The sequence below is a fragment of the Agelaius tricolor genome, unplaced genomic scaffold (genome assembly GCF_023055355.1).
Source record: "Agelaius tricolor isolate 1412-34295 unplaced genomic scaffold, bAgeTri1.0.p SCAF_1, whole genome shotgun sequence".
Classification (NCBI taxonomy): Eukaryota; Metazoa; Chordata; class Aves; order Passeriformes; family Icteridae; genus Agelaius; species Agelaius tricolor.
In genome coordinates this window covers 89,408,897-89,480,985 of record NW_027269261.1, presented here as the reverse complement: position 1 = coordinate 89,480,985, position 72,089 = coordinate 89,408,897, and the positions used below count along the sequence as shown (strand labels likewise).

The window sequence follows — 72,089 nt, the reverse complement described above, 5'->3', positions numbered from 1 at the left end:
TTAAAAATCCTTGTATTTTTCCTTTAATAATTATTGGGGCAGACTTCCTCATACCTATATCATACAGGAAACATTAAAATTGTATCTGAGCAAAATAGTAAATGTACCAATTTTTTTATAAGAAAATGATATTTTGTTTTCATGAAAGATGATATATTGTTCTCTGTTGATTCATGATTGAGAAAGACTCTAAATCTTCTTTACTGCCCAATTTAGACATTAAATTTTGGAACATATTTAATGGGAAATATAAGAGTAGACTACAGTGATTACAATTATTAGAATCACAGAAAAGGGTTTGATATCTCCAGGCCCTAGGCCACAAAACACACCTAACATGAGACTATTTGAGCAAAACCTTCAGGAGCCTTTCTTTTCAAGGCAATTTGTAGGACATGGCAGTGTTACAACACAGAATAGAACAGCACATGCTCATTCCAACAGCAGATCCAAATGGCATGTGTCATAACCAAAATGCTGACTATCAAGTAAGATACCATAACACAGATAATAAAAGTGCTAACATGTTAGATGTGAACACCTTGTACAGAGAGAATTTGTTACATTCTGACCTACAGTCTTCTTCTGGTATCACAGAGGAATTAAAATAATTTTGGACAAATTTCATGAGTGTGTATTGGCTTAAAGGGCTTTTCTCCTTACTGCATTGGTGGTGAGAGAAAATAGGTAAGAAATTTAAGTGACTCACACACCACATTGGTACATGTGCCTTTTCTGCATCAGAGCATCTGACTTTGAAAAATACAGATCTTAAGACTCTTCAGTCTTTGTGAAAACTGCCACACCAATCCAAAATATTGGCTTGAAGAGAATTCTTTTATTTCATGGCAGTTAAGTTGGTGTAAGGTAAGCATGAAATGTCTTTCAAACCCATCAAGTGACTCTTAGATACTTCTGCATCATTCTGATTTTGAAAACTGATCTCCAGATTGCAGTAAGAAAGCACTTGTTATTTCACTTCTACTTTTCTCTTAGGAATCAGTGTGTTCTTTCTTTCTGCCCACTCTGCACATGGTAGCATATATACATATATGTAGCTACAGAATTCTAAACACTCTAACACAGACAAATACTAAAAGACTCCCTTGATTTTGTCTAGAATTTTCCTGAAGTTGATGGCATGCTATTTGAATGCCTGTTAGAATATTCTGTTATAGAAAGGACCTCATTTAAAGTGGTGATTAAATTAAACTCCAGCTATTTCCTATTGAGAGGGAATTTTGATAAGAAAGAAAATATTCAAGAATGGGCAAAGAAGGAGCTTATCTGAGACAAGCATGGTATAACAATACAAGTAAAGGGGCTTAGGACTTCAGTCTGCTGTAGCAGGTTTCAGTTATCCCTTTTAACTGTGGTATCTGGAGAGTCAGAGGTAGACCATAAACCAAAAGACACACACAGAGATAAAAGGATAAGTCTATATCCATACAAGACAGGATTCAGCCATGTTGCATCTAATATTTCCTGACCACAAAAAGGTTTTTTGCACACAAATTCATAGGTATGTACAGAGATTGCCTCGAATCCAGAGGTCTGTGAAAAGTGAAATTTGAGGACAATTGGCACCCCACCACATATCTAATATCTCTCTTTGTAAATAGATGGATCGAGCAGAGGCAAAGTCATCAGCTTTTCTACCAGCATCTACCCAAAATCAGCTCTTCACAGGCATAATTAATGGTTGTCTGACTAGCATAAAAGTTAGTCAGGAAGAAGATCTGTGAAGCTGAAAACATTCTCACACTTGAATAGTAAGAATATTATTATGTGGTGCACATCTCTTCCCACCCCTCCTTTCTTAGCCTCACAATTTCTGCACCTGTACAAGATGAATTTTTCAAAAGAAAAAAAAATATATATATTAACATTTATTTTATTCATGTTAGCTTGCTCATGTTTTAAATTCTCTGACAAATGGCTTAAAAAGAAAGTTGTGTGTCATTTCAATGGCATGAACACTCAAGGGAATAACCTGAACTTATGTCAGAGGAGGTATAGGTTGGATATTAGAAAAAACTTCTTCACCCAGAGAGTGGTTGGGCACTGGAACAGGCAGGAAAGTGGTCACAGCACCAAGCCTGACAGAGTTCAAGAAACATTTGGACAATGCTGTCAGGCACAGGGTGTCCTGTGCAGGGCCAGGAGTTGGACTTTGATGACCCTAGTGGGTCCTTTCCAGCTCAGGATATTCTGTGTATGATGGAAATCAGTCTTCATTATCCTACAGTATTCATCATTTCAGAGATTCCACTTTAAAAGTCACCTTGATTCTGTTATCAGTAAGATAAGAAATGTTATGGCTTAACTCTTGTGTTATCCTCATGACACGCCTTGGCTTGAGTTTTATGGGCTGATGGGTTAATAAATAAAATGAAGCACTATTCAGTTCCTGTGTTGTTTTTAGAAGTCTTGCTGTTGTATTGCACTCTATCCTTCCTTTCTATTGGCAGAGCTGGAATGAGATATCATACCAGACAGGGCAGCCTTGCTTTCAATTTGGTTGCTGCTTAGAGTACAGCTTTCTCTAAGTTGGGAATAATACAGTTTGGGAACAATTTAATTATAATTAAGGATGATATTTGCACATTCTTTCCTGAGGTAGAACTGAAGATAAATACAGTCAAGAAAATAGCATGTGCTAAGTTCAAGAAGACCTGTAGTAGGGACTAAAACTTTGAATATTCATGAAGGACTATGCATTTTCCCGTGACATCAGAAAATAAACTTCCTTCTCTAGCCAAGCAGGCTTGAGGGCAGGGATAGATAAACATATGCCAATGAATTACACTTCTTCCATCTTCAGTAATGAACATGCCTCAGAAGTATTGCAAAGAGCTAACTTAGGTCAGATTTCATACCTCATGACTTAATTGAAGGCCTGTTCCTCATTCTGCACTAATCTTACATCTATTTCCATGGAGATGAAGGTTTTGAATGCATTCATCCCTGAATGACTTCCACTTCTTTGTTATTAGGCAGGTGTGCAGCATGCAAGACAATCACCCCAGAGAAATTCTGCCTGTTCACTTTGCCTCAATGAACATGAGCCTTTCAGGACATTTTGTAACCTGCACTTTCAGGTGAGTCAGCAGGGAGTATGCTTATGTGGATAGCCATGCCCATAATTAAGAGGCTTGGCTTGCAGACTTCAGAGTCTTCACTGGGTGTGACATCTCTAAGGAGAGCCTAAGAAAGTTCAGAGCAGATTAATAAAAAATGCCATTCTGGTGAAAACTCTTTAAATTTTATTTAAATTTTATTTTCTGCAGTCACACCTTTACTTCAGCTGTGTCAGTGTCATTACTATGGGCATGTTCTTGATTGTTGCTCTCCTTAGAGCTAAACATTTTGCACCAGGGAGACCTCCAGGTCCCACTTTCTATTGGAACATAGACATCTACTAGGTCATTTCAGGGTAGATTCACAGAAGAAATTTTAGAAAAGAATTGAGCAATATCCCCTTTGCCTTAGTTTGCATTCCCTTAAGAGTTTATCTTGCAGGCTAGTTATTTATTAGACTTCACTGATATTTGTAGGTCAGATCTGAACCAGGTGTTTTCAAGAGAAATACTGTGATTCAAATAAATCGGTTTAGCACTTTATAAAAAAAATATCAAAATATGTACTGAATGTCTGTTCATAAACATGAAGATTTTATTACAGAGTGCTCAAAATTTCCCAGACATGTGATAAAATGAAGACTCCCAGCACACAATGAGACATATTTTCTCTAGGGTTGAGATATTCACAGCTGAGAGAAGAGCAAGAGAGTATCTAGGTTAGCTGTAATTCAGAGAGAAACATGAGAACTAGAAACTAGATCAGTGCTGCTCTGGTCTCTGCTCCCTCCCCAGACACCCACACTGGAAGGGGACCAAGTTGAAACAGAAGTGGATACTGCTGAGAGTAGAAGGAACACCGAGGAAGTCCTCAGTTTGCCATTCCTAGTGAATTACCTAGGACAAAACAGATGTCTGAGGCCTAACATTTTTCTCTTGGCCCTGCTGAGTCCTTTGAAGTATTGGTAAGACTCACCAGTTGATAGCTCCAAGGCATTTCAGCTTTAGTCCTATAAAACCACCTCACTGCACATTTGACAGCTATACCTTGAGAACACTGAGTAGGATTTTAATTGTGAATATGAAATAATTATAACTTCACACAAAATAACAACATTAACAGCAGTAAAGGAACATTTATGGAATATGACTGTGAGCAATGACTTCAATGTGGGTGATCCTGACCCACACAATGGCACAGTAAATCCTCTGTAAGGGACAAACACACAAACTTTTGTCCAATCTCACATCACTGAAATGTAAGAAAATCACTGTGAAGGCCAGTGGATTTGTTCAGATGCAAAACTAGTAGGAAAAGAAGCAGTTTTTTCCAGATCCTGTGATAATCATTAATACGCAATTTTCACAAACAACGCCTGGCAAACTTGGCACAGTAGTTGCACATTTAAATGCAATAAAACACTTTGTCTTCACTATTTGTCTTCATTCCTGCTTGCTGATTGTAAGAGGTTCTGAAGGGTTAACCACATAGTTGGGAGGCAAGGAGATGCAGGGAAATGTAGCCAGCTGTTGAATGAAGCATCAAGACACAAACAGGACAATTACTTGAGGCAGTTTTCCTGCCTAAAACAACAGGAAGCTTCATCTACTGGATATGAATTTTTAACAGGAGACCTTTGAAGTGACTTCAAAGACATCAGGTGATTAAAACAGATAAAGGGAGCAAAGGGAGAGGCCGAGCCTGTGCCATAGGAGGGGCTGGGATGCAGAGGGGAGTTGGCTGGGGTTTGCAGACAGGAGCCTGGCCAGCTCTCCAGCTCTCCAGGGACTAACACAGCAGCCTCCCTCAAGGACTGCCCTGCTTCCAGACAACAAGTACACACTGCTTTGTCTCATAGAGAAATATGTGCTCAGCTGCTGATGGTCTCCATCCCGTGAGAGGGAGCACCTTGACTTGCCTGGCTCTGAGGCCACGGGTGAAGGAAGCACCCCAAGGCTCTCCTAAAACCAGGTTCAGGAGATGTTGCTTATCAACAGGAACTGCATCTGGGGCTAACTGCAAGTTTTCTCTGGGGATGTATTGATAAGATACTAGCTGAAAACAAAAGTACTGTTTGGGATAAGGGCACAATACCTATCCTTCACACCCCCTAAGAGTTATTCTAACACATCTTTCCACAGGATGTTCTTAACACAGACCTGAAAAGGAGCGATATTTTCCTTCTGTTTCAGAAAGCAAAGTCTAATGCAGCTGCTGTATCATAGCTGGCAATTACAGAAATACTTGTGATAAGGGACTTTTCTGATGGTTTTATCCATTACTCACAAACTTGTGAAAAATCTCATTATTAGCAAATTTGGTATTAGCAAGCCACACTTTTGAAAAAAACACTGCTAAGAAATTTTAAGTGCCCAATTTGGGACTATATTGTGGCTGTAATATCAGTAAATTGCAAAAAGCCTTTCGAAGTATCTAAAACAAAACGCAAAATTATTTTGTTTTACTGGCATATCAGCCAAGTTATTTAGTTAAAGGATTGTATACTATTTGCAAAGAAAAAGGAAGGACTAATTAATGAATTTCCAGCACGAAGTTATTCTTTTCAACACAGAACAACAGTCTAAATTTTAAGTTCTCATTTAATATTTGATTTCACTCATGTTGCTTCATTTTGTACCTGACTACACAGGAGGGTTTCTTTTGGCCTATGTTCTGGGGTGGGAAGGAGGAAGAGTCTGAAATTTTGTGGAACATCTGTGATGTTTTGTGGAGCAACAGAAGCTCAGAGGTCAAAATAATAATGAATAATGCTAAACTACATCAGGAAATGCTGTATCTGTTAAAAAAAGATCCCAGACCCCACAGAGGAGGCTTACATAGACGTAGTCTGCAGATGCTCAAACAGAGTCATGAAGTGCGCAGTGCAGCTTGCACATTAAACCCAAAGGTTACAATAAATAATGAAATAACCTGTGCATCCCTTGAGGATACTCCCTCAAGGAAGAAAGGTTGCCAGGTGAGAAGAATAGCAGCAGCTCCATTTGCAGCAGCAGTTTCAGGCTCCATGCAGCAGGGGGGAAACAGAGGTTTCCCTCCAGCCACGCTGCCCAACACCTCAGTGACTGCTGTAGGGCGTGCCAGGGACTGCCCAGCGCTGGGGCTGCAGGAGTGAGAGTGGGACACACCAACCACTCTGTACTGCTGCACTCAAGGCAACTTCCAAAGCTTCAGCAGAGCCAAAATGATGCTGGGCAGCCATACAAAAGTCAGCTGTTGTAAAATATTCCAAATCAGAGAACGACAGAAGAGAGATGGGACCATTTCAAGATGATATTTAACAGTCATTCCAGTCAATCACTTTTGACTGTTGTTTATGTTTACCCTTTTGTACATGCTTCTTCTTTGGAAGTATATGTTCCTTTTTGAATTGGCTGGTCTGAAATTTCCACTTCCAGAATGACTCAATGCAGTAGTCAAGCTGCTTTGGAAAAATTTTTATAAATACTTTAAAGTCTAAAAATTCATAAAAAGGGGACGGAGAAAAATGAAACTGAGAAGCAGCAATGAAGAACAAAATCCTCCTTAAAACATTGGGAGCTACTGACAGAGACTTGGGGATTAATTTTCCATTTTCTACCCTCCCTTCTGAGTGGTTGGTCCAGTGGTCCCCAACATCCTTCTTCATTCCATGGGAATCACCAGCAGCCTTCCTTTCCCTATAGCACACTGGCTTTGCTCTCAGTGCCATGAGGAGAAGCAGACACGTAGATGCCTTGCATTTGTCAGCTCATTTTTCCATCTTGGCAGAAAATTGTGAGAAAAAAAAGATCAACAGAGTGGAATTAATTCTATAATTGTTAAGTAAGGTTACCTTAAAAAGCAGCAAACTTAGAATTATTGTTTTGTTGCCACAGTACATTTTTTCAAACCAAAATCAAACATTTTAGTTTAAGAGCACCATTGAAACAAATACAATTATTGCAGAACAAGCCATGTACATGCATTCTTATTAAAAATTCCAGAAATCCACAGATATTTATTAGTTATACTGCTGCAAGTGCTGCAGATTGCAATGACCAATGTTAAAGATATTTACACAGCAGAGTTGTTTCCATCTTTTTTCACAAACCTGTGAAGTTACACTCAACCTATTCAAATAAACCTAGCAGTAAGTTATAGAAGCAGTTTCACCTAGTAAAGAAGCAGGAGAAACTTTTTCATCACTCTGTCCTGAAGGTTATAATAACTCAGAAAATTTTAAAAGGGGATACATTAAGAGAAAATTTAGGATTTCTTACTGTCTAGACAGAAAAGATATGAGACTGCAGCCACCTACTGTACCATGGGCACAGGAGATGTATTTTGTCCCTGGTATGCTGTAGACAGGTAAATGGAAGAGTGTTTGTTTTTTTAGGGAGTTTGTTGGGTCTTCTTGTTTTGATGGGGGTTTTTTATCTGTTTCGTTTTGTTTTTGGTTTGTTTTGCATTTATTTTTGTTTCTTTTCCTTTTACAGTGTGGTTACTATGCACAGTAAGAGCAAAAATGAACCAGAAACTACCCCAGCTAAAGTATCTCCAGCATAATACCCAATTTACTCACATTGATCCAAATTATTAAACCTCATAAGCCAGCATAGTTTCTTCCAGACTAGAAAGTCACTGCAGACACATAAACTGTCAGTATTATAATTTCTGACCACTTAAATTCTGCTTTGGTCACCCCTAATGGGCCCTGATCTTGCTGGCACAGTCATCTCATCTCCCTTTAAAGTTTCTCAGTTAAGCTTTCCTCCATTTTTGCATTTAAGGTGCCAGGATGTTCCATCTATCCTTGGTCTTTTTGTGTCTCTGGCTGATAAAAGAATTCAGCATGGAGCTGAAGGAGAACCAGTATCCCCCCAGAGCTACCCCTGTAGGAGCACCACCGATGAAGATGATCAATCAGGTAGTGAAACAGGCAAGGACAAGAGAAGAGTTGTCTGTTGATTGTTGGAAGAAGAAATCCATCTTTTTGGTCCTTGTATCTGTCTCTGCTTCTTTATTTTAGCTTAGAGGACAAACAAAATATAGAAAAATGGGATTGCTTGATGTGTTTAGAAATCGAATCCTGGTTGGCCACATAAGAAACCTGTGTAAGAGCTGCTGAATCTTAATCTCCCACATGCTAGTCCAGTACTTAATTTAAAAATATTGCCCATCCTGAAAATCAGGACTTGGGACTGCCCTCTCTCAGGTGTAAATCAGCATGGAAATTACTTTAGGGTTGTTTAGATGTAGCAGTTGTGGGCTCAAGTATTAGCTGGAAGTAATGAATACATTGCTGTTTTACAGCAAGCAGAATGCATCATTCATGCTACTTTCACTTTATGATTGGTTTGTAGTTTTTCACCTATACAGGGAGTATGCATGATGCACATAAAAAGGAAATCCAAACAAAAAAAACCCAACCAAACAAAAGAAAAACAAAAACAACAAAAAACCCCAAAACCAAACAAAAACCCCAAACAAAAACCAACCAACCAACCAAACAAAAATAAAACAAAAATCCCAAAAAGGTGATTGAAAAACTCTGTCATCAGGTTGGTGTTTTCTGTACCTGTTTTTCTGCCTGCATCATCACCATACTTAGGAAACATTAATTGCATGTTTCCTAAGTATTATTTCCTGTAAGTTATTACTAGCTAAAGTAAAACTCAAAGAACACTCTGTTCTTACTTGAAGGTCAGTAAGGAACCATCTGCAAAACCAGAGTTGTTTATTAATTAATGCACTTTATTCTGGGGCATTTTACTACCTTTTCAGATCAAACAAATCAGTATTAAGTATTGACTGATTATTTATTTAATACTATAAATTTTATGTGTATAAAAATATCACAAGATATAATCACTTGTCATGTGAAGACTACTATCACACTGGTACATTGACATGGAACCTCAAAAACTGGGGGTGGTTTAAATGCCAGTTTTGTCATCTCTTCAGTAGCCATGTGTATACTTTTGTCAGTGCTAAAGAACAGAGATACCTGAGCAGGCTGTGAACTGTGGCACTTCAGATATTTTAGCAGCCTCATTACACCTGCAAAATTGACTGTAGCTTGCATATTTCTCTGGAGTATGCATTGGTACTGATGGTGTGCTGGACCCATGAATGCATGGGTTGCAGTGTGAGCAGAGAAAAAGAAAATTTCTTTCAGGAAATGAGGGAAAACTGAGGACCAGGTTCTTTACAATGGTTGTGTGGTTTTGACCTGTGAAATTTTCATCAGACACCGAACACCACAGAGCAGACCTGCTTGAGACTTCTCAGAAGTGCTTACAGGAATAGCTGTTAACTCACTGTACTGACAGGGTCAGATTCCTGCTTTGTATGGTTTTGTGTCACTTTGTGTGCTTTCCAGTGGAGAAGTGATAAATCACACCACTGGTTCCTGCTTTGGCCTTCTCAGCGCTTCTCCCTGACACAACAGTCTGCTTTCATGTGAAAAACCCCCCATAATAACTATTGACGGGAGAGATTTTTTTTGCTTTCTCTCTTTTTGTGATATTTAGGAAGATTGTTTCAGTTTCTCAAACAGCCTCCCTGCCAGTAATAGCAATCTCACTATAGCCTGGTGTGGTCACTCATCAGCATCAAGAGAAAAACTTTTGGGACTGAATTTTCTAACTGCTTTATCTGACAGTGCATGAGTCAGAACAGGATACAGAACTTCTGCCTCTAGGTTTGAGCTTCACACTCAAACAAATAAAAGCAATTATAGGGAGGCTAGGGGATACATACAGAGCATTTGGACAGGAGTTCATGGCCTTGCTGGGCAATGCTAAGAAAGAATGCCAGGTGAGGAATCCCCTGCACTGTGTGCTGAGCACCCTGCTGGGATGGGCTCTGCCCCACCTCTGCTGCTCAGAGTGGGCAAACTCTGCTCTCTGCTCATGAAAATAACAGTGGGGTCTAGCTCTGGTAATTATCTGAGATTTCTGTGAAAGACTAAAGGCACAGGTGAGCATAGTGCTCTGAGTGAAATGTTAGCCTGGGCTTTATGAGATTTTTAGTTGCCACCTTATTTTGTTTGTCACTTTGAAGCACTGCTGACTTGGCTTGCTGCTGGCAGGGAATTAAAACATTCCAATGTACATTTTGATTGCCTTAAGCAGGTGGAGGGATTAATATATCTTTCTGCCCTATGATTCTTTTTTGCATTTAATTAAGAGATGTACAGATGTGCATACAATTTTTGTGATATAAATGCACTGACCTACATTTCCTCTCACATAAAAAGTATTTCTAAATAGTTCAAGGTCATAATGGCTCTTGTTTCTCAATAAGAGAAGAAAACATTCCATTATTTGTGAAGGAACATGCTAAAATATGCTTAATGGCATATTTCTTGAAACTTAAGGTACAAAAAAATTGCAAAGTCATGTCTGTTTGGTTTCAATAATTTTGGAACCCAAGGCAGTGATTATAATGGAGTGAATTATTTAAAATTCAAAGGAATAAGATCTATTAATTAATAAAATACTTTTGATCTTAGGAAATGAAAAATTAAAAGGTTTTTTTTGCAAAAATGAAGCATACCATATTTCTTGCTCAACGAAATGCAGATGAAGTAAATGTTGTTTGAATTTAAACTGTCAACTATCAACTTCATTTATTATTAATCTCTCAAGGTAATGAGATTAACATTTTTATAAATAATTGATCTGAAAAATAATCCAAACAAATTACTGGCTTGTTGACTGAATAAAATATTCCCTATTAACCTAAAGATTATAGACTGTAAATTTTTATCTACTGATAAAGTAATCTCTTTTAGATTATAGTCCATTGTTGAATATACTTGTTTTAAGAGTCTGATCAAGCTGGAAAATAAGCTCATGTGAGAATGTATGCATGGAATATAGATAACCCTTAAAATATTAGCTCTATAACAAGTAATACTCCTCAGGAAAAAGAGATTCCCATATAGATAATGCTTTTCTCAGAGAGGTGAAAGAAGTAATATGATGAGATGAAAGCAGGGCTAAACACAAGTCTGTGAAATGTGGGTTTGAGGAGCAGTGTAAGAGGAGCAACTTGAGCCCACAGGTTTGCAGCAGAGACATAAAACCAATAGCTAGCAAAGAAGTCCTGTTAGGAAAAAAGTATGAGCAAGTATGGGATACAAGGGTGCCTTCTGGTTTACTCTTATTTTCACAGCTTTTTTTTCCTCTCTGTATACATTTGTGGTGTGGGTGGGGGGGGAAAAAAAGAACGACAAAAATGCTTCAGGCACAACCTTCATTCAGTTTATAATCTCCTAAAGTTCAACACTTTATTGTTTGAGAAGTTTTATTGCTTGAAGTCTACACACTGTATATGAAGAAAAAAGGAAATTCAGTTAAAAAAAAAAAAAAGCTAATTTGTGGAACATATGTTCTTGAAATCTGCAGAGCAAAACAAGTTTCCCTTTCACAGCTGATGTCTTCCCAGCAAGTGAGAATACTATTCCAGATCCATGATTTGTGATCCTATCTCTGCCCAAACACTTGAAGCATCAAAGGGCAATGACACAGTCTCTTGGACAATGGTGCAATCCCTTGGACAGTGGCAGTCACCTGGCTGAGAAGAGGCTGTATACAATGCATTGCTCCAGAATATTCCTCCCACCACTAAGAATTTGCAGTGCAGGGACTGCATGAGTCCAAGATAGGTGTCAATGAGGTAACTAAAACCCAGCAGGTTACTTATTTGTCATGTAACCAGTGACAGATGCTGTCCTCCTAAAGGCTTTTTACGTAACATGAGGAAAAAATCTGCTGCCAAACAGGTTTCTGATCTTCCCAGATCTTTTTTTCCTCCAGTTTTTTCAGTTTTCCCCCAAACCCTTGTTCTGATCAGAAAAGGAAGAACAGAGGATATGAATCTTGAGGCATGCATGACATCTTTAAGGAACCTTTCTGGCTGTGAGAATAAATATATGGCAACCACCTGCTTCCCTATGGCCTGCATTGGTTGCTGTAATGTTTTTGGTTAGGGAAACAATCACGAGGAGTTTCTGAGAACATCCTGACCCCATGGCCTGTCTGCCCCATTGATTTATCCACTTACAGGCTGAGTCCTCTGCATCACTCTGGTGTAGGCATAAACAGACTTGAACAGACTTAAGAGCCACATGCCTGTCCCACCTTAGAAAGCACAAAGATATTTTTGTTTTGATGAGCAAGTTGAGCAGAACAATTGTGAAGACCATGGGTAACTGATTTGAAACTGGCCACTGCACACAGAGTAATGGTTAATTATTTTTTTCTTTGTTTAAGGGTTGTCTACTTACTGACATCTATCACAGTATAGTGCCCCAAGTCCTACTAGTCACTACTTCAAGACAAAAATAGCTGGGTATCACAAATACAGTGTGAAAGTTTGTTGTTTTTGAGATACATAGGGAAAGGCCATTTAGTACATACAAAGATCTGCAATTTTACTGGCACTTAATAGAATCACAGAATCAGTTAGGTTGGAAAAGACCTCTGAGATCAATTGAGTCCAGTCTATGGATACAGACTTTACCAAGATTTTAGTTTGGAATGTGCTTGTGCTAAACAAGATCCAGTTTGCACAGCTGGAAATAGACTTTCCAAGTCACCATATTATTGGTAAATTCAAGGCAGAGGGACCAAATGGAAGTAAAACAAGGAGACATCCATGTCTGCAGCCACAGCTACTCTGGCATGCAGCAGCAGTAAAGCCTTGGGATTCCTATATGCCAAAAGGGGATGACAACTCTTACTCATCTATGAGGAATCCTTGGATAATAAAGTAATTCTGCCAAAACTCTAAATATTCTTGTTTTCAAAAAAGTTTTGACAAAAATTTTTTTCTCACATTTTCAGTAATAATTGGCATGCAAATACTTTCCTGCAAGAAACCCCCTACTCATAACATTCATTGGTCTTGTCCTCATTAGGTTATATGCATACCTTCCTTCTCAATCCAATTGATACGTCCCAAAAATGAAAAGGGTTTTGGTTTTTATATATTTACTTACATACATTTCAGAATGATGCACACAGAGTTGCTGGCAGGGTAAGTTTGTCCTAAGTAAGGAAAACACAAAGTAAAGGAGAGGAGGCAGTAATTATTATAATGATTTTGTGTGTGGGAACTGGGAAAAGACTTGAACTCAATGAACCATTATGAGTTTTACTTAAATTACAATGTAAGTAGAAGTTCCTGCACAAGCAGGAGGCTCAGTATTATGCATACAGGTATGTGCACTGGTGCCTGAAGACATCATGCCACAACCCCAACCATCAAAGTCTCCATATGTGGTAAATCACCTCACCTTTTATAACTGAAAAAGCACAAACTTCCTCTCTTTGTCTTAATTTCCTTCTTCCATTAAGTCTAAATATAGACCATAAGCTGTTCAGAAAGGCTACTATGTTTTCTACTGTTTTTTCACAGGCACTGAGCAAATATTATGGATTCAAAATCAATTTCTCATGAGGCATCCCATGGTAAAACTCATGCATGGAGTTGTCAGAAGTTAATTCTCACAAGCCATGTGATGGGAATTATTTTTCCAGTAGCAAGTACAATGCAAGAGACAGTCAAACAGATTTTCTGAAGGATGTTTCATTTAAATAGGGAAGAGGAAATTAAGTCGGAGATAGGAGGAAAAAGAAAACACTATTGAACCTGACATTACTAGCAAGGCAGAATTAACAGAAAGGCAAACAAACCCAAAATATTACAGCAAGGAAGTGACAGATGGCTCTGAAAGCAAACATGGGATACTAACACTGTGGACCTTACCCCCCTACATTTTTGATCCCACTTACTTTCATTATTATTATACCAATATTTTATTCCAGCTACTTGATTTTAATGATGTTGGCTTTGGTCCTTTCTCTGTGGTTTCTGTGAGCTCTTGGTCTCATAGAAGGTGCAACAGTTCTGCAAACAGTGATGCTACCACAAAACAGCTTTGAAACCTCAGTTTTTTAACATTTCACTCAACATTTCTGACGTCAGCATTTTTTTAAAGATGTTTAAAATTTTGAAATAGGAATTGTTAATAACAGTATGAGCCAGTGAAAAACCGAACACAGAAATAAGCTGAGCTTTAAAAGAAACATTTTATTTGGTAAAAAATAAAGGTAATAAATTATTTCTAGGCGATTTTTGGTTTGTATTTGTACATACACAGTATACCCATAACATAGCTGCTATATAATCCAGGAGTTCCATCTTAGGAAAAAAGGATTTACATATCAAGTAGTTTTAAATGAAACCAGCACAGTCCTTTACACCTGTCAGTATAGAAACCAACTTGGAATTCCTTTCCCATGCTCCCTACCCCCCCAAAAAAATTACACAGGAAAGTCCATTCTGGGTCTTGTGTATTTGTAGCATCCATCCCTCACACTTCTTTTGCACCTAGATTAGTATCTCAGCTTTTACTAGATTAGTATCTCAGCTTTTTTTAACCAAAGAGCACCTGATTATTATGTTTCCTGCCATGTTGGTGCACTAGCTTTCATTTTCAACTGGTAAAATGTTCAACTGGTAAAACATTATGAATATTCACTTGTGATTTCATCTTCTGATTTTACTTGTTTCCTTTGCTGTGTGTGAAGATACCTGCAAATGCTTTTCAGTTTTGTCTCTCTGTTTTTTTAGTAATTCAAATTCACGTCCATATCCTCTTCTTATGGATCATCACAGATCCATATACTCTGCTTTAAAGAAGATTGATCTAAACTCCGAAATCAGAATATTTTCACACCAGCACATGTGACATTTGAAAGACACATACTAGACAAGAAGTCTAAATGTGGTGCTGCCATGGGTCAAAATCAGACATGCCTCAAACAAAACAATGAAAGTACGTAGTCAACAATTACCCACAATACATCAGGTAGGAGTGCACTGAGAGTTTTAATACCAAAATCTAAGAAAACGTGTGCATGGTATGCTTTATCCTGGGATGGCCTACTTTAAAAATCTAGCATGTTTTTAATGCCTCATTGGAATAGTTCTTCAGAGTAATATTCAAGAGCTTGGGAAGCTGTAGACCATCAGTCTGAATTTTGAGCAGGTTGATTGCTAAATGAGGCAAGAACAGACATACAATAGACATGTAGGAGTCCACTGTTTGAATGCTAATTGATTAGTTGCATTCATTTCTCAAACACAATAAAATATTGTCACTAGTGCTCAGTCTTTCAAATATTTCCGCTTCAACTGGCATAAATTCCATGTGTTCTGGAGAGACAAGAAGCAATTTTTTTCCCAGCTGTATTTATATATGGAAGTAACATTTTCAAAATAAGCACGTATCATGGCCCACACATCAGAAATTATTGGTTTTCCCTCCAACTACCATCTTTTGCACTTAACTATTGAATTTTTAGGTATTTCAACACACATGGTGAAAGAAAGATGCATAGCCATGACAGAAGCTTCTTCTGAAGGGATGCCAAGTAATTTTTAGCAAACCAGGTTCTCCTTCAGAAAAACAGAGATATTTTGTAAAAATCCACAAAGACATATATGAAAAAAAAATATTTATGTCTTTTGGAAAAAGGGAGAAAATTAGAGGGGCCAAAGCCCATCTGGAACTTAACCTGGCCACTGCCAGAAAAGACAAAAAAGATAAAAAAGCCTTCTATGAACATATAAACACATCAGCAACATGAATGTTGAGGAGAATCTCCATCCTCTCTTGGATGGGGGGGGGGGGAGGGGGGAACATAGTCACAATGGATGAAGAAAACACTGAGGTACTAATGCCTTCTTTGCCTCTTCACTAGTAAAACCAGTTGTTCTCTGGGTACCAGCCCCCTGAGTTGGAAGACAGGGATGAGGAGGATAATGAAACCCCCAAAGTCCAAAGGGAAATGGTGAGATACCTGATGCACCACTTAAACACACATATCCATGGGGCTGGATTGCATCTACCCAAGGGTACTGAGGGAGCTGGCAGAAGTGCTCACCGAGCCCCTTTCATTTACCAGCATCTTGTTTAACTGGGAAGATCCCAGGTGAGTGGAAGTTAGCAAATGTGATGTCAACCTACAAGGACCAAGGAGGATGTAGGAAACTACAGGCCTGTCCACTCTGATCTGAGTGCCAGGGACACCACTTCCCACAGCATTCCCCTGGAGAAACTGGATGCTCATGGCTTGGATGGGTGCACTGTCTGTTGGGTACAAAACTGGCTGTACGGTCTGTTGGTGGATGGAATCCATTGCCATTGGCAGCCAGCACAATGGTGTTCCCAAGGGCTCAGTGCAGGGGCCAGTCCTGCTTAGCACCTTTACTGATGATCTGCGTGAGGAGATCACATGGAGCCTCAGTCAGTTTGCAGATGACACCAAGTTAACAGGGAGTGTTGACCTGCTGGAGGGTAGGACGGCTCTGCAGAGGGATCTGGACAGGCTGGATCAGCAACAGCGTGGAAACAAGACCAGGACAATGATTGTTCCCCTGTGCTTGGCACTGGTGAGGCCACACTTTGAACAGTGTGTCCAGTTCTGGAACCCTCACTACAAGAAGGACATTGAGGTGCTGGAGTGTGTCCAGCACCAGTGTGTCCAGAGAAGGGCAACAGAGCCCAAAGGGTCTGCAGCACAAGTTTTATGACTTAATTAGTCAACATCACAAAAGCAAACTCAGAACTACCAGCTTTGCTTAACAGCAAAGGAGCCCTGTTCTGAGCAAGAGCAAATGTTTTCTCCATCCTGTTTATAAGTACAGAAAAGCATTCTCAGAACATGCAACATGTTTAGCATCATGTGAAATGTGACAATTGTAGACCTAACTGTAACTCTTAGAGCTGAAAATTGTGAAAGATTTCAGACCCCGAGTAAAGGTACCCAGACATCTAACTGTAAGCACCACTCTGAAATAAGGAATGAAATGGCAAGACAGTCCTTTGAGCAATGCAGTCTCCTCTTGTCACTGGGGTGCGAATGGAATACATACTTGTGCAAGTGAAGGCAAAATTGGAGGAACGTGCTTCAATTACCCATGAACTACTGCAGCTTTATGTTGCTCTAACTCTCCTGACTTAAATGAAAACAAACTAAAAAACCCCAAGTACTGTACTGTGCAATACAACACTGATATGGGGAATAACTTACACTAAGTACCATGATAACCCTACTGATCTCTCTGCATTACACAGTTGCAAAGCTACTTGTTGATTGTACAGCCTACCCCACATAATGCTACAAATGAAAAAACATATGTATTTATCATACAGCTTGGTAGAGTCAATTTAAATTTTATTTTTACATTGTCCTGCAACAAATTTTAGTATTTTTTATGATGTCTTCTAAACCGCAACATTTTAATACATCTCAGAAAGCTGAAAAATGATCAAACAGTTGTTGTCTTTGAATAGTAATTTTTCACCTATGCACAAACATCTAGTGCCTGATAAGCTTTTTGTTTTTCTCCAGGTTTGTCACAAATACTACTATCCTCATTTATTAGACAGCTGGCAACTCACTTTTTCTTGATTTATAATCTTTCTTCACATCTAGTTCGTGTTTGTTAGCATGAATAAAGAGGGCAGTGCAAGGTCATTAATAAGAGATCAACCAACAATTCTGCAGTCTGAGAGGCAGCAAAAGCTGTTTATTATGAGGCTGAAGAAATGAAGCAATTTATTCACTGTATATTATGACTGTATGCAGGGGTAGTTTATTTGTGACACGAATTGAATGAGCACTGTATGAGGAACCTGCATCTCCCAGCTACACTGCCTTCTGCTCCCAGCAGTGCTCCTGAGGGAGCTCAGCACCCTCAGCACTGCCTAACTCTACCCAGCTTTCACAGAGATGTGTGGCAGTGCTAATGTTGTTTTATTTAATGCAGGAATGATGTGACATTTCTTATGGATTTCACAACTCCCAAGCCATGTGGCCAAATGACCATCACACATGGCAACAGCTATTACTTCACAGCCTTACAAAACTGGGAGTGCACTGGGTGTGTGCGGGTTGTAAAACTTGTAACATGAAATGCACATTTAGGACACACTGAATGAACTGCATCTCTTTGGAAAGGCAGAAACATCAAGACAAGCTTTGGGAAAAAAGACGTTCAAAAATACAAATTCCAACTTCTCCCTCCAGAAATCTGCACATCCTTTTTCTCTGCTGATAGACGGATTTTTTTTGCCACCTACATTTTCCTTCTTATTTTATGGGCAACTGGGTTCCCATGGAGACATGAGGCTATCACATCAGACATCAGTACATCAGACAGTACTGGGTGAGCATTTTCCCACTAACACAGGCTCTGGAGGGAACAAATGAACACTTGGTCCTTGCAATATCTGTGGACCTCCCCAGTGTGCTTCCCAACCTTCAAAGCTGTAGCTGCAGGTAGGGCATTAAGCTGCTCTTCCCATGGTGTCAAGCAGAGCCTTATCCTCCCCAAGCAGCACTCGGTCTTGTTACATTCCTGAAATAGGGATGTCAGTACATTAAGAGTCTGATCCTACTTCCCCTGAGGTCCATGGAATTCATTTTCATTAACCTCGGATCAAGCCTGAGCACAGACCATTCCTATGTGGGAATTCTGAGAAGAGAGCTGAAAATGAAAAAAAAATGCTAGTTCTACGAAGATTTTCTTTTTGCACTATCAAATCTATGAGCAGGCTCTTCACTGAAGGATCTTAATCTTCTCTGCAGGTAAAAAACAGCAGTACATATATCTACAAACACAGGTGACTTGGTAAATTAAAATATCTGCCTTATGAAGACTCTTTAATTAGCAATGTACTTTGAAAAATACAGTAAATATTTCCAAATTTTATGAGTACAGATTTCCCAAAGCTTATTCAATATGGACAGAACTTGCTCTTCTAAACTTGGCCCAAGACCCTTGTTCTCCCTCTTTCATTTCCTTCCCAAATATAGTTCTGCCTACAAGCATTTGTTAGAAATCACTAGAGTACAAAGGAAAACTAAAGATCTTCCCAAAACCAACCCCACCATTTTTAGCACCAACTGCACTTCAATTCAGGTACTAACCTGGGCAAATGTCCAACTGGCTAAAAATTATTAAATGTTTTAAAAAGTACAGTATGGCATTGCTGGTGTCTGCCCAGCTGTGGAAGTACATTGTGCCCATGCTGAAAACATGCCTTGAGAGCTAAGATACTCTTTATCTTGGGTCTGAACATGTTGCCTCTGTTGGGACAGAATATTTAAATATAAATGTTTCTTTGGGAAAAATAGTAACTATGGCATTTCATCAAGGAATGAACAAAGTGCTCACCAAGAAATCTATAAAATCTTTTGTGATCACAAGCAATGGAGTGACCTAAACTTTCAGGAGAGGACTGAGATGCAAGTCTTTGTCAGTCATATAAATAATTAGCATCCCCACAATGAAATAGTTACTGCTATGATGTATGAGCCCTAAAAAAGGTGCCTAAGAGCTTGAATAAAAAGCTGACACTGCTTCATTGAAATCACTGACAGTAACTATGAACAATGGGAACAGTAACTATGGTGACTTCATGGGAACCCGAGCAGGTTCTCAGTGAGAAGTACATTTCCATTTAAAATCTATTCCCATGGTCACAGGTAGATAAGACAAATTGACTTCATCTAACTGGTGCATTTTTGCCTTTTTGGTATTTCTTTCTGAAGAATGATGACGAGACCTTTATGGTGGACTCCTCCATAGAACACTGTGGGACCTTTCAGATCTGAGACTGAAGTTTTCTCCTAAAACTCTTTCCTGAAACACAAAGATCTGTATAAGAATTCTAAGCTTTCAGAAGTGAAATTTCAAAAAAAATTGAATTTTAAACAAAACTGTCACAGAATATCTTACAGCTAAATGGTTATGGAGTCCTTCTAAGACACGAACTTCACACCCAGGACAGGCTAAGCCAGTTGAATGTTCTGGCTGTGCACTGCAGATGAGAAGTGAATGCCATGCTGCTCCCCAAACACATCACCACACCTCTGATTTTGTGAGCACTAACCTGTAGTCACCTATTACTGAGAAATTTTTTATGATACAGAGGCTCAGATAAACCAAACGTCCCTTAGACTGCAGTTAGGTACCTCAATCCCTTCGCTGAAGTTTAACACTTTCTACTATCACCCTTCACTGGTACTTTCTTTGTCTTAGGAAAGGTGCCCTATCATTTGATGTGTTGATTTTTACAAATCTCACTTAGCTACCTAATTCCTTGCAAGCTTGTAATAGTCATCCTGACATACGACCATTAAAGCCACAAAATACCTGGCCACACTTAAAGACCACAGTTGCAAAAATATCTGCCAACACTTTAAACAGACTGTTGCATGTGAAACTCAAAAACTTACCTGAGAAATGGAAGTCCACAGAATATTTTTTAAACACCAAATACAAAAATGTAATAAAAAAGCTTTTTTAGCGAAGACATTACAGAATGCTGGCATGCTGTACAAATGTGATTAATGCACTGAAATTTAAACTAGTTGTAGGGTTATGTTCAAGGCACCTTTTCTAGAAATAGCTGTTTTAATGCTCATTCTACATTCACACTAGTTTAACCATGTAAACAAGTCCGTGAAAACTCAAATTAAGGTCACTTTCAAATCTGTATACCAAATACTTCAGAAAAATATCATATTACACAGAAAATTCAATAAAGTAAGACAGATCCATCTACTGCCCAAATAGTTCAATAGATGCTAGGAGGTAAATTATTAACAAGATGAAACCTAAAAGAGGTTTCCAAAAATTAAAGGTAAGTAACATGCAATGCATTAACATTTCTGTTTATCATTTGAAAGTGTACATAAATGCTGAAAAAATACTATTTACTATTCCTAGTGCTATCCTATTTTTGACGGGCAAATCTTTGGAGACAATATTATCTGAAGTTTAAAAAACATCCCCCATCTTTTTTACCCCACATTTATTAATCTTAAAATATACTAGAATGTATTTTCTTCACAAGGAAAATGTATAAAATTAATCTTACAATATCAACACTATAAACAACTTCCTTGAAACATCTTCTGGACAGAGAATTTCTGTGAAGATTTAAGTATAACAATTCTAGAATAATTACTTTTAAAAATATGTACATTCGTTCCAATGTCCTAGACCCAAGAAGAAATCCAAGTAAACTCTACAAAAGTTAGCCACAAGTCTTTGTCCACTTAAGATTATGTCCAGCTTTGCCAGTCTTGCTGTATTACAATATAATCAACAAAATTATAACATTACTTGTTTTTGTGTAGGAAGTTCCCAAACTTTTGCATAAATCCTCTCAGCTTGTTTTCATTAGGCTGCAATGGGTGGTAAGCAGCTGAGTTGTAGCTGACCATGTGATTACTCCTGCCATAATTATTCCCTAAGGTCTTGGTTTTGATATCTGAGAGATGTGAACTGCTGTTGGCTGCATTTCCTGCAGGTTGGCTGGCATTTTCCATCTTACAGAACGGCTCAAAGCGACTGTAAACACGCCTTTCACTCAAACGAGACCTCAGCTCTTCTTGGTGCTTTGAGCCTGTCAGCTGTGGTGCCACTGAACTTGCTCTTTGGAGAGCAGAAACAGGAGCGCTTTCGGAAGTAGCATTTGTGGAGATCTCCTTCGCATCTTGATACTGAATCTGTTCTGTATTAAATCTTGGAGTAGATGGATCTCCTGCAGTTTCTATGAATTTACTTTCAAGGGGGCACAAGAGAGGACACTTTTTATTGCTCTCGTCAGATGGAGGTTTTGGAGATTTCGGTGACTTCGGAGACTTTGGAGACTTTGTTGGACTCCCGGTGACATCTTCTTTACTTCTGTTCAAACTACCTTGAGAATTTGATGATGAATTTCTTTTTCTCCTTGGGGAAGAATCTGTTTTATTTTCAGAAATCTTCGGTTTTTGATTTTCATCTTCAGAAACCAATGTGTCAGAACTACTACACATTCTGTAAAAGGCAGGACCTTTGTTTTTTGACAAGTTTTCCTTCTTGTCTGGTGTGAGATTAAGAAGTGACCGCAGTTTCTGGGATCCTTTCTTCAGAAAACTTGGGGAATTCTTACTTTCTTTCTTCGATGTGCAATCCTTACTGGACTCCTCCCTGCTAGCTTCAGTGAGAGCTGCCATGGAGATTGCCTTGCTAGCAGTTGGGCTCTTCAGCTCTCCTTTTAGGTCCTTTTCCTCCTGTGGTGAGTGACTGGTTACACTGTGCAAACTTTTAGCACTCTTCAGCATGTCTTCTGGAAGTTTTGGACTAACTGGCTGCTTAAGTCTATGTCTAGTCAATGTGCTGTAAACATAATTGGATGCATGTTTGTTGGTACCAGGATCCAATATGGACTTGGAATTAAACATGGGAAAACTTCTCCTTTTGAGCATATTTTCATTTTGAAGGTTCTTCATATTTTCTGCATGTTTGTCTGTACACAGCGTTGTGTACAAATACAGTGATGAGTCGCCAGCTGCATTTGAATTTACCCTAGGTTTTGTGTCATCTGCAACCTGAATTCTGTGGCCTGTTGGTGCATCTGATTTAAGAGGAGAGTTTGTGCTAAGCTCCTCTAAATTATTATCTGTTCCATTTTCCACACTGGGAGCATGGTTAGATGTCCCTTTGGGTGTTGCACTCCCCTCTGACCCAATTATAGTTGAATTTGAAGAACTTGCACAGCTGCTTACTTCCTGCTGTTCAGGTAAAGTTGGCTGAAACACCAATGACGACCGCAAGCGAGAATGAGAGTACAGCGCATGAGCTTTAATATTTTCAGCTGTGTCATAGCTATCATATCGGTCACCCAAGGCTGACCCATTTGACTCTACTGGACAATCTGACTGGTCATTCAAGTAGGACTTTATTCGCCAGTTACGTAGGAATGATTTTGTTGTGTGCTCAAGGGTTGGCATCCTCTGCTGCAGATGGCGGATATGATTGTCTGTCCCATTAAAAGACCTCCGTACAATTGAATTTCTCTCTGCAAGATTTACCTTTGGTCGTGAGAACTGATCAGCAAAACTCTGCTGGGGAATATTGTAGTTATTGGCATATCCTCCTCGTAATGATGACACAATACTAAGGCTATCAGATGGCATTTTCCAAGTATTTGGTAGATTGTTTGCTCTGTTAATAGCTCTGTTGAGCAACAGGTAAGGTGTCCTTTCTGGCTTCTCCCCAGCATAACTATGTCTCTTCCAGTGCTCATTTTTTTCACTAGGCTGATACTGCTGCATTGAATTTTGAACATTAAAAGCTGGATTAAATGGTTGCTTATTATAGGCTTGATTTCTCAAGCCGTATTTATCTATTTCATTTACTGCATATCTTCCACGACCTTTCCAAAGAGGATCTATCTTGAGAACATTGTCTTGCCTACCAAAAAGGTTTCTTTGGCTAGAAACTGAAGCCAAGGAAGACACTGAATGCTGGTATGTGTCATTATCCCAGAGCGTCTTGCGACTGTTCACCCGCACTAATTCTGGGGCAAACGAGCTGGGAACGGAAGAACGGGCATACAGCGTCCTGAACTCTTCATCAAAGGATTCAACAAGCTGTCCTGTGATAACTTGAACCATGCTGAGGTTGGTTTTTTCAAATGACCACATAAAGCTGAAAGAACAAATGACCATTAGATACAGTTCTTTTGAGCTTAAGTATTATACCAGTCTTTCTTGAGAAGAAAGCTTTTACACAAACCTTAGGTTTGTAAAAGTACCTTTTAAATAAATAAGTTGAGGGTATGATTCATGTAATTTAGACTCAGAAGGTCTAATCTAACATCAGATTAATTGAGATGGAGTTTTTTCCACTGATTTCAATGGGAGCAGGAATGAGTCTATAACTGCCCTTATAATTGCCCTTATAAGAAGTATTCTAGAAAAGAATTCACAAATGTAGAACAGTAAAGTACAAATACCTAATGGAAAAAAATCACTTCTACAAAGTCTATGGCAGGACTAACCTGTACTCACTGAATTACCTCTTCTGTCAGAGAATGTTACTGTGTGATTATGTTGTGAAAAAACTACATTTGAAATAACATGCAGGAGTGTTTCAGCAATTTTGAAAGTACTTAATTCTAAAGATTTTCAAAAAGATCCATCTCAGAATTTGAAAAAAGTTTACATTTTCTAATATGCACATTGTATTGGATATGAAAATTTCTTTTAATTGCAATGATAATGCTTTGATAATGCTTTTTACTTTTTTCTGCTGTAAAAGACTGAACACAAAGCTAAGTAGCTGCAATTAACTTACAGCTACTAAATGAGATAAAATAAATTAACATGTACATTAAGGATGCTGCAACAAGGCTAATATCATGGAGCGAAAAACATACAATTTCTAGGTTACAGAAAGAAAAAATTGTTTTGAAATCCTAATTTTCACGAAGAAAGGAAAAAATAAAGAATTTATTTATTTGCATTTTTCTTCTAGATGTTAGAAAATGGGTTAGTTTTGTTCACAAAAATAGCTTACTGATTACGGGATTTTTTTTTTATGTTTTTGTATTTTTCAGGAAATTACAGCGTATCAAGATTAAATCAAATCATGCTGCGTAAGTTCTTCTCCTATTAATGTTCACAATTAAGAACAACACATAATATTAGAAAAAAACCCTGAACTTTAAATTGAGTTCAGTGACAGAGTTCAGAAAGATTTGTTTTTCCTGTTACAAATCACTAGATTCTTTTACCAAGGTGGCCTAATTTCTACAGAAATTGATGATTCCAGCCCCTGTGGTGCAAGGTGTTCAGGCAGTGCTGTTTTTCAAATTGGAATGAGAAAACCTATCCCATTCTCAGAGACTATGAAGTGTCATCTCACACAGTGGTGTGCAGATGTCAAAGCATGCAGGCTGTCCCTGCAGTCTCCTGCCCTGAGTCATTTATGAACTTGTCACTTACCTCACTACCATTTATACGTGTCAGTCTGAATTTGGGGCTGGCTGAGTCTTAGAGGAAATAAAAGGTCAGATTTTCAAAAGCTTACAGTGGTGGAAATCTGTGAAAGGCAGTGGCTGTGGATCTGGTACCCAGGCACTATGCTGGCAGAAACTAACTTACTTGGGCAAAGGAGAAAAGTGTAGCATGAAAAGAAGGAAAATATTTAAATATATGTGAGTTAAGACTCTCTCTGCTTTAACTTAGGTTTTTTCCAGCTCTGCAAGGCTGTTAAGTTCTTCCAGCCTGTTTTGCTCACATACACTGAAAATATAAAGGAAAACAGAATACAGAAACTTAGCCAAACACAGAAAGAGACATGGGCAAATTTGAATTTGACTATCATATACTAGAGAGCCACAGAATCAGTCTCTAATGTTAGCTTTAGATTATTACATGGAGGAACTATCTTATGAAAAAATTTTGACACTCACTTCTCTGGAATGAATGTTAAACAAGAATAATTCAGAAAACATAAGACAAATCAGGATTTTTTTATTTTTACAACTCTTTGGCTGTAGCAAAACCTATATCCTTTATTTCTTATTTGTGAATCATGAACAGAGGATCTCTTAGGCTAGTTAGCAATCAGTATCTATGAAAGCTTGTTAAATTACAGAAAACAAAATCAAATTTACTCATGTGATTCCCTAGAAGAATTTTCACAAATACAAAACCCCAAAACTTGCTATAGCAGCAGTACTGAGATGACAGGTTTGCTACAGACATTTCAGTGATTGATCTTACCTGTAAGAACCATATATGACTTTCTTACAGTCAACAAGAATGAATTTTTGTTCCATTTTTCCATGGAATTTTGCTCCTGTTTTAGAATAGTAATCTTGTCCTTTCACTGTCCGCACCCTCATATTCTGAAAAAAACAATCCAAACACTTTATTTCATCTACTGTAGTCCGTGTTTAACATTCAGAGGGCTAAAATTCAGAGGAGCAGTAGGAGAAAAGTTAAATTATTACATATTAATAAATTCTGCAAGGAATGAAATGCTGATCCAACTTATCACCTAGGGACCAAAATGGCTGGTTACTGTTTTGGCTTCAAGACTGATGAGATTCCTTAGGCCTCAGAAAATGAAATTCTGCTTTTCCATAGCGATAACTTCAGAAAAGAGGTTCTGGCAGAAAACACCTTCAACAAGGGGAAAGAGGTTTTGTACTTCAAAAAAAAATTATTTCCATCAGCTGATGCACATGTTTATATGATTTCCAAGTACCTCAGCTAATCATAGAGAACACTTAAAAAAGCCAGGATCACTTTTATTTTAATTGAACAAGGCTGTTGTATCTACAAATACATATACCCTACTCTGAGATCACCCACTGAATGATACCACCTGGTGCTAGAATCCCTTGCAGATTTACCACCAATAAAATTTATCTATCAGCTTTGCACCATGAGATCAATCCCATTTTTAAATTCAGAGACACTAACACAACATGCATAGGTAGCACAAACTCAATGCAGCAGCTGATTTTGAATTCCATTAAGCTTTATGCTTTATTCATACAAACTCAGTAAATGGCACTTGGGAAATTTTCCACACTGGATCTCAAAGATATGGTGAATTTTTATCCCAGATTACTGATGAAACTAAATTACTGATGATTCAGCTAAGTCAGCATCTTGTAATTTTTCTCTCTCTACTGTCACTTGGGTTTTTATGCTCATAGAAACAGAAAATTTGAAAGAGGTTGTTACTATACCTCAGGGACTGCACTAATAACAATTTTCTAAAAGTTCTTATGGGGATGTAGAAAAAAAGACACATTTAACAGAAATCGTTACACAAAAGGTGCTTACTTATCTAAAATTTATATTCAATGCAAACCAACCCACAAGCAACTACTTCATGTAAATATAAGACAAAATGCTTCACAAGAGATAAAAGCAGCTTGGAAGATAACTGTGAATGATCACAATATTTACTGTAGTTTCTAGCCTTGGAATAATTTTTCTAGCAACCCTAAGCTTTCCAGTGGGAGTAAAATCCATAATTTAGTATTGGCAGTAAAAACCAAGAATCTACATGATTAGTACATACTCTGTACATATGGAAATGGTGGCATGTAAGAGCTGTAAGTAGACAGGAATGTCACATTTCAACAGGACTGCCACAAGGACAGGCTGCAGATCACAGCAGATGTGCTCTCTAAAGGTCAGCTGTGGGTGGAAGGGCTGCTCATGAAGCAAATGGAAAACACTGTGTACATGGTAATTCCAGCAAAATCAGGAGGATTAAATAAATATGGTAGGATAGGATAGGATAGGATAGGATAGGATAGGATAGGATAGGATAGGATAGGATAGGATAGGACTATTTCAGATGGAAAGGAGGAACAATGATCATCTACTCCAACTACCTGACAAATTCTCTACTGACCAAAAGTTAAAGTGACTTATTAAGGGCATTGTCCAAATGCCTCTCAAGCACTGATGGGCTTGGGGCATCGATCACTTCCCTAGGAAACCTGTTCCACTGTGTAACAACTCCCTTGGTGCTTCCTGATGTCCAGTCTAAACCTCCTGTGGTGGGCTGCACCATCCCCATACATACCAGGGGGAAGAGACCAGCACCTCCTTCTTCACTTCCCATCCTCAGGAAGCTGTAGAGATGTTCAAACTTACAAATTCATTTAAAATTCCAGTCTATAAAGTGTGACTGAGTTTGCAATACAGTGACATAAGCCTTCATTATCTATGGGAGCATTTCTACATTTGCCTAAAACATATGAAGTACTGGTAGATAGAGGCTGTAGGAGTTTTAAAGATAGCATCTACTACAATCCAATTAACTTTATCTTTCCAAACAGAAAATTCAAAAATTAGGATAAAATATCCATGATATGAAAGCACATTTCCAAATAACACATGCTTTCTAAATCAGTGTGTATTTCAGTGTTGGTTTCTTGAAACTTTTATCAAATGAAAAATCCAACCCCAGAAGCAAGAGTTACACTTAAAAGCTGCTGAGTTGGAAAATTAGGGTTTAACTCAAGTTATCAAAGTTGCTTAAACTTCATTTACTGTTAGGAGAGTTTTTGCTTTGCATTTTTGTCAAGCTTTGAAAAAGCTCAGCTCCATTAAAATGTACTCAATTCAACTCAGTTAGAATGTACAAAGCCAGCATTTAAGAATTACTTTTGTTCATCTAGTAAATGTAAAACATGTCTAACAAATATAAAACATAAAGTTTATCGCTTAAATAGATAAATACAAGAAGTATTATCTAGAAGTGCTGTAACATTTTAAAAGGTAAAAAATTTAAAAGCAAAAATACAGGTGGATACTTAGGTCTATTTTCAGAAATAGCTACAAAAGAATTAATAACAACCCAATTTGCATTACTGAATGCCAGGTTAACATAAATTTGCATCTCTAACTGCTAATCACTTTTGCCAACCTAATGTTCTGTCTTTTAAGTTTTCTGCATTCCAATTAGAAGTTTTCTTCTTGACGAAAATCAATTTTTGTGCTTTTCCAAATGATTTTGTTGAACTTTGAACAAGCGCACTGAAGAAAATAATTTCTTCACCAGCAGCTACTCAAGCTTCAACTAATTATGTTAAAAGCTTTTATTTGAAAGATAAATACTACAGAAATAGTGATTCCTGAAAAAGAAGAAAATACTGAAATTTACCCATTCTAAAGATAACCATAATAGTAACCCCTTACTTTAATAAAATCCTGTGAATTAGTAATGAAATTTGCATTTACTTTGATGATTGTTTTACCCAGCTCTATATACCACATAATTATATGTGTTTTTCAGACATATTTAATTATATTTAATCATATTTATGTCATTATAATTTGAAAAAGGTAACTTGAGAGCAGCTTATACATTTTCAAGTACCCATAACAAGTAATGCTGGCCTAAAGACATGCCAGTTGAACACATTAAATGTTACTTAGATAATGTCTGATCAGTATTGGACAGGACATAATTTGGGAATCAATGCTGGAGGCACAACCAAGTCTAATGGCTTGCAAATTACCATACTACACCAAAAAAAACCTTTGCCTTAGGTACACATAAGTTGATATATAAGTTTAAGTAGGCATATGTAAAAAAGGAATACAATTATTTACATTAAATTCCTGGGAGGTTTAAAAAAAAAATTGTAGTCACTGTAGTCACTCTTTTGCTTTTGTTTACCTTCTCTTCAGTATTTTTCCCCTTGTAGCTTTTCTATCCCTATTCCCTGATTCTGAACTCTTTTCTTCCCTTGGTCGGTCATCCATTACCAGATGGGAACGTGACAAGTGGCAGAGATCATGCTTACCTTTCTCACATAACACTTCCTTTTCCTGCACAGTTCATCCATCATTCTTCACCAGCTTTAAACCCTCTAATTAAGGTGCCAGGAATGCACGCTTTTATTAATCACCCAAAATCCCAAATCACCCAAACCATATCTGGAATATGGAAACAATGCATTTCACTTGGGATTAGAAGCAGTAAGCATACACATACTGAATTACAAACCCCATCTGGTAAGAAATGCTGGGCAAGATGAAGCTCCTGCCTGGCTTCATCCTCAGGCTATAGGACTGTCCTAACAGCAGTGTGCTCATCACAGCATCATTGTGGGGAAAGCAATCACTCATTTATAAATGGATCTCCTCTCTTGTCCAAGAGTTTACAGGACACTCAGGAACATTTAAAACATCCAGTGGCTGCAGTTTAAGGATAGCCACCAGTGCTATCCAGTTAAATGACCCAATGATGAACAAGAAACAAGCTCTAACCTCTTTTCTGTACATTTTCTGTACATTTTCTTTACATTTTCATTCCAGAGAGTGCCACATAACCATGATTTAAAATTCTGAAGTATTATTCACCACTACACATTTATTTTCCTTAGTAAAATCTCTCAAATATGATAACTAGGTACAGTGAGTATACTGGTCTCAAACATTTCATTTCAGCACTTTTTATTTGTAGGCACTGCTTTTATCGGTGTTCCATTACTTGCCCTGTATTTGCTGTCAAAATATGCACAAAGAAGAAAATGGATGTCTACCTAACATTTGGCCTAACAGTTTCAAAGGAAAAACAGTCAAATTTCTCATACTGTTCCTCATTACTATAATTATTTATTGTCCTGTGCCTCTCTTCTCCAGTAAGACAAAAGAGGTCACAGAATGATAGAATACCAGATTGGTAGGGACCTCAAGGATCATCTGATCCAACCATTCTTTGCCAAAGTACAGTCTGGTCAAGATGGCCCAACACCTGCCCCCTTGACTCTTAAACGTGTGCAGTGTTGAGGAATCCACCACTACCCCGAGGAAATTATTTCAATTATTTTCACAGTGACAGGTCTCACTGTGACAAAGTTTCCTCTTGGAATTTCTCCTGGAGTAACTTGTTCCCAAGATCCTTCATCCTTTCCATGTGACTACTTGTAAAAAATGAGTCTCTATCCTCTTTGTAGCCTCTCTTTCCATGCTAGAACACAGTGATCAGGTCTCTCTTTCTCTTCTCAAAGCTGAAAAAACTCAATTCTCTCAGCCTTTCCTCATTTGGCAGCTTACCAGTCCTTGGATCATCTTTGTGACCCTTCTCTGGACCTTCTCCAGCCTGTCCAGATCTTTTTTAAGTAGTGGGGATGAAAACTGAACACACTACTCCAAGCCCTGAGCAGAGTGGGACAATCAATGACTTGTTGATCTCTGCTGGTGATGGTGTTGCTGATGCAGCCCAGCATCCTGCTGGCTTTCCTGGCAGGAGCAGCACACTGCTCACTCACACTGAGCTTGCCACAGGCAGAACCCCAGCTGGCTATACCCCAGCCTGTGCTGCACTCCTGGATTATGCTTCCCCAGGTGCAAGACTTTATCCTCATGCTTCCTGAACTTTGTAAGGGCCTTGCTAGCCCACTCTTATAGCTAATCCAGGCCCTCCTGCAGGGTGCCTCTCCCTTCCAAAGTGCCCATTTATTCACTCCATCTGGTATCACCAGCAACCTTTCCCAGGGTACACTTGATCCTCTCATCCAGATGACTTATGGGGATATTAAACAGCATTGGGCCCAGAACTGATCCCTGGATGATTCCACTTGTGACAGACTGTCAGTTTAAAAAGTAGCTATTGACCACATATGTGCTGTACAAATGCCAAGTAGTTTTTAAGTTTGCTTCTATTCTGACTCTGAATATGACTCAATGACCACTCAAGACTTGACTGGAGTCTGGCCCTTATCACAGAAGTTCGCCCACAGATACAACATCATGCTGCGAGTGCCTATTTAATAACCAAATTTGCCTTAGATGTGGAAGTACTGGAAAACTTTTGATGATTTTGGTAACACTAGTGAGGAAAAACAGGCTGCAAGCAGGTCTCAAGAGCAGCTCCTACTGTGTATTTAAACATGCATATCTGGGAGTAGATTTCACAGAAGGAAAGTAAAATCAATTAATGGTTTAATTTTCCCTTTCCCTCAATTCATTAAAAATATTAAGAGGATTATCAGGTAATAAACAGGTCCTGTCAAACAGCTTTCAATATCCTCCTGTAGCAAAATGATTCTTCATTATTAGCAGAAGAGTAAAAACGAGGCTCCTACAGAGCATAGAACCTCCACCATCTCACCTCATATCAAATAAGATACCTGTCAGTAGCAGAAAAAAGAATTACTTATTAGTTTCTGAAAAATCACCTGGAAAAAAAACGTAACAACTCTTCATCTCTCTATGCAAATGAATTGCTAACCAAGTAACTCAGACCAGGGACAAAGTTAATCAAAGAAGCTTAGGTAGAGGAAAAAAAAAAAAGAAGAAAAAAAAAAGAAACAAACCAATTAATTACTGAGGACAAATGGAGTACAGCCAGAAAATGAATGAAACTGGAAAAGAGTAATGGGAAAGTACAGGAAAGGAATTATTCAGGCTTCACTGATGGATGTGATGTCAAGATTGAGTAAAATACTGAGTAAATATTGAGTAAAAAACAACCTACATGAAAAGATGCTGCAGGAAAGACTAAAAATTATTCTAGTAACCCCTGATTTCCTAGTTTCCTACATGGAATTCACAAAATAACAACAGAATATATGGTCCATCCATTTTTTCAGCTGTATGTTTCAAAAAAGAAGAAAACATGCCCTGAATTTGGAGTCAGACTTCAGATGAGAAAAACTCTCTGCACAGACATTTAATGAAGATTTATGAACAAAATCCTCTTTCTTTTCCATACAGAAGACTACTTAGTTGTAAATGTGAATTAAAAAATACAGTATTGTTCATTAGTGCATTTCAGGTTTTTTACTGATTCAAAGGGAGAGAAAAAGAGACAGAGGTGTTGAGTCTGAAACACTTTGCAGAAAACTCATCACAAGTGTAAGGACTAAGAAGCATCATCCATACTCCAACAAGACTGAACCAAATCATGCCAGACAAGAACAAGACCAATGCTGCTGGTGCTACATTTTCAGGAAAAACAATAGACCCACACAGCTCTGTTCTCTTCTTACCCTTCTCTTCATTGAATAGAAGGGCAAGACCAGAAGCCAGGAGTACAAAAAGTTGAAGATGTTTATCTTTTTTCTGAACCTTGAGTAATGTGAAAAAGGGAAAGAGAGAAAACATCTTCAAAATACTGGCTATTCTTTCATAGTCACCTGCATTTCCCTTTTATCCTCTAAAAAGGCACAGGAGTTAATCTGCAGGAGTAGTAAACTGCTATTCTCAGAGCAACAGTCACTGGGAGTAGCCCATGGATGAGAAGACCATTAATTTGAACAGCTTTATTACAAGCTAAACTGGAAACTCAGCACAAAACAGGATTATTGCTTAGCTCTTTGGCATATATTTTTTATTTTCTGATTAAACTCAAAGTATTCTAAGTTAACCTTGCAGAATAAAGATGTATTTTATTTCTCCCACCAAAACCCAGAAACCTATAAAACACAGTGTCACTGAAGAGGCTACATACAAACCTCTCCAATCCCCACTAATCCATACAAAATCCACTCTGATCTATGTATATTAAATTTTCAACCATAATATAAATACCTAGAAGTCTATAAAACTGCCTTAAAAAGACAACCTTGAATCCAAGGAAGGTAAGCTTTTGAAACAACTGTTCATGGAAACAGTTTTCATATTTTGAAAGTGCATATGGCATTTTTGAGACATCACTTGAATGAGACAGTCTTAATTGATTTTTTATTTTGGAAGGAAAAAACTCATTCCATATATGGACATAGACCATTTTTAGCAACCCCTATGGTATAATTAGCCCAAGTAATCAGCAAATGGTGATATCTCAAGTTCCAGAATATGGAAGTACTGCCAAATACTGACTTCATGAAGGCAATCACTACCAGTGTTTATAAAACACCACAGTTTTGGTGGTTTTTCCTCAGAAGTTCCCATCACTCTGTGTATTAGGCAACCAGAGACAAAGAAACAAGCACAGCAAGTAGAATGGGAATACTTCTGAGGATGTAAGTCAACACTACAGAATAAAAAAGGGTATAAAATAGAGTTTGCTCCAAACATCTACCAAAAAGTCTTCTTTATCCTCACAAATACACCACATCTCTCTGCGATTCCTGGACTGGGTTCTTAGAACAGGCAAGCAATTTCAAATGGAACTATGAGTTAAAGCAGTGCTCAGAACTTTGCAAAAAGACTTTGACAACATCCTTGGAACTCCTTTATTACTGCCAGCAGTACAGTAAACCTACAAGTATTTATGAAGCACTTATGTCAGTTCAGTGCAGCTCATGGTTTATATTCTAATCCCTGATAAATGTTTAGGCAGTGCAGGACATCTCACCAAAATGTAAATGTCATCTTGTAATCTCTCTTACAGGATAAAATTACATATTTAATGTATAAAAGGAATAGGACAAAGCACAGACATGGAAATATGGATTTTCAGGAAAACACTACAAAAATAGAATCTTGGGCCTCCTGAAGTATTTTAATGCAGAACCTTAAAGAAGAAATCATGAAATGGAGTACGCAAATTTATCTAAGTCTTATGACTTTATCTGCAGGCAACTATAGGAGAAAGGATAAAAAGAAGCTTAGTTTTTCAGTATTCCTAAATACACAATAATGGAAAAATATTTTATAAAATATATATGGAAGTTATGATATTCTACGAAATGCACTTGTTTTGACACCTGAAAAAGATGCTTTTAAAAATATATATATATCTGTAGAGAGCGTTCTGCTGAGAGCTTACCTATTTACACCTGGTTTTTAATTTGAAAAATCAGTATTTAATAACCACTCTTCCAATAATAATCACTTTTCAGTGGGCTGTGGAGGAGTAAGTAGTGAATGTTCATGCAAAGGAAGACAGTATGCCTTACCCTGAGCCTCTGAACTTGACAGCCTTGTTTCTCTGTCATCTTCAGAAAGTGACTGAAGTTCGATTCATCAAGCAGGATATACACTGCAATTCCTCTAGTAGATGCTTCCACGATTTCTCTAAAAATATCCACATCTGTAAACATATCCATAACAATGGCAATCACCTGAATCAAACAGGAAAGACACAAATTATTGTATTGTATAAATCATATATAGAATTCTTCACTGAAGCCTGCACTGAGCAGCAAATACACTAATATTTTTACACATTAAAATGTTCTAATTCCTATGTAGTTCCACTAAACCTGAAAGCTTTGAAGACCACTGGATCTTCTTTTTGAGAAATCAAGTGAGCACCTGGGTGACGTCTGCCACAAGTACCAATGTCCAGCAAAATGAGTTGTGGGTTGTCTTGATTTTGTCTGGAATCAAGATGATTTTGTTCCTAATAGACTGTACCATGCTGTGGCTGGGATTTAGCACAAGAAAAATGTTAATAACAAGCTGATGTGGTTGTTGCTAAGTAGAGTTTACCCCAAGTGAAGGACTTATCAGTGTTCCATGCTCTGCCAGTGAGCAGGTGCATAAGAAACCAGGAGGAAGCACAATCAGGACAGCTGACCCAAACTGGCCAAAGGGATATTCCACACTTCAGAATGTCAGGGTCAGGGTGCAAACTGAGGGGAGTTGGCTGGGAGGGGCCCATCACTGCTCAGGGACTCTCTGGGCATTGGTCAGTGAGTGGTGAGCAACTGTAATGTTCATCACTTGTTTTATTGGGCTTTACTTCTCCCTCTCTCTCTCTCTTATCCTTTTACTTACAATTATTGTTATAAATACCAATAATATCCTTTTATTGTTATAATATTTTACTTTCTGTGTAAAAATGTACTTTACTATAGTAAATTTACTTATTCAATTATTAATCTGTTCTTATCTTTACCCGCAAGGGTTTACTTCTTTCCAATTCTCTACTCCATACCACTAAAGGGATGAATGAGCAAGTGGGTGTGTGGAACTTGGTTGCTGGTTGGGGTTAAACCATGACATGGGTGTGTGTAGTGACTGGTTTTATGAGGGAAAAGGAAACTCAGTAAGGGTTCCCTCCCAGAAAGGGAGGGAAAAACAGCAATACAAATGCTGTGGAAAAACCTTCAAAATACAATTCCATGATGCATTAAAAAAAAAAAAAATCAGATAAAATTTTTGTACATGAGGCTTCTCAGTCTTTCATCATTTTCTCTAAAGCTAATGGCTCAAGAGCTTGAAGCAGCTAATAGGCAGACACTGAAGAGCTGGAGGCACTCTTACTGGGACAAAATGTTCTCAGCCCGTGAGAGCTTGGCTCAAGAAGATCAGCATGCTGAACACCAGCTACCAACACCCTTCAATCCACAGGGATAAAGCAAGTGTGTCTGATTTGGAAAAGCAATGTCCCTCTAGTGGTATTTTGGATATACATATATAGAAATGTTGTACTGTTGACATAACTTTAGTAATTTGGGAAGAACTACTGTTGAAAGGTGAAAGGAAATAAGAGGAAGAACCAGGGTCTGTGTAACTTGTAAAGGTATTATTTTTATCCACTAGTATTTTCATGAAAAGTTCCAATGAGATGTCTTAGGTGCAAATTCAAACCAAATAAAACCTTTCACAGATATCAGAGCAGGTTTTACCATTTTCACTAATCTTTAAACTATACATCAACTTTAAAGGTGTAATTGTTAAGTTGCAAGTACTCATCTTATTCTAGAACTGAAATATTTACCTCACACAGGTAAATGCTGTTGCACACAACCAGGTAAAAGTTATGTCTCCAGTCAGTTGTACAAATTACCTTTTTTGAATCCCACCTGCTTAGAACTAAAAGCTTCATTTATGCTGAACATGTAATTAAATCACTAGAACTATAAATGAGAGAAAACTTACATAAAGCAAAAGTAAAATAACAATGAAAACAACTAGAAAAGTAAAAAGACAACTCCTGAATAAGAGAAAAGGAACAAACTTGGCCTCTACATTTCATGTCACCTGGCAATAAAGTCTTCACAAATCCACCAGTCAAAGAGGAACTGAATAGCATCAAAGAATTCCATTCTTTTGAATATCTTAAGTAACATGCCAATGCACTACCTCATTTTCTTTACTGACTTTTTGAAAGTAAAACCTAAACGTGTTTTTCTCCAGTTCAGAATATGTTTCTTTATCTGAGGACTGAAAACATGAATGTTTATCTTGACTCCAAGGATCTCATCACTTTCAGACTGCACCTTCTGCTTGGTCTTGTTTCTGAGATATACAGCATTAACTGAACAAGGCAACCCTGTTTATTCATCTGTCTTGTTTCACTTGTGTCTGAGAAGAAAACTGCCAAGACAGATCAAGTATGGTAGGTAAAGACCAGCAAATAACCTGTTCTCAAATTTGAGTCTGTTTCATTACCTGTTTACCCCTTCCTCTGAACTCCCTAATTTCTTCCTAGAATTTTCTTTTCTTCAGATCTTCAAGGAATGGGTGCCCATTGCATTCTAGGATCAATTTAAACGTAAGAAAAAAATCCTGAATGGATTCATTAGTGTTGTACACTGATACAAGTACATCCATTTGTGTATTTCCTACAAACCAGAGGTGACTCTTCTTGAATGTCCTCATTACGCTGCCCATTTACTCTTAGCAACACTCAACACTCAATTAAACACAAACATAATTAGGCTTGGCTGCTGGAGAAGAGTGCCAAATTTGAACAATGCATACAATACACATATGATACATATAATATGTAAAAAGTCATTAACAGTGATAAGGTAATTTCTGCATACTGATTTCCATAAACCAAAACAGATGTTTGACCATAAACTATAAATTTTCATTCAGAAAGAGTGGATTCCATTAAGGTCATGGAACAGTCTGGCCTTTTATGTGTCTTTTAAATGTATTAAACTTCCTTTTTTTTTTTTTTCCCTCCATTTAATAGGGGTGTGTGTACATTTCCCCTGTTTCCATATTTTGCAGCAGAAGGGAGTATTGCACATGGGAAAAGACAAAGCAAATACAATATTCAAGGTTCCAAGTTTTGATTAATTAAGGAGACCAAGATTAGGAAATTACTTCAGTGAGGTATTCTATAATGTGTACCTACCTTTAATTAAAGCTGCAAAACCAGCTGCAGGATTAGTTACTTGCTGCATCACTTTGGAAGAAAAGATTCCACTGCTGTGTTTTTACTTTTGTTTTTGCAATTGCAGAGCTAATTTCCACCCTGGTACTTACAAGAACACAACAGTGGATTCCAGCAAGGAAGAAAAACTGATATAATTCAAACTGCAGAAATACATCAGAAAATTGCCTATTCCATACATCCTGTTTCTTTTAGTCATAACAATACTATCCTGAGTCAAGAAAACCTCCTCAAGGCAGAAAGCTATAATGTCAGGAGGTTTCCTTACAAACTGCCTTTTTTCCAAAGCATATTTGTCTTCCACAATGCAAAGATCTTTTTAAAAGGAACCACTCATGCTTTTGAAGCAAATACCGTGGCCTTCCAACCATTACAGGAAAACTGGATGGGTACAGCAGTTTTTTGATGAAAGCACCAGAATTCTGTGAGAACTTTCCAAACCTTGTCAAACTGATTATCACCCTGATCAAAAATGACCCTCATTTGGGAATGGCTAAGCAAGCATGTTACAGGAAGGAAAAAAATAGTTGATAGAGCAGACACTTGCTGTGCATAACATCACACAGCACTGAAATTATGCACAGCAAGAGGGAACTATCACCACCTGGGCGGGTACTGGATAGAAGAGAACATTTCAATGATCAACTAAAAGTGAAGACAATGCAGAAACCAGTTTTTATGCTAGTGTTCTTCTCCCAGAATTATCTTTTGATTGTCACTGCTAGTATTTTTATCTTATCTACCCATTCTTCTTTTTTTTTTAAGTGATGATTATTTTTTAAGCTTAAAATTTGGTTTCAATGACGTCCTTACAGTACAAGAAAATCTGCTAAAGTCAATAAGCACAAAATTATTCCTAAGGAATCTGACAGGATGATCAATTTAACTGGAGGCTGCAGTAGAGCCATATGCTATTATCCTTCTTACTGTCTTGACACTAAGACTATGCTTTGCAACAGAAAAGTAAACTATACACCATTCTTTGACATTTAAAAACATGTAAATACAGAGAGGAAAGTATAATTTTGTTGAATAGAACTATTTTTATGTAAATATCCTAAACTGATCTTTTTCAGAAAGCTGATTTATTTAATTTGCATGTTAGTGAGGAAAGTACCATTTTAAAGCTCAGTATCTCTAAACTATCATCACTCTGTACAAATACAGAGTATTCTTTTCATTCTTTCAAAGTTTTTAATCTTCAATTTCAGTAAATGACCAACTCCTACAAAAAGTACCACTGACAAGGTTCATGAAAGACACACATATATTTCTTTGTTGGTTAAAACAAAAAGCTATAGCTGGAATATCCTGCATATCCTTGATAAACAGGAGATTATGTACATGGTAACATGGCAACAGAGTGGATAACATGACATAATGGAGGCAATGCTCAGTTCTGTGGCGCCTGTTATGTTACAGGGTAAGTTTCTGCTACTTTGGGCCCATCCATGTGCATTGTAACTGCTTAGATACTTCTCACCTTCAGAAACTAACTCTATTCAGAGGCTTATCCAGAAAGAAATTGCCAATTCCAAAAGTTTCACTTATCAATAAACATCTCCTGAGTGTGTCCAGGGGAGGGCCACCACCAAGAGGGCACTGTCCCTGTGCAGACCACACGAAGGAGCTGGGTTGTTCAGTCTGGAGCAAAGACGGTTTCAGGGAATCTTACAGCAGTTCCTGGTACTTTACAGGGAAGTTCTCAAGGGACAAGGTCAGGTTCTTTGCAGTGGTGGCAGGACAAAAGACAATGGTTACAGTGAAACGAGAGCAGTTCTGCCTGGATATAGGGAACCCCTTATTCCCACAAGGACACCCCAGCAGTACAGCAGGTTGCCCAGAGTGGTCCAGTTTGCATTCTTGGGGGTTTTCAAGCCCCTGCTGGATAAAGCCCTGGGCAACCTGTTCAGATATTACCACTAGCCATGCTCTAAGCAGGAGGCTGGGCTGGAGACTTCCAAACTGACCAAAGGCTGCAACTCAATGATTCAGAGATCTTCATTCCCATCATTTTCAAAATGAAAGCAAATTCTGCCATGTTTGGCAGTCATTATAAACTTTGCTGTGAGGCCTAAAGAAAACAAACAGATACTATAAAAAGAGAACACAGAGAAATAAAGGAGTTTTTCTGCTTTACTTCTTCCATTCTTGATAAGAAAAAATAAGTGGATTTTAATCTTCATTGAGTTTTAGGACATCAAAGTCAACCTTTTTAAATAAGTGTGTGCTGAAATTCAAGCATAAATGTAACAAAAGGCCTTTACTGCTAGCACTAAGGAAGTCTATTTTGTGAACTCTTGACAGTTTCATTATCTCAGCATTACCACTTCTTTCACAAATATGAATTATGATTCTCCAGGTTATATATTGCAGTGTGTGTCATTTAACAACTCCTTTGCTATAAACAGTAAAAATATAGGAGTCCTCTACTCAAACTGCTTGCTTAGGGCAGGCTTTACAAGGGACACCTACCAATATCAATAACCTAGTAAAGAATAATGCTGAAGACCTACCTACACTGCAAGAGTATTGATTTCTTGTAACCCACATGCAGCTTACTTTGGTCATTACATGACAAAAATCCATATTGCTGTGCAGTGCTTTAAATGTCACCACCCTTTCTCACCCCAAGAATAGAGAAGCACATCACTGACAGAATTATTAATTCTATTTTCATTGACCTCTGTTACTCCAGTCCTCTTTTTGCAGATCTCTGTTTTGGGGAGAATCTCCTTGAGGCACAGGCTCAGTGCTATGTGAGTCTGGCCCTTCTCAGAGAGCAGGCAATTCCAACAGTGCAGAAGGAGGATTCAGGGCTGTGTACCATGCTGCTAGAACAGGAGGCAGGCAGCAAATGGACTGCTCAGTTTCTGGCATCAGAAGAGACAAATTTGGTGGTCAATGCAAACAACCTCCCTCTAGTAAGCTATATAATATGTCCCACAAATTATTGTGGTTCTTTTCTCAATTATATTATGTTGGTTTTTATGGTTGAGGGTTTAGGTCCAGTTTACTTTTCCTGCAATTCATATTAACAGCTCCCTAATAAATCATCTGTTATCCTTACATTCTGGCACTGTTGCTCACACCAGAGTGCTTCTAAGAAATAAGTTCATTAATTTGGTATTAATTTGCAAAATTGAAGACAGCCCTGAAATGCTTTGCACAACACATCATTTTATGGCAAAGTCTACTTTGAAACCATTTGTCCTGGATGAATTGCTGAGGTCTCACAATACAGTAACAAATGAGAAGTCTTCCAATAAAGTGCCAAAGTGTAATGTAATGAGGGAAGCCTTGCTCTGTAAATACATGATAATACAATAATATAAATAGTAATCAACCATCTGAGTATTATCCATTCTCCTACAATTTCTGTGGCAATATAATGGAACAAATACTGACATGATTTATACCTATGCAAAATTCATGAAATTAATATCACTACTTGTTGCATTGTCACTACTTGTATTATCATCATAATTGACCCCCTGAGATCTTATTTAATATATTTAATTTGGCTCTACAGACACAGAGCAATATACCATAACTATGCAGTGTACTTGGAAATGTTCTCCCACTATTGCATTCTTTAAAAGCAATTTAATTAACTACAGGGTGAAGTCTGGCACTTCATTATTACAAGCAGCTACACCACCTCAGAATCAGCTCTCCTAACCCTCACTTATCCTCTTTTCCTCCTCCTGCTCCAAATTAGTTCTACCATTTATTCTGAGGACAGAAAAACACATGCTCTCAGAACCAAGTGCACCTTCTGTTCTGATCACCAAGCCTCATTTTATCATGCCACATATCACCTACAAAATCTAAGAATTTTAAAGTAAAAACTAAGTTAATAAAAATTAACTTCCAACAGGTACATGAGCAATCCTCAATAACCTTAATAGTTTTTCCCTGCAACAGGACACGAGAAAAGCTCAACATCAACACAAAATCATATAAATAAGGTCACTGTCCAGAAAACATAAACTAAACTTTTAGCTATCTCCTGCAATACAACAAGAAAAACCAATGCAAACTATTAGAAAATTATGAAGGCGGGTAACCACATAAGGCAACTATACAAATAATTTTCACAGAATTCACAGAATGACAAGGATGGAAGAGACCTTAAAGATTGAGTCCAACCCATGCCCAAACATCTCACTAAACCATGGCACCAAGTGCCACATCCATTCTTTTTTTAAACACATCCAGGGATGGTGACTCCACCACCTCCCTGGGCAGACCATTCCAGTACTTTACCACTCCTTCTGTAAAAAACTTTTTCCTAATATCCAACCTATATTTCCCTTGGTGCAGCTTAAGACTGTGTCCTCTGGTTCTCTCAGTTGCTGCCTGGAGAAAGAGACCAACCCTCACCTGACTACAGCCGCCTTTCAGGGAGTTGCTGAGAGTGATAAGGTCACCTCTGAGTCTCCTTTTCTCCCGACTAAACAACCCCAGCACCCTTTTAAACTGCGTTTATCTGTGCAGTCCATATGGTATCTGTTCTGTCCAAGAAACACACAAAAAAGATGTGAAGTAGGGGAACTTTCTAGCTACCAGTAACAGGGGAAAATGTTCTGATTCTATTGGCGAAGAGTAATATGACAATAAAAACAGGAGCTCTGAGAAAGGATGATTTTTTTTAATCCTCTTTTCCTCCTCCTGCTCCAAATTAGTTCTACCATTTATTCTGAGGATAGAAAAACACATGCTCTCAGAACCAAGTACACCTTCTGTTCTGATCACCAAGCCTCATTTTATCATGCCACGTATCACCTACAAAATCCAAGAATTTTAAAGTAAAAACTAAGTGTTTTTAAAAAACTAAGAGCTCTGAAAAAGATTTTACTTTGAAAAACACTGGGAAGATCAAATTTTTACAGTGAAGAATCTTCTTAAAACTACACGAGAATTCTGCCTTTTGCTCAATTTGGGAACTTTTGTATAGCTTAATATGTCTAAAAAAAGCAGATCAGAAGACCAGCATTAGATCTTCGACAGGTGAAATTAAAACCAAAGCAAAAGTAAAGTTTTCTAAAATGGAAATAAGTCTGTTTTCTCTGAAAAGTGAATGTATAGGAGCCTTCTGCATTACCTTTCAGAAAGCTATTGCAGGCCAAGCTAACAAGTCCTTACCTAACACCACCTTACAGTGACGCCCTGTCTGTCACCCCTTGAAATACACACAACTGGGAATTTTATCTTGCAAAACCAATGGGAGTGAGCTACCTTAATTCTATAAATGTGATGTTTATCCATGAGTTTGGTAGTTGTTATTCTGGCCGAAGGATTAGTAAGAACTCATCGTGAGCAGCTGACCAAATCACAGGAGATACCTCCTCACTCTAGCCAGCAGCAGAGGCAGTAATTCCTCTGAAGCTTTACTTCCACACAGGCAGAACTGAGTGTCAGCAAGTCATGGCAACGAGAAGATGAAAGGGGATATTCCAGGGATTCTTCATGGGACTTTCCAAAGAGCATTTATAAACCAAATCCTTGGAATGAAGGATCTGCAAAGAAACAGCTGCTACTCAGTGCTGGGACACCATAGACAAGAAAGTATTTACCTAAATCTGCAAAAATCTGTCATGCATGATTAAAACAACAAGCGTTCACAATGCTCAATTTTAACACTTTCCTTCCTGCTTGCAGTGCTCCCATCAACAATTAAAATGCCTTAGGTATTTAGCAAGCAAGTTGTGTTCTGTCACTGAGAACAGAAGCAGGCAGAGGTCCTACAGAAAAGGACATAAGGCAGCACAGAAAATCCTTATCCTTGGCAAGATGGAGGGAATGCATTAGGGACCTTCCTCTGCCCTTTCTTCTCTTGCCATTGGTATTGCTGCTGTATTCCCAGAGCCATGTGGGCTGCAGCTGGTTGGGTAGCAAGATTATAATATTTGTATTTAGCCCTTCAGAATGTTCATATTCAGTTGTTATGTTGAGAAGCTGCCAAGCTTTTTCTGAGGAAAGCACTTCAGAAAGGAAATGCCAGGATTTCTGACAGCCTACGACTCTGCTTTACCACAATGGAAATTCATGACAAAAACCAAAGGTACTTCTCTAGCCTCTGGCTTTCTCTATGATGAATTTCAAAGACTTGCTGCTTCAGAAATACTTTTTTTATTTAAAAGAGTATTAACAGCTTCAATATGAGGGTTCTCATGGGATCCCTTAATATTTAGTGAATGTTTAGGGTACTTGAATTAATATTATAATGTTATACTTTTTTTTTTAAATTTCTTTATAAGTAGAAGCACTTAATTATTCATGTGTGTATTTAGTGACTGCACAAAACCAAACAATGCACAGCAGTGTGATAAGTCTCAATTATTTTATTTAAAAGTCTCAGTAGTATGAGTTACTACTACAAGGTTAAAAACTCTTTCAATACCTGAAATTATTATCTCACACCTGAGAACAAGGGAAAGGGATACCTCAGATGCAGGGAGGGATAAGGGAAGGCAAAGGGACAAAACCTTTTTTTAAAATGTACTAAAATTGTCCTTTCAAATTACTCTTGCTTAAAAATGCTCCTCATGCCACAGTAAACTAGATTGGACATTAATACTTCTAAGGGCTTTTCCTGTGATTTCTTTCAAGAAATATTAAAATAACTGACTGCTTATCAAAGAGTCAAAGTAAATGTATGAGATTTCAGCTACTCTAGATAACAATTCTAGAGAATATTTTAGGGGTTTGCCACTTTTAACGGTACATTTTGGTGGGGTTTCTTAGATTAGGAATGATGTTCTGAGTCAGTCTTCCTTCCCACTGATACATTTGGGTTTCCTCAAGAGTCCTGTACACATTTTCAATACTAAACCCCTCTTCCTGAGAGTTTATATATTGAAAAATGCTCGACAACGTATAAAACCCCACAATATAAATGAACATTTACAGGGTGTAAACTTTAATCTATAACAGAAGCATTTCCTAAAGTATAGAATTTTGTTGGCATTTGTTAATTAGTCACTCGGAAACAATGAAAGATTCTCTTCATCAAAGGCAGATTTATAGGAAGAAGAGATGATTCAGACCAACTTCTCTAGACCAGGAAGGATAATTTTGCTTTTAAGTTTGCTTATGCAACAGCTGTGTACTGTTTGTCATCTTTAAGACCTTAATAGTAAACTGCCTGAAATCCCTTGCTCTTGCTTACAAGAATAAGTAGGTACAGCAGGAACAACTTGCACAGAAGAGAATCCAAGAAGAAAGGCAGGTATGTAACACAGGGGTGGAAACTACTGACTGACTCCACAGTAGATGCTGGAAAAGAATGGAGTTAAATGAAAGTAAGGGTCTCAAAAGCAGGAAACACTTATTTTTGCATTTCTATGCACATGAAAATTTTGGTGTATCCAAGTCAGCAGACAAATCTGATGTGTTTCAGAGTGCCTTATGATTCAGAAAGATAGTCTTTGGGATACCTATATGCAGTATGTTAGGCACAGTCCACATGGATGGCCTATCAACATTTTTAGCAAGTGGAAAAATAAAAGCATACAGTTGAGGAAGACCTGTAGGCCATGTATTGCTAAGTCCACAAGTCTTACACCAGGGTGACCCTGCATCAAGCAAACACAAATTCATGCAAAGACTAATAATTTCTAACATGGAAGGCACTGCATCCGAGAGAACACAAATCTATTTTTGTAGGCAGTGCCCAATTTAAAACAACAACAATAACAAAAAATCCACCAAAAAAAAAAAAACACAAAAAAAACCAAAACAAACCAAACCAAACAAAACAAAAAAAAGTTCAATCACTAGATTTCAAATCAGTGAAAGACTGAACAATGAGCATGACCTGATTATACAACTGACTTTATGACCTTGATACTGAGAAACAAGTCCTAATTATATCATTAATTGTTGAAGGTTAGTCCTCTATAGACACTCAAAACTTCTTCCAAAAGGTAGACTGCATAAGAACACTGGTAGAAGAAAGTGTTCCAGAGGTAAGTGTAGGAAAAAAAGAGGAATAAAAAATTGGGAGTCCCTGCAGAAGACACCATTGTATGTCCATCGAACCCCAAATGAGCTAGAAGCAATTCTGGTTAAAAAACTCCTCTGGTTCATGGTCTAGAGAATGTAATACCAAAGTGAAGAAAGGAAGCCTCAACAGAGGCTCCTGTTAATCTTTGGAAAATAGTGGCATAATTTCTTTGTCTTTAGGTTAAGAAGGAGCATTACAGTCTACTGCAATAGAGTAATATTTGTTGCAGCTGCAGTTAGCAGACCTGGATGGATCACATGCAAGACAGCAAAATAATTTTGTTGTTGGTCCTTTTTAATGAAACATTTGAGTATCAGGGAAATAATGCTTATGGCCACAATTCAAGAAACAGCTTGATGACCCCAAGCTGGTTGCTCAGCCTGACTTCTGAAAGGAAAACCAACAAAAGAGTCAATTAATACAGAAATGAAGGCTAATCACATATTTAGGGAATGGTAAATGGGAAAACACCCTTTCAAATATTGCTAATTTCATCCATTTTCAAAATACAGCTTTTGTATTCAGCTACATCCATGTGATTGAGAGGAGTCAGTAAAAGACACGAGGTGTACACACTTAAGGACTGGTTATTGGCCAGATGTATAAACTAGTTGTCCAATGAAAACATTTTGATTGCATGTATTTCTAGCAGCCTGTAAGGCTCAATGATATTAAAGATTTTCATACAGTTGTCATAAAAGGGGAAGCAAACCCAGTATAATTCACAATTATTATGGCCTATTTCTGTTCCCCCTTCCTTCTGTGACTGCGTCGCCTTACTACCCTCTTCCCTCAACCTCCCCCCTTCCACTTACACTCCCTTAATTCTTTCTTTTCCCTTCCTGTCCCTTCTTCCCTCTTTCAATGGAGTAACTCCAAATGGATTTAAATTTGAGACTGAAAAGAAACTGATATTGGATACTGAATGTGGGCTTAAAATGGGCTCCTATGCATTTTATACAAGCTTAAAAATACTCCCCTTTTTATTCTACATTTTATGACTATACCCTTACAATATTCACAACAAAGGTTTGATTCCTGCTTCCTTGCTTCCTTCCTGATTCCTTGCTTCAATGCTACTAATTTCAAGTTCTATAGATGTACTTAAATATGTTTAAGGAGGTGAACTCAAGCAGTAATATGGTTAGAATAAACCAGAAAAATACAGAATGCAGGCTGTTTAAAATTACTGGTCACAGGTCAGTAATGGGTCAGTATAAAGGAAAGCCAGTGATCCTCTGGTATAAATAAGAGAGGATGAATAATGAAAATTTCCTGCAAGGTTTAGCTCTGCCAGATTCTCTGTTCACCTTCAAAAATTTTCCAGTTTAGCTACATGACATAGTAAAATGCATTTATAAGTAAAAATAGAATGACTGGACAACACCTGTAGTAACATTTATGTTGCAAAAAATGCAACAGCAATTATGTCAGATCTCTATTCTGAAACATGTATCACAGACATAAGGTAAGCCTGCATAAGTCCATATGGCACACAGTTACATCTGAATGCCAGTAAACAACCTGATCAGTTGATTTAAACTATTTACTTTTTTAAACATGCTGCCAATTGAGCAGGAACCTTCCCTGATACTCAAGAGAAGCAGATTACACCACCTGCTCATAGAGCAGCCACAGCTACTTGTGCAACATATTGCTAATGACTGTGTGCTGGCAGACTGCATTTCAATTTCACCTATTTAAGACAGGTTTTGAAACTAATTAATTAATTGTTGTCTGCAAATCATGTTCAGGTCCTCAGGTGAAATCCATTACCCTGGCATGCCAGGTTATTTATTATAGATTAAATGAAAAAGGAAAAAAATAATTGCAGACTAGTCTGAAAGCATTGGCAGAATGTCCTAAAGATAAGAAAAGATTAGTCTTGTTAATAAGTAATTATGTGCAGCTTTTCAGGAAGAAAACAGATTTAAATTTTTATGCACAATAACATATGGAGCAAGACGTCTGAAATAGTAGGGAAGCAATTATAGAAACCCTGCTCAAACCTCCCGTGAAGCAAACTGAAATGAAGAAGATAAGTAATGCTGCAATTCTTGTAGCCCCAGTGGAGTGAATTGTGAATTGGAACTAAACAAGGTACTAAGCAGAATTTAATTTCTGATCAAATGCAGCACTTAAAAAATACAACAGTAAAATATTTACAAATAATTTTTTAATCAAAGAGTTATAATTTCAGTACCAATTTGAAACTTTAAAAATACTGTATTTATAAAAATTATTTAAATTTTTAAATCCTTTAAAAGCTTTTTAAGTGAAACCTGACAATTCTTGTTTGAGTGTGAATCCTGTACAGGTAGTGAAGTATTTGAGGGAGTTGCAAGTCAAGGGATAATAAATGGAACTAAAAGACACAAGTGGAAAAATTTTAAAGAAAAATTTCTTTCTTTGTTTCTGCCAGGTTTTTGCTCAACTGATCTTTTGCCTCTGTGTGAGCTGACTTTTGAATAACCATCTCTGTCAAGGAAGAAGCAATACAGCTTTACAATTATCTTGGTGACACTATTATTTTGAAAATGCAGTTAGCATCAGCTTTCACTGATCTGCACAGCTCTTCCATAAGACCCCATTAATTCATCACTTGAAAATTGATACTACAATTATGAAAAATCAGAGGAAGGATTATTTGATCCTTTTGATAAAAGTCTGGTCAGGTATTTTTAATACTCCATCTTTGCTATCTACTACTCTTTCCAATTAAATGTAAAAGTTTATTTTTGATGGTTACAAGTTTATTAAGTGTATTCATAACGTTTTCTTAAATCAGAGCCCTAGGCCACTTCCAGGACACATCTGGAAAGGAGCAGACACACAGCCAGGCTGCAAGACTTCCCTCCATGACCCAGATTCCTTCTGCCTCAGCCACACATGGGAACCATGGTCTGCTCCTCTCATTTTTCTCATTCTCACAAGGATAGGATGCATAATGAAGCACTCATTCAAGAATCATTAAAATGAACAATTATCCAAAAAATGATTATCACTGTGCAAGTAACTGAACCCTTTATACTCAATTGAGCTAGTGACCAAGTTAATGGCAAGTTAATAGGGTTCTTTAAGAAAAAGAGAAACATGTTATGACAAGTCTTCCAATGTACAGCCTCATGTGTGTGAGAGCATTCCCCTTTCTACAAAATATTCCTCCTACTGTGCATTGCATGCCAGTTCACACACACACACACACCCCTAACCTCCATTTGGGTAGTGATAATCAGAGATCTAATCAGGAAGGCTGCGGAACATCAGCAAGAAATGCAAAACTCCTGCTAGAGCAAGGTGGTATTCTCCAAAACATCACAGCAGACACCTGAATTTAAGAATGGAGGAAGAAGAAAATCAGTCTCAGGGGTACCTACTGCAGCTCTTCAGCACCTTTCTTTGCAAGATTTGCTGCCTATTTGTGCCCATGAATCCTCTGTAGCCACAAAACATTCCTGCGTTGAATATCTGTGTACCTCAAGGGTATATATGTTAGGAAATATGAGGGGCAGAGAGGAAAATTCACTTATTTTGCCATCAAAAGTGGAAACTTCTAATAATAAGGAGTGAAAGCAGAAACACCACTGACTAAACCACCCATGGATTTACAGTAAGCCACGTTCTATTGGCAAATTGGCTCTGCTGGAAAATGTGCCAAGCATGCTAATAGCTATATTTATATGAGTTAACTCATATATTTATATGAGATAACTTCAGTTGTTTGAAGTAAGGATGGAGGTGAGAACATGCAATATACATCTGTGGAGGAGAGGTGAACATTTTATTCCAAGAACACTTTGCCAAGTGTTGTTTTTCAATGCAAAGTAGTGCCTTTCAAATAAATATTTGTTATTACAAAGTACCTCTCAGGTCTCAGGAAACATGTTCCCTTGAGTAACCTGCCTACTCCAAGAAAGCCTCTTCCCATCCCAGACTGCTTTGCTCCCTGTGCCTGTGTGCATACATGGAATCCACATTTTCTGTAGCACAGTGCACATTTTCCATGCACACATGTGCACACACACTGACTGAAAAAACCCATTTTATTATTTGCCTATTTCCTTTCGATAAAAAGTTTCAAACCAGCACTGTATCGACAAAAGAAAAAAGAACAATCATTTCAGATGTAGGAACAGGACAGTTTTTATCCTTTTTTCTTTCTCACTTAAAAAGGTGTACACCTTTTCCTGCTCTTCAGAGTGTCTCACTGTAATTCTGAATCTGTTTTCAGATATTGGTACAGTGTGCACTCACTCAAGAAGTACAGCTGTCAGGAAGGAATTTTTCAGTGAGTCTATTATAATTTTTGGTTTCCTGTGACTAGCAGTTCGTAGTTAAAAGATACTCCAATCTCTATTCAATATTAGACGTGCAATATACATAATTTTCACTAACACGGGAACAATTTTTGCAATGAAACGAGACTCAGGTATGCAAAGGTAAGACTTTCATGACATTTCTGTGGGTGACTGAGCATTTGCTGAAATGCAACCTAAATTAGAAACACGATTTCAAGTGAACAACAAAAAAGTTATTCTCTTGTTTCTCATGCACATAGGGACATTTTGAAAAAAAATAACATCAGAAGATTGGCAGATAATGGGGAAGCAAACAACTCTGTTTCATATGTGGATATCACTGAAATATTTCTGCTCGAATGCTCTAAAGGAAACAATCTCATGGACAAAACAAATACACAAAAGATTAATGCAAAATATAAAGTTTTAAACCATTGGAAGCACCTGAAAAAGGTAGATTTCAGCAAAAACCCTTGTAACTGTTCCCTACCCCTAGCACAAGGTATGCCAAACTATCTATGTCTCCACAAATCACTCTGAGATTATATTCATATTTATAACTGAGGAGTCTGCGTTCTACAAGGAATTTGTATACAAGTCTTCCAAGTCCTAGACCATTGCATTTAATCATAATTTTTTTATATTCAGCAAAAATGAAAACATACAAAAACCACCAGATTTTTTAAAGAATGTAAAAGACCTTTGAATTGAGACAAATGCAGAGAACTAGAAAAACACGTAAATCACTCCCATTTTATCCAGTTCAAGAAGATATTAGCATAGAAATATATTTTTAATAGCATAATGTTATTTACAACCTCCCGAATCATCCCTGGAGCAACTAAAAAACCAGAAACTTACTGAAATCTTTTTCTACTACTTTGTTGTAAAAGACTCCAGAAGAATTACCAGAAAAACTAAGCATCTTTTTTAATTCCTCTTAACACTTAAATGCACACAGAAAGCTTTTCTCCTCTGCAAAGTGCAAGCCATTCCATAAATGCAGGAATAACATATTGCAGCTATTTTTATCTGGGAAACTGAACTGGGTGTGTGTGTGTGCGTGTCACACTGCTGTCCTGTGCAGGGACACCTGAGTCAGCCCATTGCTAATGAGCTCTGCCACTGGGAACAGTCTGGTCACGCTAAGGTGATGCTCCAAGGAGTTGAGGACACTCTGCTCCTCCTGAGTGCCCTTGTGCACTGATCCCTGCTGTGTGAGCAGCTTCTCAGAGGCCAACAGCCAGGCACTGTGGGGAGGCTGAGCATCCCAAGGTCCCCATGAAAGCAACTCCTGCAGCTACAGATCAGCCCGAGCCGAGCCTCAGCCTCCAGTCCTGCATTTAGAATTCTCTGCACCTTCTCCTCTGGCTGGCTGTCATGTTGAGTGATGAGATACACAAGCAGAAAGCTCAAGCAGGCTTGGTCTGCGTTTGCAACCTGGGTTTGCTCAAGCAAATTCCATCATTTAGAGAAAAGTGATTGTCCAAAAAAAAACCTTATCTCCTGGGCAATTATGAATTAGTTACCCAGAAGTGTTGATGGTAAGACTAGCACCCACCTGTTTTAAGGTCAGATTTATTCTTATTATCAGCTCTTTGAGGATGCAACACTGTCAGACTTGTGTTGTGCAGGGGGTCAGATGTCATTATCATTACAGTCCCTTCTGACATCAAAACCTGTGAATCTCTCAGTTTTATCAGCCTCTGCTGATTTCACAGTCCAGAAATGGCTGCAAAGATGAACAAGGAGAGCCCAAACAAACTACGACTTTTCAAAGGCTACAAACACTGATCACAGGCTCACGTTTACCCAGCTCTTTCTTAAAACAACTCCCAGTAAAATCACTTAGAAAATCATATCTGAAAAGGAAAGCAATGACAAGGCTCATGAAGAGGACACATGAGCACAGTAAAAGCAGTGGTATATAATCAAGAAGTACAGAAGACTGCTTTATATGAAAAAACAGCATTCAGTAAAATACCAGAATAACTGCTAGTCTTGAGGGAAAATCATCTCTATGAATTGAGTTCAAAATTACAGGCCTGCCACTGGGATTTTGAGGAGAATGAACCTGGAGTATAGGAATTACAATGCAAAGAGCCACTCAGTTCAAATTCCCAGGCACAGAGACCAGCAAAGCATGCCTAAAAAACACCAAGGAAGCAAAAACTGCAGATTCTGTGAAACATCCAGGAATATTTTACAACTCGAAAACAAATGAAACATTTAAATTGGGATTTTCTTAGTTTTGTGGCTTTGAACAAATTTGAGAATGGAAGGAAAAAGGAGTGTACAGTTTATTACCATGAAAATCCTTCCTGGACAACCTGTTGACCTTCAAGAGCCAACCATGACTCTGAAATTAATTAAACTGTCCAAAGTGAAATACCATTCTCAATTTTCATAATGCATTAATTTAGTTAACTATGTTCATAATTACAATGAAAGATTTTTGGCATACATCATGTTCACAGGTGTTTTGCATTTCAGAAAAACTGCTGACAGCAGTTTTTCAATGAAATTACAGTGTGTGTGTGTGTGTGTGCGCGCGCGTGTATTTATTATATTAATATTTTGTAACCTGTTAATACAGATTATTTAAAAATATATAATGTCAGTTCTTACTTTTTTTTCAACAGGTAAAGAGATTTCTCTTATTGCATTTATATATTTTATAAGCATAAAATGGATTAAAATAGGATGCTTTGCATTTTTACTGTTTCAGGCCAAAATCCAATTTAGAGACACAGATCAGCAATTTAAAAACAAAATCCATAATAGTTCAATGCTTATTACTTACACTGGAATTGTTTTATTCATGGCTGTTGAAAAAGAAAAAATACAAACCAGTGTATTTTTACTGTAATTTAGGACAGTCAGTGGAAATCACTAAATTAGAAAAAAAAAAGTCAAGTACTGGATTATTTTTAACGTTTATGTTACAATGTTTTCTTTATTTCCAATTTTCTCCTCATTAGAGAAGTAGCTTAAATTCTAGCCAAAGTGATTTCTTTCATAATCTCCAACTGAAGTATATTTAGCATAATTTTCAGAAAGCTCTCCACTGCTAGGACAGCAATACCTCCAATAGGCATTGTCAAGAAGCTTTTTTGTACCATATCAGGTATTTCTTTTCTTTAGGGAAAATTTTAGATTCTTTACACAGATTCAGCCAAGACTGATCAAAGAGACTGCACAGATTTAGATCTACTGAGTAAGGAAAAATTATGCTTAAACCCATATCTGTTTATTTTTGCATGCACTATATATATATTATGAATCCCCACACACACTGTATGACAAAAAGCAGCTCGAAATTCCGTTTGAGTTTTTAAAACTAGAAAGTCTGTGTGAACATCAGTGTGAAATGAAAGGCAGCCTAAAATGCCACTGTTACTTCTTTGAAATAGGGTCAGAAAGATTTCTGTATTTGGCATTAAAATGCCACAGCTTTTCATTCAGTATCATATTTCCACAATCACAGTTTCTCATTCTGTATCATATTTCCACAACAGGTAACTATAAATGTACTCCTAGAATGCTTCAACAAATGTGCTCAGCTGGAAATCCCCCCAAATCTTTAAACACCTCGCTTTTTGTGGTATTTTCAACCTAATTACATTCTATGGAAAAAAGTCTGACAAGGATTATCTTCTAATGAGACTTTCAGATAGAGTACGTAGCTTTGTAACTTCAGTTCCTGCATTAAAATACTGTTATTAAATATTTCAGAAATTAGATATTTTCCCTTTTCAAATTATTTCTGGTTTTGTTATGTGCAGTCTACTACCTTAAAAATAGATGGCTGGGTTATGAACTAGACAGTAACACATTAAACTGTTTTCTTCTTTTACTTTAGTAGTCCTACTCAAAGGACTACTTTATATAATTAAATTTAGCAAATAACCTCTCAGACAGTATGAGCAAGGTCCCTGCACAGAATTTAGCAGACTATGAAATTCTGATCCCTAGAATTTTTTAAACACCACTAAGAAAATTCAAACACCATTCTCTATCAACATATCACAATTGTCCATTTCTCAAGGTAACTGTTTTAATTTAAGAATTTGGAGCATTTAAAAAAAAATCCATAAACTATTTTGGACAGTTCTATCACAATAACTAAATTCCAGATGTTCGCTTCTTACTGGTGTTTCTTTTGTTTTTGTTACTTGCAGGCCAGCATACATGGAAAAGTGCACGTGTGCTTTTTGCAATACATTTTGCAATCATTTTTAAAGCCTCCATTTGTACTTAAGAGAACAAATTGAGAAACTTTTCCATGGAATTTTCCTTGCAGTGTACAGAAGCTCAGTAAACATGTGTAATGTGGCAGAATAAAGCCTGTATCCCCTGTATAGACTGTTAAGGTTTGTTACCTGAGGACTTAATCACTTTGGTTGAAGCTATTTATAGGAAACTACAGAATAAAATGTTCTTTGATCAACATTCTGTATTGGCAAAACCTCTTTGTGCTCTTAATGTATCAACATGATAAATTAAGTCTCACTTCTGTATTTCTTTTGAAGAGACCAGCCTATCTTCTATAACATTAATACGTGTACCCACCCCATTTCTGTGGGACCTGAGCCTGAATGCAGGGATCAGTACAGGGATGGAATAGCATCTGGGGAAAGGAAAACATTCCACTGGCTTCATGGCTTTGCTTGGCTTTCAGATATTCAGCTATTCAACACAGTTTTCATTTAGAATAAAAGAATTAGAGCAGTCTGCTTGGACACATGTTATTCTTTTTCAGGTGCTCACAGTGGAAGCAATCACCTGAAGATGTAGCTCATTTTGGACTACAAATGTACTGTGGCATGATTTAAGAGAAAGAAATTAATTAAACCTTCAAAATCAGATCCTTAATGATATATGGCCATATCCCTAGGCATCAATCCTGCAAACATATGCATGTCAAATTAATAGAACCTCTCATGTACACAAATTACAGTGTTTAAATCCTCCCAGAATTACAGATCTAATTTTGCTTGAAGAAAAAAAAATAGTGTCTTCATTGAGCAGATATTATTTTTTGTCGCTCTGCCCTTTACTAAATATTCCCCAAAAAAATTCTTGTCAAATTTTATTAGATGTACTGTTTGATAAAAGAAGATGAAAAGAAATTGTGTATACAAGTCATGGTTATAATTAAGTAGCCTACTGTAATTTCTGATACAAAATTGTTCAATCTTTGTAATTTTTGCCAAAAACATCAGTAAGGTAGTCCTGTTCAGAAAATATACCTTCCTATTACTTAATATCAGAGATGCAATTTAAAATAAAAATCAGAAACCTGGCAATAAAATTGATGAGACAAGCAATTCAAAAGCATTGCTGTGTTTCTAACACCACGTTGGTGCTTCACAAGTCCTTACTGGTAGTGACAAAGGATGGGGAGCTGACACAAACGCCGTACTGCAAGCACTGTCTCCAGCTATGCTGACTGGCACCCTCCAGGGCAGCCACATTTCTTTACTGACCAAAGAGGGAGATATTATTTCCAGATGTCCCACCTGGAATTGCTTTCCAGAAAGATGCCACAAGTGTCTCAAGCAGGCAGCAAATATCCACCTTTGTCTGAGGTGCACAGTGAAAGGAGAAAGGACAGAGGAGGTGGGGCTGTCCAAGGGACAGAGCTGGAGAGGGGGGCAAAGATGGCAGGAAAGGAAAGAGAAACTATGACCAAAAATGTATGTAGGATGGTTTCCTGTCAGGTATGTAAGTATAATCACTACAATACTTCATACATACACTTCAGTATGCATAACTTTTGTGCCTTACTCCCACCCCTTTGATACAGATTCTCAGGAATTACTTCTGATCAATGCTCACCACCATAGAGTGGAGCCCAGCTGATTCAAACACTGGTCCATCTGTGTATGTCTTAAGCTGTCCCCTTCCACATGATGCTCCAAGACTCCAGTAACCTCAAGCTGCCAGCATTTTCACCCTGGGTGCAGGCTCCAGAGTGTTATGGTCCCTCAGAAAGTCGAAACAGTGTTTAGTTGCTGCACTGATTTCTAAAAAGAATCAACTGGAAGGACTGGCAGATCTCTGCTCCTCTGACATGCCTCTTACCTAACACCCAAGAACAGCACATCTTTTCCTTCCTTTGCTCTCCTTTCTCCAAAAAGCACCTGGAGCTCTGGCTTTGAAAGGCTCTGGCATGCACACAGAAAGAGCTTCCTGAGATCTCAGGAACTCATTGCAAAGACACTGTTTAACTCCTCTAACTTCAAGATGAAAAACAGGGCCTTCACTTGGGACAGAAATCCTGTAATGAGTGATTGCAATATCATATGGCATTTCAGATCTGGACTGAACTTTCATCATTAAACTTATGCATAAGAAATCAAATCCTCTGACTAATGAGATTTCTGGCACAAGTGGCTTACTAATATTCATTAATCTAGAATTCATTAACAGAATAGATGATGATATTACTGCAATAATTTTGTGCATCATAAAATCCATTATAAAATACAGTGATATTACTGGTGCTGATGTTATGCTAAAACATGAAATAGGGTGATAGCAAATAAATAAAACAATAGAAGAATCAGTCATAGTTCCTGGTTTCATATCTATACTTAGTCTTCTCATTTCAAAAGTATATCCTTTGAGCAAAATAACATAGTTTTTGTTATGTTTTAAAACAACTTTCTGTAGACTTGTTAGAGTACATACTGCTGTAAAAGTTACACTTGTAAATGGCTGTATTTTTAGGCCCATCCTCAGCAAACAAAGGTTACTGATCTCTATCAAACACATTCTCTGCAGTCACACAGGCCTGGCTGTTATTTAAAAAAAAAAAACCCACGCCCTTAAGAGTGACTTTCCAGGCAATTATTGCATGCCTGTGCTAATCCACCATTAGTCAGTGACAGGAAATTATCAGAACAGCAGACAGCTTCAGATATTACTGTGCTCTGTCATGCTGGATGGAGACCTAGTTGCTTTGACAAGCAGCATCTCTCTGGCATTTGAAACAAATCAGTGCTGCTGGCCTGACACTGCAACTTCTGTTTGCTGTCTCTGATGCCTCTAATCAGAAGGCACAGCTCACTAACAGGGAGTTCTGCACAGCTTAAGGAGAGCTTAGTCCTTTAGTGGGCATTTCTTGAGAAAGGTCCCACTGGGAATCATAACTTTTTTCTGTGTTGGCTATTTCATCTCATCCTCCATATTATTTCCTCCTTATCAAGCATCAAAAGCCTAAAGAAAAACACCAACTAAAATGCCTTCTGTGGACTGATGCCACTCAGATTCACCTGAATTCAAAGGTGATGTCTTAGTGCTTCACCTAGTGCTTAAACCATAAAGGGAATTTATTGAGCTGAAGTGCAGCCTTCCTAGGAAAGAGTGCCTGCAGCTCCAGGAAACAGCATGAAAATAGGGCTGAGATGTTGTATCTGCTGTTTGAACTGAAGGCACACCTATTTGGCTACCTGAACACACAATCCTGTGCTACTGTTCAAGCTTGATTGCTAGTGAATGATGCAGATCTCCAAGTTTTCTTTTCATCTCTTAGAGATATGGCACATAACTTCTCATATTATCCTATCACTCAGCTTCGTCTCTGACAGCAAGATCACTGGCAGAAGGAAAGGGCCTGAGGAGATCTGGTGCTGCAGCTAGCAAAAATGCCTGGGTAAAATTCATACCAAGAAGCTTTCTGAAGGCAGCTACATGCCCATCCTCCTTGCTGGGGAAAGCAGGGGTCACCATGGACCCTGGTTTTGAGCAATCTGTTCTGTTCCCTCACACCACAGATCTTCTGGGCACGCAGCACAAGCACTCCAGACCAAAAAGACAGAACTGGTTAAGATAACCCACTTCTAGATAAGGTATGAGAACACCCTGCATACGTCACACCCTTCTTATCTGAAGCTAGGAAATGCTTCATGCTTTTACAAATATATTTGAAAAGTAAGCATTACACAGCTGCAGTTTGCAACTTTTATCAGGGAAGTACTGATGTTCATCAGAAATTAGTCTCCATAATTACAAATGCACAACTGTAATTTTTATCAAAAACTAAAACCACAGAGGTCAGAAAATAAAAATAAAAAGGCCCCTACTAGCTTTGAGTACTGTTTGCTAATGTATAATATTCTCACACTTTTGGTTTATTACTGTATCTTTAAAAAAAAAAAAAGTGATTTATATGCATTTAATGCTCAGTGTGTCTCAGTAGTCTCATTTACAGAACTACACACACTTTGGTTATGCTCTTTGCTGGCTAAGGATAAAGGAGAGCATACAAATTCTGAATCTACTGTTTATATTGTAGTAGTGGTATGTCTGTACTGGCTGGCACTGATCAGGGTGACTACAACAGCAGAAATGTGTATGATATACAAACACACAGTGAAACATAACAATGTTCACTGATTCAGAAAACAAACACCTAAAATATGGGAAAAGACGAAAAACATGGGCAAGGAAAGCAGAGATAGATCATTTGATTGCTTATAATTCTGTATTTATAATGCAAATAACACTACTATAAATTCAGCTGGCTTGCTGATCAGTGGATTGTATACTGAAAAATTATTAACTGTTGATCAAGCAAGCAATGGCCAGATCTTGCAGTTATTTATTTTGAACAGGTCTATTGAGGTGAGTCATTTTATGGATGTCTGCAGATCCTACGGTGAAGTGGCAGGCTCAGCCCCAGTTACACCCTGTTATGGCTGTGATGCCAATGCTTCCTTCCAACCAAATGTAAATTACAGCAGGGTTTTAGAGAGCAAAAGCCCTCTGAGGTCTCAGGCATGTTGACAGCATTTCTGAAAATGTGGACTTTAGCTTCTCTTGCAATTTTATTGTATTCTTATTAGAAAATGGTTATAGATATAGAAAATGGATATAGATAGTTTATCAGCAGGCTAAAACAGAAGGCATGACAACACAGCTATCTAGGGCAAGGTCTGCACTACATTTGGAGAGGTAAATAATAACGTGTACTTTGACTCCTCTATCATCTGGGCTGGAATACTTGCAATACTCCTCAAGGAAAATAATGCAGCATTAAGCAAGTTGCTCTGAAATAGTTACAAGTGAAGTAGATACTTCTACTCAGATCTGATCTATGAGGAAACAATACATGGAATTCACTGGCATGCAATCCCACTCCTTCCAAACAGAAGAATGGGAAATTTTGTTGTTTTGTCAGCACTTTTCAGCTTTCGATGTAGATTCTATCACACTGTGTTACACAAATACTGCTTCAGTACTGCAGGTATCTGCACACAAAGCTATGCTCGTTTAAAATTCTACCACAGATAATATAACATTTTAGTTTCCAAATTCTGATATATAATAAATTCAATGTTCAAAATGACCCTAAATGTATCCCCCTCAGAGGATCACTGGCTGTGCTGGAAAGCTATCATGAGTTCAAAAGCTCTTGCAAAACTGCAAAAGATGAAAAAAGGCTTATGGATTTATGAATGTGATTAGAGCTATAGTTCTTCAGGCAAGATTGCTTCCTGGTTGGGGGAAAAAAAAAAATCCAGAAAAATTGAGATGTCTCCGGGAGAGGAATTCAGATGAACAAAAGTAGCACTTCAACATTGCCAGTATTTTTTGGACAAGCAAGAAAAGGAGAGGGACAAAACCCCAGTACACTAGTCTGAGCACTGAAAGAAGCATTCTGCCTGGGCAAAATTATTTTAAATCAACAGTTATGTATTTATAGCATATTTTGATCTGTAACTGCTTCAGCATAATGTAGCACAAACTTATTGCTGAATATGATAAAGAACACTTTAATCTACTGAATGTGCAAAAAGCGTAAATGACTTCTTAATGGCACTTTTGTTTTGACTGACAGAGATTTATGTCAATGAGAGAAAATGTTTTAATTAAAGGAATTGCTACAAAGCATATGTGTGTGCTTACTTCTCATATGTATGTGAATGAGACAGACATTAATAAAGAAATACAGCTGCCTGCAATATCTGGTCTTTAATCTTCCTTATTCTATTTTTAAATTCATGACGGAGGTGTGGTATTTTGATAACACATTAGCACAGTTCTGACATAAAAATGGCAATACCTCTAAATTATTTAATTACATCTTTTAATACAAGTATTGAAGATGTCAAAAGTCTTGCAAAGACAGAAACCTGTGAATACAAAACTACCACAACTAATTAAAAATTATGTTCTCAAAGATTCCCACTCCCCAGGCTCTGCACTCTGCTTGCTCTTCACTTTTGTATCTTCCCCACATAACAGGAGCACTACCAGGAAAAATTGTGGGTTTCATGTTTAGAGCATGTAAGAATTGGATTTCACAAAAGTCCCAGGTTTTCCAGAGTATAAAACTGCTTGCAGATGTGTCCCATGGATGGCAGCCCTCTCTGCCTGCACTGAGGGAACTGCTGTGACTGCTCTGGGACTACCCTTACGTGGAGGAGCAGGACAGCAGGGAGAAAAGGGGACAGGACAGGCAAATAAAACAGTGTGAGGACTCCTAAGGCAAATCCAAGCAGAGAAAATGCCTGAAATAATTACTTGTTGTGAACAGCACTACTTTCTGATGACAAAAATTGATACTGGGTCACACAGTAGCAACAAGAGCAAGAAGAGTCCTCTTCCAAAACATGGCATGTACTCTGTGCAATTAGAAAAAATGGGACATGATCTCACTTTCTGAAATAAATCTATCATCACAAACTATAAACTATGTTTCACCTGGAAACCATACACATTATTGCCATGCTGGTTTTCAACCATCAGGAAGTCTTTTAACAGACTTTGAGAGGAAGTTAATGATGAATTCACCTTTCTGCAGAGCAGATGAACCAAAAGGCACCTGCTGAAATCCTTGTGGGGCAAAGTATCTTGGCAGAGAAAATGCTGCCTTACATGTTTTCAGCCAGAAACTGAGTATTTCTATGCATTACTCTCATCTTAGAAAATTATATCCGCTGATTATCTAACACTTTAAAGATAATACAGAAAATGTCTGAGTTGGGCAACTACTGTATTTTTCTATTCTTTCTCCCTGAATTCAGCAGATTGCTCTGGTTTTTACATCCAAAAGTTGCAGCCTCTCTCTCATCTGCTTGAACCAATGCAATTAGTGAGCTAAGAGGAGCACTGCCACAAGCACTACTCATTATCATTGTTCCAGTCTGTGTTCAAATTATATTTAAAATAGTTGGCAAAGAGTACTGGTGAAAGAGAAATAAAAGATTGCTCAACACATCCATATTCTACAAGTTTTCTCCTGTACAGAAACATTACTCTTCATATTTGCATGTAAGAATTTGATTTTCTTTCATACTAGACTGCAGCCAGTACTAGACTATTATTACTGTATTATACACATGACCAAATGAGATTAACAGTACATAATAGTGAAGAATGAACAATAATTAATAATAATTAATACCAAGTAATAACCAATTAATAGTGAATAATTTTTTTCTGTAATACAAACTTTTCACTCTTGCTTGAAACAATACACAACAAAATAAAAACACCCCACAAAACTAAAAGAAAATATTTTCCTTTTTATATATTTGTAAAATGAATCAACTGGTTTTTATTTGACGACATCCACTGCTATAGAAAACAATGCACACATTACATTTTGTACATACCTCTCTCTCACAAGAATACAAAGGAACACCTTTTTGACCAAGTGCTTACCTACAGTGTGTCCAGCAAGACTAATAACAAGTTACACTGATTCACAGTGTACAAAGTAATTATTTCCCAAGGGTCCAAGTTTTGCAACTTCATTAAAAGCCCCAATCATGAGTATTTCAGCAAAAACAACTGCCTTTTTTATCTTCTAAAATTATAATACACTAACCATTCTAATTTTTATTTAAGCTTCTAAGCAGTTATATTTTTAAAAACTTCTTAAAATATCACTGATTTCATGAACCCAGGCTTATGACTGCTAGTATATTTGAATAAAATAAAGTCAGTGAAAAGTATTGCATATTTTTTGAATAATGTGCTACCTCATACATTCCATCATAAATCCCAAAAGTACGTCAGAAAGTCTTTAAGTGTTTTCTGGCGTGTGCTACAAACCAGTAACCCTTGGGTTGTCTAAGCAACATGGTTCTTTAAAAAATAGGTTTTAATTCTCTCCAGGAAGAGCAGATCCTTATTTGGATATGAGTCTGAACCGTGCCTTCTCTCTAAAACTGTGTAGGAACGTCTCCATGGTCGACAGAGAAATTTAGCTGCTGTAAAAGAGAAAAACACACTGCCAGAAGGTCCCTTTGGTGCCCTGTCCTGTCCTTTCCCTGTGGCCTCACCCTGTCAATCACACCTGGGAAAATAGTACAAGAGATTTCTTGCACACATGCACAATCTCATAACTGATGGTTTTGAGGCAACTCTTAGGAAAAGTCACAGAGGGAGAGAACACTTCATTATTGAAGTCTCTGTCTTACAGTGTACTAAAAGAAGGAAGTTTCATGTTAACCAGCATCAACCCACTACAATCTGACACAGATGAGTAATAATCTTGATATCATTTCCCAGATGAATAATCTTCTCAGTAAAAACTGCTAAACATTATCAGTTGCTGTTCAGACAGCCCAGCCGTGGTGAGTCAGGCTGCAGGAGCACCTCAAGCCTCAGAGAAGCCGGAAACCTGCCAATGATTAAAGGTAGAAGCCTCCAAAACGAAAGAGAAATAAGGCTACCAGCTTGTTTACAAAAGTCTCCATCATTAAGGTCAGACAGACCTCGCAGTGCTTTTTCCTCACATGGTTATGTCAACATGTGAAAAAGACTCGTGTCTCCCCAATTGACACAGTCACGCCAAACAGCCTCCTTGTGTGAACACAGGTTATGTTGACAGAGGAGGGTGGCTGGCAAGCTGTACCATTTAGAGATGAGGTCTAGTTACACCAACTGTAAGCCCATCTTGTTGACATCTTGGTTTTACCTAAGGCACTCTGCTAACATCACATCTGTCCCATAGAAGTGCTGTAGTATATCGGTGACAATGTAATGCCAAGCTGTGTACAATACAGTTTCCCTGCTCTAACAAACCTTCAGAAACATATATCATGGGCATGGATTCATCTCTTCAAATGGTTAGCTCATTTTTCTAGGATTTAACAGTATTGATCCTTTTCTGTAAGAATTCCACTATTATATCACCTGTATTTTACAATGAAGGTGATGTCTGTAATTTTTATGCTGCTTGAGTATTCAAGAAATACATGACAACACTTCTCTATAGTCACTGGTTTTATTCTAGTGTAGCATGGGCTTACAAATGATTTTCTTTAGTCAGGAAAATATCAGTCAGCAAGCAAGTTGCTTAATGTTGTTTACATCATCTTCTTAAGGTCAGAATTAGCATACATAATAATCATTTTAAGGAGTGACACTGTGATGCATCAAGCATGAAAGAGGTCAAGAATAAGTCCACTAATAGTGTCATCTTATCCTTATATATATCCCAATATTCAAAAGCATCTAGGTTTCAAGTGGCTCAGTCTCCTTCATGAATTTTTGGGATATTTTATACATATAAATACACATCAAATGGGTTCCTTCATGGAGTGAACCAGTGCAGAAATATTCTCTGCCTTGCCCTTGTAGGAGCTGGTTTCCTATTACACTGAGCTGTCAGGGTAGCCCAGGGAAATCAATGCCTGAACTCAGACACTCAGGCTTGGTGCTTGAATTTAAGTGGTATGAACATGCCCACCTCCAACAGCCTGTTTATTTTCACACAGAAGTCTTCTGAAATTCCCACAGATTTTGCTTAGAGCTGTGTTGGCTGAATATGATTTTCTCATTTATTCTTTACAGGTTTCTCTTTTTCATGTGCAGCATTATCCTTTTGCCTTTGAACAGTCTCGAGACTACACATCTCCACTACTACATAACAAAGAACTCTGTTTAATATAACTACATTTTTTTAAGTGGCTTAGGAGAAGTGCACTAGGCTGTTTACAAAGGGATTACCTGCTGTAAGCATGATTTAAATACTTTACCTTACTTAAAAATATTTTAAACTTTTCTATTCATCTGCAGACAAAAGAGGCTGAACAACACTATGTCTCTTAGATTTAATTGCTGGTCCCTGAAGCAACCAATCTATATCATTGTATCAAAAGTGTTGTGGTTGTTGATGTTGAGGTTGTGCTGATCAACTAAACAAACCTTTCAGCTGTCAGATTTGACAGTGACACATATAAAACATCCTCTTTATAAAGTGGAAGCAATATAAGCACACCAGGGAGCAACATACTATGCATTCAACCTCCTTCCAAAGCAAAGCAAGAAGCACACCTAAATTTTTTCTACAATCGCATTAAAGGAGCAGCTAACGGGGACTGGCCTAATTTCATGACATTTCAAGACCTTGAAGCAAAACTGAACTACTTTTCTCAACAGAGTTAACAGTGTTTTAGTTGTTTCCCTTATAGTGGATACATTGGTAGGTCAGGAGCTGCAGTTGAAAGAGTATTTTGGGCAATTTACAGTCAGGCCTCACTACATACCAGAACAGAAAACATCCTATCTTACTCAGAAAGGGATAAAGAGGGAGAGAAATAACGAACTCTTCCTTGAGCAAAGTCATTCTAAATTATAAACTGTAAGATAAAAGACCTAGTGATAACTCTATTATGGCAACAAATTATATGCTTTATCTAAATATAGCAGAGACATTGTAAAAAGACGCAGTCCTTCCCTGCCCTGCCCTGTTCAGTTCGTTTCTATAGGACACATGTAGAAACATATTTCAGCCACTGAAGTGTTTACAGATGTTTGTGAGATAGAGCCCATTCTACCAATTTAAAGCTCGTAGAGTCATGCAAGACACAACTGTATTTCACGGGGAAAATTTTACATAATTGCTAGAAATACTTCTGAAACGTTGTCATGCCTTTTAAAGAGGTATTATGTACCTGTGTCAAACAGATCTGCATGCTAATACTTTTTCTGATTTTTTTTAACTGACATTGTTTTAAAAATGTAAAACTTAAAAGTTTTAAACTGACACACTGAGAGCAAAAGTGGTTTCTACATACAACATTCTGTCACTAAGGTGTAAGCTGGGTGTGCTGTAGGAAACTCAAGATATAAGTGTTCCTAAGTGGAGACAGGTACATTTGGAAAAATGTCCAAATTTTCTAGTCATTAATCAGAAATGAAGGCAAGATACACAAGTAAGATCTATTTTCTTGTTGCTTAGTCTAGTTTGGCTTTTTCATTCAGAGTTTGATTTCTGGAAGGACATGCCAAAATCAGAAAACCAGACTCCCAAGGTACGTGAGTTGGATGAACACTGAGGTGTTGTTTTCTTATAACTGTCTGCAAATGCCAAATCAGTGCATGCTCCCTCTGATGCAAGACAGAAACATCAGGATAAATCCCAAAGTTATACAGAATTGTATCAATGCATATTCAACTGAGGTCAAAGAAAAGGTGTGCTGATTATCTACAAACTTCTCATGCACTGGTCAGCATTACAGTAAAATGGTAATTATTCATTATAATGGTACTATTAATTAATCCCTCCAATTAACCCTTGATCCCTCTGAATTCAGATTAATAACACTGGCGCATGTGACACCAAAGGACTGATCTCAGTCTGGGAAAAACTTTCCTACTGAATTGTGAGCGACCAGATATTTTTTTCCTGCCAGGATAAAAATAAAAACAAAAAACCCCTTGTAATAAAATACCAACTAGATTATTATTATTATTGCCACGTTTTTCCCAATATTATTTTTCTTGTTTACCTTTCTTGCATCTCGTATCATCTTCCGAACAGTTTCCTTTATGGTGTAAGGCTGTGCTCGTGGTGGATGAAAAAGCAGATCAATATTTGTGCTACCAGAAATTCCAGGCATCAGATAGGGCCACCCTAAGTCAAGATTTGGAGCTTCCACATCTGATTCAATGGGCCAGTAGGTTCCCGAGGAAGAAGTGTCATCAATGGCATGGTTAGAGGAATAAATTGTGTTTTGGGGAAGTTTGTGAACATTGTTCAAAATATAATCAATTTCCTCATCCGCTAAGAACTCTGAGCATCTCTCCTTGGTAAGAAATTCTTTGTAGGCTTCTAAACCTCCTTCAATCAGAGCATCGATAGCTATTCGGTACCATTCCTTGTAATGAGGTTCAATATAGTTGTCTAATCTGCATTCATCATGTAAGGAGGACAGCAAAGATGAAGTTTCCATTTTCACATGTATTTTGTATAAAGTCTTCTAAGAGTCCATTCATGAGCAGATGAAATGTATCTGCAAAGAGAAAATAAGTAAGAAAACAATGAAAATATTTCTAGATAACTATGACACGCACACAGTTATTAACTAAAATACTCTTCTGGTTAAGTTGCTCTAAGTTTTTCTAGCATTTTCCAAGACTTTAAAATATTTTGAAAAGGCTCAGGGACTACTATTGCCAAAAATTAAAGAGATAGATAAATATTAAATAGATAGATAATATTATATTAGAGAAACAGATAAAGAGCTTTAACATAAACTAAACACGTAATTCAGTGATTTTAGGAAGTTGATATTACAAGCTATGTCAGAGCTCATAGTACACCAAACGTCTGTATTAGCAACACCAATACATACCCAGTGCATGTTCCAACACACTATCACAGGTTGTGTTTCAAAATGCCCTTTGCAACAACTGACTGAGTACTGTCCAAAGAAACACCTCAGAAACCAATTACATTTCCTACTTTTCAATACATTACTGAATCTGCAATGCAGTTCTTTTCTTTGGCTTCTTTGAAACCACAGTCATTCAGGTACTTCTCCTTATCTATCTGTTCTCCCATGCTGATCTAATCCATTTGTTGCTCCCAAGCAGGACCAGCCTACCTCATTTCAGTGAGTTATGAGGAACTCCAGAAAGATTTATCCTCCCACATCTGGGATCAAACTCTGAATCAGCAATTTGATGTCTAGTTTCCACCCTGCTCATTCCTTCTGCCAAAAGGAGCGGCTGCTTTAATCTTTTTTTTTTTTAACATTAATAACAAGTTGTTTACTGCTGATGTTTTATAAATTCATTCTTACACTTTTTTATTTCATTTAGCAAGGTCTGAGAGGGTTGCTTTGTGCTGCACATTGGAGATTTAAGAAAGAGAGAGAACAAATACTCAATGTTTCTTTCTTCACATTTCTGCAACCCTCAGTAACTCACCAAAAAAAGGGGGGGAAGGTGTTTCATGGCAGCAGCATCAGCATAGCCATGTAAAACAGAAAGATGGTAGTACATCTTCCAGGGCTAGGGCATGAAGCTTAAGAGAAAGACTGCAGAAGTATGAAGAACATCCAATGAAGGCAGAATAGTTAGAAAAAGCTTGATAGCTTGAAAGTTCACGTTGGGTTTCCCTATAAGCCTAATTAATAGTATAGCAGTATAATAGCAAATAGTCACATGGAGTTCTGATTTCACGTACTGGCATATAAATGTAACTTAATTCCCTTTTCCCATCAAGACCTTCCAGATATTTTTGCAAACAGTGCAATTGCTTTCTACTCTCTGTTGGGAACAGTTTAAATCTTCCCAAAAGGAAATGTAAATTAGCTATATTAACCTAAAGAAATGAAAATAAAAATCTCCATATCTACTGATAGTTCAGATACCAATTAAATGTTCAATTTAACCAAGATTTATAAGGAACTTGGGAAGTCTGAGGTTAAAAAAAAGACCAAGAAATAAAAATCCAGATCTGGAGCTGGCATCAGGCATGTCATATGGAATAATTCCATTTGAATCCTGTCTCTCAGCCAAGTAGCAGGGCAGATCTTCCCAGATAGGATTGCTTTCGAGCCTGGGGGAAAGGAGTGTTCCTTGCTGCTTCAAGAGTAGCTCTTTGTGGTGAACTGGAAAGCAGAACACGAAAGGGATCTGACTGCTCTCCCCCAAATTAAGAACTACATGTATTCCTCTGACAGATACTCAGGGCTTCATTCTACACTGCTCTCCCAAGAAGAAATGAAATGTTACAAAACAGGAGCAATACCATTTCCCTTCTCACAGATGCAGAGACAGCCTGTGGCAGAAGGTGACGAAGAACCAAGCCCACAGTACAGGCAAGACAGATTCAAAGATTAAACTCTTAACATATTGTAAAAATAAAACAGTCACATCAGGACCAGCCCAATCGTCTGGACCAGGTTTTCAAGACATTTTAGCTACAGAATGAAGAACAACCAAGAGTACAAAATGCAGCTGAGTTGTTCTCAAAAGTCTGCACAGTAATACAGGTGACTTCATTGAGATTCCAACACACCCCTCTTTTAGGGCCCTCCAGGACAAATCATTCTCTAGTCACTGCAGTAACATAGTCAGTCTTAAAAGTCAATCTTATTATGACATGTAAGAATAAATATGATTTTACAAAGGCAAGTGAAAGATATTCCTAAAATTCTCACTACTTTGGAATGGATATACTTCTAAAATAGAATTTTTTCCACTGACTGAATATATACAGTTGTGAAAGATGTGTCTATTTCAAAAGCCTGTCTGAATTTATTTTTCCTTCTTCTCATTCTGTCTTTTGAAAATAACTTAAGGGAATAGGACTATACTTAATAGGTAACATTGTGCAATATCAAATATTGAATGTTATGAACAAATAAAAAGTAAAACAATTATTACTTGTGTGTTCTGCCTCACAAGCACTTCTTTTATTTTGTTTGGTTCTTTCATTTGTTTTTCACAATAGTATAGTATATTGCTTGACTTTTCATTGAACAGAATGAATTACTTAAGTGTGGAATAGGTGAAATACAGCAACTTATGCTCAGACATATGCTGAAAGCAGGGTATAAATATAAGTAACCTTGAAAAGGTGAGACTTCTGGTGCAACATCTTCCAAACAAGAACAGTCATTTTACAGTGAACATCTTTGAAGTTGATGTTTGATTAACAAGTGGTGTTTAAAAAACAAGCTTAAAGCAGTGCATATTAATTTAAGAAAGTAAATGTAAAATTTGCCAGCATGGAAATAAATCACAGAACACTTGAGACAAATGAAAAAATTTTAATCCTGGTTTTTGAAATTAAGGACACCAGCATGAGATACATTCATATGAAACAAAAGAGAACTCCTAAATTAAAACAGTGGCTTCAGGTATACTTGACAAAAGCTCTACATGTCTTTACACAGGTATTTTTCTCCTTAGAAGGTAAGAGCTACTGTGCAGAAACTGAACCTGTGACACCATATATTTCTGCATAAAACAGTAGAGATTTGGACAAAATTCTTAATAACTTTTTGATGTCTTCTTCAACCGTGTATTGTGATTTCCGCATAATAAACTTGATTCTTCAAAGGTACTCCTCAGGTCAACAATTACATTAGCAAGGTTGTGCAGAATGAGGCCCATTTCTTGAGGCTTACAGATCTTTATCACACTTTATGTACACGATCACAAATTTTACCAGCACCGGAAAGTCGTCCTTCATCCTCTGAGAAACAACCTTGCCTGCTAATCCCAGCCCATCTTCTGTACCTGAACACAGGGATCAGTCACTTAAAACTTTTTTAATAAGTGCTATTAATGGCCTTTAATTGAATTTAAACTCAAATAGAGCTACTACAACTGGATCTTCTGCTGAAGGACACAAATGCTGAATCCTGTATTGATGTGATCATCTTATCCTTCTATTAACATGCTCAGACCTTTCTAATGCCATTACCAGGAGCCCAGCAAAATAAGGCCTTTTTCTATGAGTAAGAAGTAACTATGCCTTTATACAGAAAGATTTGGAGAATATCACAGACTTCACAAATGCAGCAGATGACAAATGTCCACTAAAGAGAATTATGCAACATTATACAGGGGTTTCAGACTAGTACCTAGAGACAAGGAGCTTCCCTGCCATACTAATATTCACAAGATTTGAAAAATTTCCTATTCAGCAACTTTAGGGAGCAGCTCTAACCCCAGGCTTGTACAGCCGGTCCTTGGCAAGGGCCTGGCCATGGTGCTTTCTTCAGGATGTCCTTATTGCTTTTCCAATGGAAATGTGATTACTTTGACAGTTTCTACATAAAGTCTCGACCTTGCCAGGAAATTTACACCTCGAGAACAGCTTGTTACAAGCTGTTGCATACTCTCAGATATGGTTTTTAGGGCATCCATCTGGGAGCCTCTGGCCCACGGCTCGGCCAAGGAGCCTCCCCACGGTTTAAGGGCCTGGCATGACCAACCTCTAACAGAACAACAGGCGTTTTATGACACCTGCCTTCCACCAACCTTTCTATTAAAGAATTGTATCAAGAATAAATAATAATTACCTCACATTAAGCAGTGACAGGCAATTATTTCATTATTAATGAAATTAAATTTTCTGTGAATACAAAGGCCATCAAATCCAAGTGAAAAACAACACCGCAAGCGTTCCTGCTGCTTTCCTTCTTTTCTCTTTCTCTTGTGTGTTTGCCGGGTCGTTCTGCGGCGGGTTACTTTTGGGGGGTGGCTTCGTTAGTTCAACCAGAAAGTTTAACTTTCCAGGCAAAAGAAGGGCAGCGGGCGCTCCGCTGGCCGACACCGCACGTGTGGCGCCCCCGGCCCGGCCGCTTGCGCAAGGCGGCCCCGGCAGAGCGCGGCGGGAGGCGCTCCCCGGGCCGCCCCCGCCGCCGCCCGCGCTCCGCGACCCGCGCTCCCCCGTTTGAACGCCCCGCGGCGCCGAGCGGGATGTTGGCGGGACGGGGGATTGCCCTGCCCTGCCCTACCCCTGTCCCGTCCCTTCCCGGGGGAGACTGAGGGGAGACCCACTTACTGCGCCGGTGCCCCGCGTGGGGTCTCGCCTCCGGAGCGGCGGGGCGGCTCGACCCGGCTGCTGCGAGCGCGGCGGCGGCGAGTCACGGCGGCGCTGCGCTCATCGCAGGTACTTCCCGTGGCTCTCAGGCGCGGTGGGTGTGGAAACCAGTTACAACATGTCAGGACGGTGTCGCACCAAACCCGCCGCCGCGGGAGCGGGGCGAGGACTTGTCTGAACTGGGGAAGCCCGGCCCTCTGCCGCGCAGCGCCTTCCCCGGGCCGCGCCGGACCCCCCGCCCCAGCCCGGCCCGGCCGATCCTGCCCTGCCTTTCCCTGCCCTGCCCGCCGGCCCGGCCGGCAGCCGCAGGAGCCCGCGGGGCAGGGGCGACCCGAGCCAAGGCATCGGCTGCCCCGCGGCGGGCCCGGGAGCCGGGTGTGCGTGGGAGATTAAACTCAAAGTAAACGCTGGCTTCAAGAAAAAATAAACCCGTCAGCCTCGAGTCACGGTTTCCAGGTTAACTCCGGCGGAGCAAGTCACGGCAAGGGAGCGATAGCCGTTCGAGACCTTCAAAGTCAGATATATGGACAAGCCCCTTTTCCATAGCTCAGTGGCTTTGAGAAGGCTCTTCTTTTGCTCTTGATGTCTCGGTGGGAGACACAGACCTGCAGGCAGAGCCCCCCATCCTGGCAGCAATGCACCTGGGCCTTCCTCCTTCGCTCTTCTCTCCAGCAGCAGGCTGGGCACGCCGCATAGCAATGCACGTGTTGAAACCTTGGAGAGCCCTCTCTGAAAGGCTCTTTGAAACCACGATCATCGCTTCAGCAGGGTCTTGCAACCACCAACGGATCAGCACATCCCATGTGCTCAAACACACTGAGGGTGTTGTATAATTTTAGACTTTTTGTGAAAAAAAAACTTTTTTGTATGTAACTTTTTGTATAAAACCCCCGCAAGCACACTGAGGGGGTTGTATAATTTTAGACTTTTTGTAGACTTTGTCCCCATCATACTCTGGTGCTTGACTGTGGGCAGCTCTTTTTTGAGGCATTTAAGACAATGCAGTATAACCCTGACAGTTAGGCTTTATTAGCAATAACTCATCCAGTCTGGCTTTAAGCACAAACTCTTTTTCCTAACCTATACTGTCTAATACTAAGTGTGGGATGTATCCTATGCTGTGGCATCTTGATGATGGTTTCTGAGAAGAAAACAGTAAAATATGCAGTATCTGCACAGTAATATTTGTATATTTATATGTATGTAAGTGTATAAGTCTGGCCATCAGGGAGTGTTTTTTTCCTGTGCAGTTAATTCAGGTAGTGGAGTGCACAAGAGGAAATAGCTGGTGTTAACATACTCATGGACTACCCTTTACAGACAAAGGAACATCTGGATTAATGATAAGACTCTTCTCACACTCAAAAAAGAATTTCCCTGATTTTGATGGAAAAAGGGGGTGAAAACCGCTTTAAAAACAAAATTTTAAAATGTACATAGAACTTTATAGTTAGTACACAGCACTTTTTGTCCCATG

General features: G+C 38.1%; 1 protein-coding gene across 1 annotated transcript; it reads right to left on the bottom strand.

Annotated features, from left to right (window-relative positions):
* Window positions 1-21,272: 21,272 nt before the first annotated feature.
* FAM83B (family with sequence similarity 83 member B) lies at window positions 21,273-65,999 on the bottom strand. The gene is made up of 4 exons (XM_071432011.1): window positions 65,556-65,999; window positions 34,313-34,477; window positions 25,710-25,834; window positions 21,273-23,628 (listed from the first exon to the last, which is right to left on the bottom strand). The coding sequence occupies exons 1-4, from the start codon at window positions 65,997-65,999 to the stop codon at window positions 21,273-21,275; spliced, it is 3,090 nt and encodes a 1,029-aa protein (XP_071288112.1).
* Window positions 66,000-72,089: the final 6,090 nt, after the last annotated feature.

Excerpts from the sequence above, each read along its gene's own strand:
- FAM83B (XM_071432011.1), bottom strand. The coding sequence starts at position 65,999 with ATGGAAACTTCATCTTTGCTGTCCTCCTTACATGATGAATGCAGATTA. Across the intron at positions 34,478-65,555 it reads TGATACGAGATGCAAGAAAG|GTGATTGCCATTGTTATGGA; the intron begins GTAAACAAGAAA and ends TGTTTGATTCAG. Across the intron at positions 23,629-25,709 it reads GTCATATATGGTTCTTACAG|CTTTATGTGGTCATTTGAAA; the intron begins GTAAGATCAATC and ends TTGTTCTTTCAG.